Below are 60,948 nucleotides of genomic sequence, written 5' to 3' on the forward strand. Positions count from 1 at the left end.
TCCCTTCTATAATCCTGGTCTGATAACCCCCCCACCCCCGATTAGGATTTACCAAACAACTTGAATACAAAACCAGTCAAATGTCGAATCTTCTCTTTGTATCTTTCTCTATCTTCATTTCTTCTTCATAGGGTTTCTGTTTCACAGGTTGTTTCTAGATAAAGGTATTTTTAAGTGAGCTATTCTGTGGGCAGTCTGTATATGTTAGTGGCTTGGCAGTTCTCCTCGAACTGTTCAATTTTTCTCAGTCTTATACCCCAAAACATCAGATCATTTCATTGGTCTTAATATTGTCAAAATGCCAAATTCAAACTTGATTGGAGTTTAGTATCTTGGGGCAAATTCACACTTGATTGGCCGAATTTGAATTTGTTATTTGTCTTGTAGCAAGCCAGGTACTGCTAGCTGCTGGACCAAATGTTACATTGTAAATTCTTCAGCACTCAGTGTGCTTGCTAAGTCCTTCAACTCTCTTAAAGGTACAGTACTCCTTACACCTTCATAACATTTCTCTCTGCAGAGATTAAGTTGGGGGGGGGGGAACCACTTCTGGCTAATGATAATTAGTTTCTGAAGGTTTAGAAGATAAGTTCTGATACATTCACACATCTGTAAGTCTGGCATGTGTAAACAGGTATCACCAAACATAGATCGTTATTTCTGGAATCGTTATAAATCAGCTTTCTTAGGAAAAACAATATTGAGATTTTTTTTGAAGATGACAGTCAGTTTCACAGCAGCAATTATTTTCAGAAGCAGGACAGCTAAGCTGTTAAGCTGCTTTCGTATTGGAGGCTGATCACCAACCACGCCAAACAATATTCAAAGCAGAATTTGAAGCCAAATAGTCATGAACCTCTGAAAGTGGTCTTCAACAAGCAAATAGTTATCACAAGACAGTGTGACCAGCAGGAAATGCCCTGTTTAAAAGAGTTACAAAGTCTTTTCATTAACCTTTTAAAAAGACTATATATTCATATCCTTCAAATACATTAAACACAAAAGATGTACATAACGAAAGAAATACATTGTAATCACAGTTTGAATTGCAAATTGGGTTTGTTGAGGCAAGGTTCTGAAAGGGATTGGGGAATTTGTATCTGGTCTTGATCAGAGAGAAAGATGTTAACCTGATTAAAAGGATCACACAACACCAGGTTATAGTCCAACAGGTTTAATTGGAAGCACACCAGCTTTCGGAGCGATGCTCCTTCATCACCTGATGAAGGAGCGTCGCTCCGAAAGCTAGTGTGCTTCCAATTAAACCTGTTGGACTATAACCTGGTGTTGTGTGATTTCTAACTTTGTACACCTCAGTCCAATACCGGCATCTCCAAATCATGATTAAAAGGAGACTTTAGGATTAATTATGAGTCTTGGAAAAATAGAGGTGCTCCTCCCAAAGGAATATTGAAATCTCCTTATGGAAAATTCTAAGTGCAAATCCAGCTTCCATCAAACCATGCCTGGTATGGGTGCTAATAGTAACTTCCCATCCCTACTGTTTACCCTTGCTGAGCAAACCCCCACCCTCACCCCCACTCACAACTTTGCTTAAACTAAATGAAATTGTCACGTTCAATCTGTATTTTTAAAGTAGGATCCTACTTCTTTCCTGTTGGTTTTCTGCCCACTAGCTCAAAACAGCAGGATATAGTTTTGTGACATGGAGGGCAGGGTTGGGTAATGCATGTGATTTTAACTGGAATACATTTCTTGAAAGTGTAGGAGAAGCAGATTCAAAATTAATTTTAGAAAAATAGATAAATATATGAAGCAATAAGAATAACAAAACTCTTGGAAAAGTAACGGACATGGGCAATCAATGGACAGGTGTTTCAGTATGACATCCCTTTGTGCTGCATGGTTCCATGATCATAAGATATTTAATTTAGGACCTAACAGTTTTCTTTGATTTTAACAGAAACAAGCTGATGACCCACTCTCAACTTTATCATATTTCTGGAAACTTGGAAGGTTAAGAAGTGAAGAAAAATCTCTACAGTTTGGTGACTTAGTTATTTTGGAAAATTCAACAGACTTACTTGCATTCATGAGAAAATGGGATCTATCAGGAATTTTGGTAATTTTGAATTTTGGTGGCACAACTACATTAGATTTTTCTGGGCTATATTTGCCTCCATCTGCTGTGATATTAGCAAAGTCAAGAGGTTTGACAGAATTGCAGGAAATCACTTTGAATAAAATACAAATCGAAGCAAACATGGGATATATGCTAAAATTCAATGATCCAGAAGGATAAATGTATCTAAGTAAAGTACAGTATATGCATGTTGAAAAACAAACGCATTGATTGCTTTTCATACAATAAATGAAACCACTTAAATATCAGACCTATATGTTTATTTATTTAAAACAACATCAGCTATAAATAAGAATTTACATCAATAAATGTTCAGTTTATGGTAATTCAGATAATGATCTCAGAAATTGAACATAATATGAGTGAATTTATATTTTATAATTGTCACTGTGAAACATATAAACAAATAGATTTCTGGTATTCTGCGTGGATGTTAAAGTCAGATCCTAAATGGTCAGTTCACGCATGCAACACTCAGTTACATAGACTATATCCATTTTAATTGTAATTCACTCCAATTATTTTATTTTCTAGTTTGATTTTAACATCATAATATCACAACAAACATATTGAAGGCCATTGAACCATGATTAGTCCTTCATTGTAGTTTTCCAGCCATGCATTACATTATCGCATCCAACTGCTTAATTAACATCTCTTTGATTTTAACTGTGTTCCTATGGAAATGCTTCTTGACATATCTGAAATTCAGCAAAACACATTACTGTAGCAGTGCCATCTTCCACAAAGATTACAACAAGGAGTAGGTACAGTACCATGTTTCCGGAGCCTAGCAATGGGAAATTAGCCATATCTTGCAAATAATGTTTTAAAATCCTCATGTCTGGACTTAGGAAGATACAAGAAATATTGATCCAATAGAGATCACCATAAAATGCCATCGACTGTGACAAAAAATTGTTAAAAATTGCACAACACTAGGTTATAATCCAACAGGTTTAGTTGGAAGCACAAACTTTCTGAACGCTGCTCTTTCGTCAATAGCATCAGCACAGGATTTTAAAGAAGTTTTACGGTAATGGAACATAGAACATATAACATAGAACATTACAGTGCAATACAGGCCCTTTGGCCCTCGATGTTGCGCCAACCTGTGAGAATAATCTGATGCCCATCTAATGTACACCATTCCATTATTATCCATATATATGTGCAATGCCCATTTAAATGTCCTTAACATCAGCCAGTCTACTACTGTTGCAGGCAGGCCGTTCCACACCCCTATTACTCTCTGAAGGAACTACCCCTAATGTCTGTCCTAAATCTATCACCCTTCAGTTTAAAGCTATGGCCCTCATGTTAGCCTTCACCATCTGAGGAAAAAGGCTCCCACTGTCCACCCTATCTAACCCTTTGATTATCTTATACATCTCGATTAAGTCACCTTTCAACCTTCTTCTTTCTGATGAAAACAGCCTCAGTTCCTTCAGCCTTTCCTCGTAAGGTCTTCCTTCCATACTAGGCAACATCCTAGTAAATCTCTTCTGAACACTTCTCAAAGCTTCCACATCCTTCCCATAATGCGGTGACCAGAACTGCACAAAATACTCTAGGTGCAGCCTTACCAGTGTCTTGTACAGTGAAGCATGACCTCGTGACTCTGAAACTCAATCCCCCTACCTACCAATAAATGCCAACATACCATATGCCTTCTTATCAATCTAATCCTGTCGGTAATTCAAATGTATCACTTTGATGCTGCTGTAGATATTGTTATTGTTTAATTTTTTTTAATTCAAACGATCAATGATCAACCAAATAAACAAAAAACTCAAATTTTTAACTAATATCAGATGGGACTACACAGAAATAAATTAACCAGCGTTAACTTAACTCAAAGACTTATGCTGTGAACTCAGTTCTACATTTCATTCCTTCCTTAAAATTCTCTTTCCTTACCAAATCTTGAAGGTTCATCCCCCAGTTTAGGATCATCCAAAAATGGAGAGTGATACAGTTGATTATGACAATGGTGTCCTGAATCTAATTAAACAAAATTTCAGTTATATTAGGCATGAGCTGGCTATGATAAATTGGAGAACATTACTTTAAAGAATGACAGTGCTTTGGCATTGGGAAACATTTAAAGAGTGTCTGGGGAACTGTAAAAAATTTCCATTCTGGCACAAAAATAAAATTGGAAAGATGGCCCAGCCATGGAAGGAAGAGTCATACAAATCAGAATCAAATTGGCCAAAGTAAGCAGCAGATATGAGGATTGGGAGTTGCTTAGATTTGAGCCAAGGAATACAAAAGGAATGGACTAAAAGGGAAGAAGTAGAGTGTGAAAGTAAGGTTGTGGACAACAGTCAAAATGACAGTAAAAACTATAGGTATGTGAAAAGGAAGAGATTAATGACAAATACAGGTCCCTTACAATCAGAAACAGGAAAGGTTATAATGGAGAACAAAGAGATGGCAAATCACTTAAATACATATTTCAGTTCTGACCACAAGAGAACACAAACAGCATCCCCTAAATGTCCATTGACAAGGTTCAATTGACAAGGTCCATTGAAAGAGTGGAGCTGAAAGAAATCAGTATTGGAAGGGTGATAGTGTTAGAACAAGGAACATAGAATACTACAGCACAGTGCAGGCCCTTCAGCCCTCGATATTGCAGCGACCTGTGAAACCAAGCTGAAACCCATCTAACCCAAACTATTCCATTTTCATCCAAATGTATATCCAATGACCATTTAAATGCCCTTAAAGTTGGCAAGTCTACTACTGCTGCAGGCAGGGTGTTGCATGACATTACTGCTCTCTCAGTAAAGAGCCTACCTCTCACATGTGTCCTACATTTATCACCCTTCAATTTAAAGCTATGTCCCCTCATGTTAGCTATCACCATCTGAGGAAAAAGACTCTCGCTGTCCACTCTATGTAATCCTCTGGTTATCTTATATGTCTCTATTAAGTCCTCTTTCAACCTTCTTCCCTCTAACAAAAACAGCCTCAAGTCTCTCAGCCATTCCTCATAAGATCTTCCCTCCACACCAGGCAATATCCCGGTAAATCTCCACTGAACCCTTTCCAATGCTTCCACATCCTTCCTATAATGCGGTGACCAGACTGTGTGCAATACTCCAAATGCGGTTGCATCAGAGTTTTTACAGCTGCACATGATCTCATGGCTCTGAAACACAATTTCTCTACCATTGAAAGCTAACACACTGTATGCCTTCTTAACAACCTGATCAGCCTGGGTGGCAAATTTCAGTGATCTATCCAAGCATATGGACACCGAGATCTCTCGGCTCATCCACGCTACCAAGAATCTTACCAGTAGACCAATATTCCTGTTACTCCTTCCAAAGTGAATAACCTCACACTTCTCCACATTAAACTCCACTTGCCACATCTCAGCCAGCTCTGCAGCTTATTTATATCTCTCTGTAAGCCACAACAGCCTTCCACTCTGTCCACAACTCCACCGACTTTAATGTTATCCGCAAATTTACTAACCCATCCTTCTACACTCTCATCCAGATCATTTATGAACATGACAAACAGCAGTGGCCCCAAAACAGATCCTTGCAGTATGCCACTAGTAACTGAACTCCAGGATGAACATTTCCCATCAACCACCATCCTCTATCTTCTTACAATTAGCTAATTTCTTATCCAAACCGCTAAATCACTCTCTATCCTATGTCTCCATATTTTCTGCAATAGCCTACAGTGGGAAACTATATCAAACACTTTACTGAAATCCATATGGATTACATCAACCAATTTACCCTCATACATCTTCTCAAAGAACTCAATAAGGTTTGTGAGGCGCAACCTTACCTTCACAAACTGTGCTGACTATCCCTAATCAAGTTATTCCTTACTAGATGATAATAAATCCTATCTCTTATAATCCTTCCCAGCACTTTACCCATAGCTGAAGTAAGGTTCACTGGTCTCTAATTACCAGAGCAGTTCCTACTCCCCTTCTTGAACAAGGCGAAAACATTTGCTATCCTCCAGTTTTCTGGCACTATTCCTGTAGACAATGACGACATAAAGATCAAAGCCAAAGGCTCTGCAATCTCCTACCTAGCTTCCCAGAGAATCCTAGGTTAAATCCATCTAGCCCAGGGGACTCACCTATTTTCACACTTTCCAGAGTTGCTGACACCTCCTCCTTATGAACCTCAATACCGTCTAGTGCAATAGCCTGTATCTCAGTGTTCTCCTTGACAATATTATCTTTCTCCTGTGTGAACACTGATGAAAAATATTCATTTAGTGCCTCTCCTATCTCCTTGGACTCCACTCACAGCTTCCCATTATTGTCCTTGACTGGTCCTAATCTTACTCTAGTCATTCTTTTATTCCTGACATACCTATAGAAAGCTTTAGGGTTTTCCTTAATCTACCTGCCAAAGATTCTCATGTCCCCTCCTGGTCTTGTTAGCTCTCTCTTTAGGTCCTTCCTGGCTAACTTGTAACTCTCAAGCACCCTAATTGAGCCTTCATGTCTCATCTTTACATAAGTCTCCTTCCTGTTGAGAAGACATTCAACTTCTTTAGGAAACCATGGTTCCCTCACTCGACTGCTTCCTCCCTGCCTGACAGATGCATACTTATCAAAGACATGCAGTAACTGGTCCTTGAACAAGCTTCATATTTCAATTCTGTCCATCTCCTGCAGTTTCCTTCCCCATCCTATGCATCTTAAATCTTGCCTAATTCTATCTTAATTGCCTTTCCCCCAGCTATAGCTCTTGCCCTGCGTTATACCCCTATCAATTTCCATCGTTAAAGTAAACACAACTGAATTGTGGTCACTATCACCAAAGTGCTCCAAATCTAACACCTGGCCAGGTTCATTACACAGTACCAATTCCAATGTGGTCTAGTCTCTTGTTGGACCTGTCTACATACTGTGTCAGGAAACCCACCTGTACAGATTGCACAAAAACTGACCCATCTAAAGTGCTCCAATTATGATATTTCCAGTCAATATTTGGAAAGTTAAAGTCCCCCATAACAACTACCCTGTAACTTTTGCTCCTATTCAGAATCATCTTTGCAATCCTTTCCTCTACATCTCTGGACCTATTCGGAGACCTATAGAAATCTCCCAGCAGGGTGGCCTCTCCTTTCCTGTTTCTTACCTCAGTCCATACTACCTCAGTAGATGAGTTCTCATCAACATCCTTTCTGCCAACTTAATATATCCTTGACCAACATTGCCACACCTCCCCCTGTTCTTACTGAAATATCTAAACCCTAAAACCTGCAATAACCATTCCTGTTCCTGCTCTATCCATGTCTCCATATCTATGTTCCTGGTAGCTATCCATGCTGCGAACTCACCCACTTCATTCCAGATCCTCCTGGCATTGAAGTAGATACACTTCAAACCACCTTCCTACCTGCTGGTACACTCCTGCGACCTTGAAATCTTATTTACGACCTCACTATTCTCAACCTCCTGTACACTGGAGCTACAATTCAGGTTCCCATCTTCCTGCTGAATTAATTTAAACCATCCTGGATAGTATTAGTAAATCTACCCACCCATCCCCAGGATATTGGTACCCCTCTGGTTCAGGTGTAGAACATCCCGTTTGTAGAGGTTCCACCTAACCCAGAATGAGCCCCAATTATCCAGGTATCTGAATCCCTCTGCACCATCCCTGTAGCCAAGTGTTCAACTGCTCTCTCTCCCTTTTCCTCGCTTCATTAGCATGTGGCATGGGTAACAAACCAGAGATAACAACTCTGTTTGTTCTAGCTCTAAGCTTCCACCCTAGCTCCTTTATTTTCTGCATTACATCCCCATCCCTTTTCCTACCTATGTTGTTGGTGCCTATGTGGATCATGACCTAGGACTCCTTCCCCTCCCCCTTAAGGAGCTTGGAAACATGATCCAAGACATCACGGACCCTGCACCTGGGAGGCAACACACCAAACGTGAGTCTCTCATTCCCACAGAATCTCCTATTGTCCCCCTAACTATGGAGCCACCAATGACTAATGCTTTACTCCTCTCCCTCCTTTCCTTCTGAGCAACAGGGACAGACTCTGTGGCAAAGGCTTGCACTCCATGGCTTACCATTGGTAAGTCACCACCCGCCAACAGTATCCAAAATTGTATACTTGTTATTGAGGGGAACAGCCACAGGGGATCACTACACTGCCTGCCTATTCCTTTTCCATTCCCTGACGGTAACCCATTTACCTTTTCCCTGTACCTGAGATGTGACTACCTCCCTGTAACTCCTCTCAATTACCCCCCTCATTTTCCTGAACTCTGAAGTTCATCCAGCTCCCGCTCAAGTTCCCTAATGTGGTTTCCGAGGAGCTGGAGTTGGGCACATTTCCTGCAGATAAAGGCAGCGGGGACACTAGTATGACCCCTACCTCCCACATTCTACAGGAGGAGCATTCAACTGCCCTAACATGCATTCCCGCTGTTCTGAATTCCCAAAGGGACTATTGAAAAAAAACTAGTAACCTTAGGGTGGCATGGTGGTTAGCACTGCTACCTCACAGCTCCAGGGATCTGGGTTTGATTCCAATCTCAGATGACTGTCTATCTGGTGTTAGCACATTCTCCCAGTGCCTGCGTGGGTTTCCTCCAGGTGTTCTGGTTTCCTCCCACAATCCAACAATATGTAGATCAGGTGAATTGGTGTGCTAAATTGCCCATAGTTTTAGGTGCATTAGTCAGGGGTAAATATAAGGTAAGGGAATGGGTCTGGGTTTGTTACTTGGTTTGGGTTGAAGGGCCTGTTTCCATACTGTAGCAATCTAATGTTAGCAATCTGGCACAAGAAACTTTTCTTTTGGTTAGTGGAGGAGATGGGTGGGAGACACTGCCTAAGTAGTGTTTTAGATAAAGCAACCGCCCAAATATATTACCTCACTTACTCAGCTATCCTGTGTCCGTTCCTGCTCAGCGTGTGCTCCGTCTATTCATGAGGTAAGTTTTTAAAGAATTAATTTACATTCCCAACAGCCCCTGGTCCTTGCTCTCGCTCCTCCTGCTGGTGCCGAAAATGGAGGCCGCTGACTCATGAAGTAAGTCCTTTGAGAGGGAAATTTAGCTTCCCAGGAGCCCTTGGATCTTGAGGGAATTGATGGAATTAAAGATCAATAAATTTCCCAGGCCTTGATAATAAATATCTCAATTATCTTAGGAAGTGGTCCTAGAAATAATAGATGTATTTTGGTCATCATTTTTGAATTTTCTTTAGACTCTGGAAGTGTTCCAGTTGATTGGAGGGTTGCTAATGTAACCTCTTTATTTAAATATGGTAGACAGAAAATAAGGTATTATACATGGTTAGCCTGTCAATGATAGTTGGGAAAATGCTAGAATCCATTACAAAAATGTAATAAACACCGAAAAAAACTGTGGATGCTGTAAATCAGAAGCAAAAGCAGAAATTGCTGGAAAAGCTTAGCAAGTCTGGCAGCATCTGTGGAGAGAGATTTCTCACCACAGATGCTGCCAGACCTGCTGAGCTTTTCCAGCAATTTCTTTTTTGTTACAAAATCTTTAATAACAGAATATTTGAAAAACTGTGACAGGATTGGATAGAATCTGCACCCATTTATGAAAGGGAATTCATGCTTGACACACTACTGGAATTTTTCAAGGATGTAACGAGTAGGGTTGATAAGGGTAAACCATTGGATGTAGATTACTTAGACATTCAGAAGGCTTTTGATAAGGTCTTACATAAGAAATTAGCATCGAAAATTAAAGTGGATCTCCTCAAGCTACAGCCTCTGACAACAGCCAGCAACTCTTCCAGGAAAATCTAGCTTCATCAGTATCAGGCACCTTTACATGTGAGAAGAAAATTGAGCAAAAGGTAAAACTTCCATCTCCACAACAAGTCTAGTAATAGATCATCAATGCACTCCCAGTTAGTGTCTGCTCCTGAGATATAAGACCATAAGACACAAGAGCAGAAACTGGGACATTCAGCCCATCGAGTCTGCTTCACCATTCAATTATGACTGAATACTTTAAACTTTTGATAGAATTTCTGCAACCAGACTTTTCTAAATTCAACAAATTTGCTTGAATCAGAACAAACCTATAATCTTCACACTTGTATGATAAACTTCTGTGGTTGACTTGTTTTTTATTGCTTAATCCCAGGCGGCTTGGCCATATGATAATTTATTGAAAGCCAGATGCTTTTTGCAAAAAATCTCTTTCAAAGAATCTGAGCACCTCAATGGAAAGTATAATTTCTCCAACCCCGATCGAAAAAGAAGCATATAGACTATCATATACATTTAACACTTCAATCTCCAATGTCAAAATTATATATTTTGTTTATTCATGAGGTGTGAGCAGAGGCCAGCATATATAAGGTGTCCCTAATTGTCCTTGAGAAGGTGGTGATAAGCCTTCCTCTGTATAGTATATTGACAGTGCTATTAGTGATGGATTTCATGATTTTGACCAGCGACAAGAATTGAATGGTAATATATTTTCAAGTCAGAACAGTGTATATTTTTTGCAAGAGGAAGGTACTTGCAGGTGATGGAGCACCATGCATCTACTGTCTTTGACTTTCTGAGCGATAAATATCGTGAGTTTGGAAAATTCTGTTAAAAAAGCCTTGGTAAGTTGCTGCAGTGCATCTTGTAGATGGATCACATGATTTCCACTGTCTTGGTGGTGGATTTTGAGATAGGGTTGGAGTGTTAATCAAGCAGGTTGTGTTGTTGTGGGTGGTGTTAAGTCTTTTGAGTGACACTGGAACTATGATCATCCAGGCAGTTGGATAGTATTCTGTCACATTTCTGACTTGTGCCTTGTAAGTTGTGCACAAACTTTGTGCAGTTAGGAAATAAATTCCTCATGATGGAATTCCTACCTTATGATCTGTTGTTGTAGCCACAGTGTTTATATGGCTGATCCAGTTCAGTTTCTGCTCAATGATGATGCAGAATGTTGATAGCAGTGATTGAACAATGGTAATGCATTGAATGTCAAAGGGAGCTGGTTAGATTCTCTCTTGTTGGAAATGGTCATTGTCTGACACTTGTGTGGTACAAAGAAATAAATAGTTCAGGCCAATTATCAGCCCAAATATGAATCTTGTCCTGGTCATGCTGCATTGCATATGACTGTTTCAATATCTGATGTGATGCAAATTGTGTAGAACATTGTGGAATCATCAGCAAGCATCCCTACTACTGACCTTTTGCTGGTGGGAAGGGGCTATGACACTACCTTTCATTCTGATGCAGGGCTTTTGCCCGAAACATCGATTTTCCTGCTGCTCGGATGCTGCCTGACCTGATCTGTTTTTCCATCACGACTCTAATCTAAAATACTGCTGATTATGTATCACTCGATAGCAACGTTGACAACAACTTCCATTAATTTTAGTTGATCAAAAGTAGACTGACAGATAGTGTTTGGGTTGGATATGCTTAGCTCTGTCTATCTCAGTCTGCTTTCATTGTTTGACATGGAACAAAGTCCTGTGCTGTAGCTTCACCAGGTTGAAATTTCATTTTTAGGAATAAAACAAATTGCTGAAGAATATCTGCAGGTCTGGCAGCACCTATGGAGAGAAAACAGCGTAACATTTCGGCCCAACGTCTGAAGAATAGTCACTGGACCTGAAACATTAACTCCACCAATTTACCTTCTATTTCAGATTTCCAGAAGCAGCAGTTCTTTGCTTGTTTTAACCTCATTTTTAAAATATGCCTCGTGCTGCTCCTGGCATGGCCTGTGTTATACAAGGCACCTTAGTATCTGAATTAGATATTGAATTGACATGAGATAAGCTCCATCCATCAGGATATAAGGGAATGCTATAGGGATCCTGTAGCACAGTCGAAATATCCCTAACTCTGGGTTAGATGGTCCAAGTTCAAGTCCTACCTACTTGATGGATAGGTTGATTAAAAATATCAGAGTGCATTAGAGGTGCTGCCATAGTGGTAAAAATGCTGTAGAATATAAAGTGGCTTGTCTGCTATGAATTCAATTTTGTGTTGGGTGCTATTTATTTAAAAAGTGATTCAACTGCTGAAACAAAGCCAAGAAAACAAGTAGCTGTGAATCCTTGTCTGATGAAGTGAGTTGCCGTTTATTAGGGATGTTGTGGTGAAATAGTAATATCCCCACCTCTGAGCCAGAGGGGCCCAGTTCAAGTCCCACCCACTTCAGAGGTGTGTAATATCACTTTTTGATTCAATAATATCAAAAGGAACTTCTTGAGAAGAACTAGCCAATATTTTGGTTGTATTTTCATTTGGTTCCAGTTCAGTGCTGAGTCTCTGTAACTAAACTTAATGCGTATTCTTTAGTCAAGCCTGAGGTTTTCCAATGGATTCTCATGTTAATCAGCTGTAATGCAATTAGCTATTAACTAATATGTAATAAATCTATTCTGTTTGTCAAAATTGAGCCTACTTTCTGCCAAACACTTTGTGTCAGGAATCCTTTCCCACATAATATCAGTAACTTAGACTAATACCAATAAGAAGAATTGTGGCAGTGAATCTACAGAAAGGCCTCTTACATAGTTTCAGTGGGCACATTCATGACATGAATCATGCTCAAAGGAGCATGAACTTTTAAGCATCTACGATTTTCTTCATTTTTCATTGAACTTTCAAGAAGGGAGGAAAACCGCAGATAGTCAGGTAAAAACTGAACGAGCTGCAGATGTTGTAAATCAGAAACAAAAGCAGCAGTTGTCGGAAAGGCTCATCTGGGGAAGGGTCACTGGACCCAAAACATCAACTCTGATTTCTCTTCACAGATGTGGCCAAACCTGGTGAGCTTTTCCAGCACCTTTGGTCTTTGATATAGTCAGGTAAATGGGTTACCTCTACGAAAGATAGGAGGGGTAGGCAGATACTGCAGGAGTCTTATATGGCTATCCTCAACTCAAACAAATATGCTGTTTTGAAAAATATAGGGAGTGATGGACTATCAGGGGATTATAGCATCAATAGCCAAGTTTCTGTTGGCTCTACTGTAATAAGGAGATGTCAGGTTCCAAGAGATCAATTGTAATAGGGGACTCTTCGATCAGAGGGACAGACAGATGTATCTGTGGCTGACAATAAGACATCAGAATGGTGTGTAGCCTTCCTTGTGCCAGGATCAAGGATATCTCAGAGAGGGTGTGGAATATTCTCCAAGGGGAGAGGGACCAGCAGGAGGTCATTATCCAAATTGGAATTAATGACAGAGGAAGAGTAAAGGATGAGATTCTGAGGAAAGAAAATAGCAAGTTAGGCAGGAACTTAAGAAGTAGGTTCTTGAGGGTAGTAATATCTGGAATACTTTCAGTGTCATGAGCTAGTGAGGGTAGGAATAGGAGGATAGAGCTGATGAATGCTTGGCTGAGGTGCTGGTGCAGGGGAGAAGGATTCACATTTTGGATCATTGGAATCTGTTCAGAGGCAGAAGCGACTTGTACAAAAAGGATGGATTGCACCTGAAGTGAAATAGGGCTAATGTATTGGTGGGGAAATTTGCAAAAGCTGCTCTGTAAGATTTAAGCTAGTAAGAGGCAGGGTGATGCAACCCAGGAACATAGTGAGTTAAGAGATCAGTCTGAGACTGGTGCAGTTGGGAAAAGGAGAAAAGCAAACAGTTAGGGCAGGCAGGAAAAATAAAGAGAATGTAGGGCTGATAAACTAAACTGCATTTATTTCAATGTGAGAGGTCTGACAGGTAAAGCAGAAGAAGTCAGTGTATGGTTCAGAACATGGGACTTGAATATCCTAGTAAGTACAGAAATGTGGCTCAGGGATGGACAGGACTGGCAATTTAACGTTCCAGGGAACAGATGCTATAGGAAGGATCGAAATGGGGACAAAAGAGGAGGGGGAGTGGCGTTGTTGTTTAGGGATAGCATTACTGCTGTACTTAAGAAGGATATTCCTAGGAATTTGTCCGATGAAGTTATTTGGGTTGTGACAATGTTGTCAAATAAACAAGGTTGTTTTCTCCTTGGGTTTTTTTTTAGTGAGGTTGTCGAAGCAGAGCTGCTGAAGGGTCTAGGAAGAACCTAGTTTAATTATGGCACGGGAGTGGCCACAAGATGCTGGAGTCCAGGAAGATTGCAAGCTTCAGCAGATGTTTCATGACTGACTTTTCTCTCTGAAATCTCTTCGGATGTTGTTCCCTCCTGCCTGTAAGAATCTGTGTTTCAATTTACCTTTTTGCCAAAGGGTGTGTTGATGGGATGTTACTGGATTGGAACAGTTCCTTAGTTAAGTTGCTGTTTAGGGTCAGTTAAGTTTTCCAACAGTAAAGTTATTCTAAATTCTGTTTTCTTTTGTTCATCTTCAACTTTAGTGTTTAAATAAATTCTGTTTTGCTTAAAGCTGAGTAGTTTGACCAGTTGCATCTACTTCACTTCTGCCTTTAAAATAAGAGAAGTTAGGGTCTGGTTTACCTCTTAAAATATTTTGAGGGGGTCTGGCCTGGTCCATATTAGTGTGACACTGAGAAATAAGAAAAGGATGATCACTTTGTTAGGATTGTACTATCGACCCCCTAATAGTCAATGGGAAACTGAGTAGCAAACTTGTAAGGAGATCTCAGTTATCTGTAAGAGTAAAAGGGTAATCAAGGTCAGGAATTTTAACTTTCCAAACATAGATCGAGACTACCATAGTGTTAAGGGCTTTGGATGGAGAGGAATTTGTTGCGTGTACAAGAACATTTTCTGATTCAGTATATGGATGCACCTACTAGAGAAGGTGCAAAACTGGACCTACTCTTGGGTAATAAGGCAGGGCAAGTGATTGAGGTGTCAGTGGGGGAGCACTTTCGGGCCAGCGGCCATAGTTCTATTAGTTTTCAAATAATGATGGAACAGGATAGGCCGTATCTAAAAGTTAAAGTTTTATATTGGAGGAAGGCCAATTTTGATCGTGTTAGGCAAAAACTTCCAAAGGTTGATTGGGGGCAGATATTCGCAGGTAAAGGGATGACTGGGAAGTGTGATGACTTCAAAGATGAGATAAAGAGAGTCCAGAGACAATATGTTCCTTAAGGCTGAAGGGCAAGGGTAGGTGTAGGGAATGCTGGATGACTAGAGAAATTGAGTTTTTGGTCAAGGAACCGAAAGAAGCATAGTCAGGTATGCAAAGGTTAGAACATACAGCCATACCACAAATCCAACCCAAACTCTGGATCAGATATGTTGATGACACCTTTGTAATCATCAAAAACACAGATATAGAAAAAACACACCGAATCATCAACGCCACACTCACAGGAATCCGATTCACACGAGAAGAGGAAAAGGATAGCCAACTCCCATTCCTAGACGTGTTAGTAGAGAGAACACCCAACAGAGAATTCACCACAAGGGTACACAGGAAACCAACACACACAGACCAAGTCTTAAACTATGAAAGTAACCACCCCAACACACACAAACGAAGCTGCATCAGGACGCTATTCAAAAGGGCCACAACACACTGCAGTACACCAGAACTGCGAAAAGAGGAAGAGGAACATCTATACAAGGTATTCGCCAAAAACGGATACCCACGCAACTTTATCACCAGATGCCTAAGAGATAGACCGAGGAACGAGGACATGCCACAACCAAAAGGACTAGCCACTCTACCATACGTCAGGAGCGTCTCAGAACTGACAACCAGACTACTGCGACCCTTAGGACTCATAACAGCACACAAGCCAACATCCACGCTCAGACAACAACTCACTAGAACAAAGGACCCAATACCCAGCATGAGCCAAACTAACGTAGTTTACAAAATACCATGCAAGGACTGCACAAAACACTATATAGGACAAACAGGAAGACAGCTAACAATCCGCATCCATGAACATCAGCTAGCCACAAAACGACACGACCAGCTATCTCTAGTAGCCATACACTCAGACAACCAGCAACATGAATTTGACTGGGAAAACACCACTATCATAGGACAAGCCAGACAGAGAACAGCCAGAGAATTCCTAGAAGCATGGCATTCATCCCCAAACTCCATCAACAGACACATTGACCTGGACACCATATACAAACCACTACAGCTGAAACTGACACCCGGAAACGGCAAGGACATCCATCAACAGACACATCGACCTGGACCCCACATACAAATCACTGCAGCTGAAACTGACACCCGGAAGCGGCAAGAACAAACCAATATAAATACCGGAAGAAACATCAAAGCAGCGCTTCACACGAGGCTCCAACAGCACTGATGATGTTCCCTAGCCAGGGAACGAAACGTTTGCAGCAAAAACTTCCAGCTCGGCGAGCAGAACCACAACAACGGATACCCGAGCTACAAATCTTCAATCAGATTTTAAATAGTCAGGTATAGACAGCAGGGATTGAGTGAATCCCTGGAAGAGTATAAAGGCAGTAAAGTATAGTTAAGAAGGAAATCAGGAGGGCAAAAAGGGAACATGAAATAGCTTTGGCAAATAGAGTTAAGGAGAATCCAAAGGGTTGGACAAATTCATTAAGGACAAAATGGTAACTAGGGAGAGAATAGGCCCCTTCAAAGATCAGCAAGGCTGTCTATGAAGTGGAATTGGGGAACATGGATGCGATAAATGAGTAATTTGCATCAATGTTTACTGTGGAGGAGACATGGAATCTAGAGAACTTGGGAAAATAAATAGCGACGTCTTGAAAAATATCCATATTACAGAGGAGGTGGTGCCAGGCATCTTAAAATGCATATAAGTGGATAAAACCCTGGGCTGAAAACGTGTTGCTGGTTAAAGCACAGCAGGTTAGGCAGCATCCAAGGAACAGGAAATTTGACGTTTCGGGCCAGAGCCCTTCATCAGGAATCCTGATGAAGGGCTCTGGCCTGAAACGTCGAATTTCCTGTTCCTTGGATGCTGCCTAACCTGCTGTGCTTTAACCAGCAACACGTTTTCAGCTCTGATCTCCAGCATTTGCAGACTTCACTTTTTACTCGAAGATAAAACCCTAGGACCTAATTGGGTTTAGCCTAGAACTTCGTGGGAAGCTAGGGAAGTGATTACTGGGCTCTTTGCTGAGATGTTTGTATTATTGATAGTCACAGGTGAGGTGCCGGAAGACTGGAGGTTAGCTAATGTTGTGCCACTATTTTAAAAAGGTGGTAAGGACAAGCCAAGGAACTATAGACGGTGAGTCTGACATCTGTGGTGGGCAAGTTGTTGGAGGGAATCTTGAGAGATAGGATTTACATGTATTTGGAAAGGTAAGGACTGATTAGGGATAGTCGACATGGCTTTGTGCGTGGGAAATCAGGTCTCACTAATGTAAATTGAATGTTTTGAAGGAATAACAAAGAGGATTGATGAGGGCAGAGCAGTGGACATGATCGATATGGACTTTAGTAAGGTGTTTGAGGTTCTTCATAGTGGACTGGTTAGCAAGGTTAGATCTCATGGAACACAGAGAGAACTAGCTATTTGGATCCAGGACTGGCTCAAATGTAGAAGACAGAGGGTGGTGGAAGGTTGTTTTTCAGACTGGAGGCCTGGTGCCACAAGGATTGGTGCTGGGTCCACTGTTTCTTGATTTGGATGTGAACATAGGAGGCATGGTTAGTAAATTTGCAGATGACATCAAAAATGGCAGTATAGTGGATGATGAAGAAGGTTACCTCAGAGTAAAATGGGATCTTGATCTGATGGGCTGGTGAGCCAACGAGTGGCAGATGGAATTTAATTTAGATAAATATGAGGCGCTGCTTTTTGGAAAGACAAATCAGAGAAGGAATTAAACACTTAATGGTAAGATCCTTTTTGTGTTGCTGAAACAGGCACCTTGGAGTGCAGGTTCATAGTTCCTTTAAAGTAGAGTCCCAGCTAAATAGGATAGTGAAGAAAGCATTTGGTATGCTTGTCTTTATTGGTCAGTGCATTGAGTATAGGAGTTGAGAGGCCATGTTGCAGCTGTACAGGACACTGGTACATTTTGAGTACGAGCAGCGGCTGAGTTTAAACGAACCCGGAAGACTACAGCTAAGGTAAGACAGTTTGTTTTAAAATTACATACCGGTAGCGGGCAGCGGTGGTATTTTTTTTCTCCCTTCACAGAAAGAGCGGGAGAAGTAGGGGGAAGTGATGATGACCAAAGGGGCAGCCGGGAAGGAATGCAGTGAGTATATAAATCAGGAAGGCTTCAAACACTGCGGCACATCCGGGAGGGGGAGAGTTACCTGGACGCTTTGTTTCAGGAGGCAATGACACCTGGGAGATTAAGTAATTCACATTCAGTTAGTGATCAGGCACATCAGACTGTGACTGTAAGTGAGGCAGGTCGGGGGAACCTGAGTTCAGGAGTGCAGGAGCCTCAGCCCTTGACCTTGTCCAACAGGTATGAGATTCTTGCTCCCTGTATGGATGAGGAAAAGGGCTCAGGACAGGATGAGCCAGCTGACCATGGCACTATGGTGCAGAAGGCCATTCAAGAGGGGGGAGAAAAAAGACAAGTAGTTGTTATAGGGGATTCTATAATTAGGGGGACAGATAGTATCCTTTGCAAGCCAGATTGGGAGTCTCGCATGGTGTGTTGCCTGCCTGGGGCCAGAGTGTGGGACATGTCCGACCAGCTTGAAAGGATATTGGAGTGGGAGGGGGAGGATCCAGTTGTTATGGTCTATGTTGGTACTAACAACATAGGCAAAGCTAGGGTGGAGGACCTGTTTGGGGATTGTGAAGCACTAGGAAGGAAATTGAAGTACAGGTCCTCAAGGGTCCTAATCTCCGGATTACTGCCCGAGCCACGTGCCAATTGGCATAGGGTTAAGAAGATTAGGCAAGTAAACACATGGCTAAGGGATTAGTGTGGGAAAGAGGGATTCCATTTCATGGGGCATTGGCATCAGTTTTGGAACAGGGGGGATCTGTACCATTGGGACGGTCTCCACCTGAACCGATCAGATACCAATGCTCTAGCAAAGAGGATAAATAGGGTGGTCAGTAGAACTTTAAACTTCTGAGTTGGGGGGAAGGGAAAGTGAAAGCGACAGGGAGTATGGAGTTAAATGGAAAGATAAACAACAGGTTAGCATATGTGCAGGCAGATTTAAACTCGAGGCAGACTGGGAATGCATCAAAAAGGATAACTTGGGACATCTTATGACTTCCAATATCTCTAATGATAAAGTTAGCATTAAGGCACTTTACCTGAATGCTCATAGCATTCGTAACAACGCAGATGAACTAATGGCACAGATCATAGTGAATGATTATGATGTGGTAGACATCACAGAGACATGGTTACAGGGGGGTCAGAACTGGCAGTTAAACCTTCAAGGATTTTCAACATATCGAAAAGACAGGGATGTGGGCAGAGGGTGTGGGGTTACCTTGTTAGTTAAGAACAAAATTAAATCTATGGCACTGAATGACATAGTGTCGGATGATGTGGAGTCTGTGTGGGTGGAATTGAGGAACCACAAAGGCAAAAAAACCATAATAGAAGTTATGTACAGACCTCCTAACAGTGGTCAGGACCAGAGGCGCAACATGTACCAGGAAATAGAGAAGGCATGTCAGAAAGGCAAGGTCACAATGATCATGGGAGACTTCAATATGTAGGTGGACTGGGTAAATAATGTTGCCAATGGATCCAAAGAAAGGGAATCATGGAATGCTTACAGGATGGCTTTTTGGAACAGCTTGTCATGGAGCCCACTATTCTGGACCTAGTGCTATGTAATGAACCAGACTTTATAAAAGATCTTAAAGTAAGGGAACCCTTAAGAAGCAGCGATCATAATATGGTAGAGTTCAGTCTGCAGTTTGAAAGAGAGAAGGCAAAATCGGATGTAATGGTGTTACAGTTAAATGAAGGTAATTATGAGGGCATGAGAGAGGAACTGACAAAAATAGACTGGAAGCAGAGCCTAGCGGGGAAGACAGTAGAGCAAAAATAGCAGGAGTTTGTGGGTGTAATTGAGGACACTGAACAGACGCTCATCCCCAAGAAAAGAAAGATTATCCGGGGAGGGATTAGACAGTCATGGCTGACAAAGGAAGTCAGGAAATGTATTAAAGAAAAAGAGAGATCCTATAAAGAGGCCAAGAACAGTGGTAAATCAGAAGATTGGGAAGGCTACAAAAACAAACAGAGGATAACAAAGAGAGTAATAAGGAAGGAGATGATCAAATATGAAGGTAGGCTAGCCAGTAATATTAAAAATGATAGTAAAAGTTTCTTTCAATACATAAGAAATAAACGACAGGCAAAAGTAGACATTGGGCCACTTCAAACTGATGCTGGAAGCCTAGGGATGGGAGATAAGGAAATAGCAGGGGAACTTAACAAATACTCTGCATCAGTTTTCACAGTGGAAGACATGAGTAATATCTCAACAATTAAAGGGAGTCAGGGGGCTGAGTTGAGTATGGTTGCCATTACAAAAGAGAAAGTGCTAGAAAAGCTAAAAGGTCTTAAAATCGATAAATATCCTGACTCTGATGGGATACATCCTAGAGTTCTGAGAGAGGTGGCTGAGGAAATAGTGGAGGCATTGGTTGAGATCTTTCAAGAGTCACTGGAGTCAGGGAAAGTCCCGGATGATTGGAAGATCGCTGTTGTAACCCTCTTGTTCAAGAAAGGATCAAGACAAAAGATGGAAAATTATAGGACAATGAGCCTAACCTCGGTTGTTGGTAAAATTCTAGAATCCATCATTAAGGATGAGGTTTCTAAACTCTTGGAAGAGCAGAGTCTGATTAGAACAAGTCAACATGGATTTAGGAAGGGGAGATCGTGTCTGACAAACCTGTTGGAATTCTTTGAAGAGTTGACAAGAAGGTTAGACCAGGGAAACCCAGTGGATGTGGTCTATCTAGACTTCCAAAAGGCCTTTGATAAGGTGCCACACGGGAGGCTGCTGAGCAAGGGGAGGGCCCATGGTATTCGAGGTTAGATATTGGTATGGATTGAGGATTGGCTGTCTGACAGAAGGCAGAGAGTTGGGATAAAAGGTTCTTTTTCAGAATGGCAGCCGGTGACAAGTGGTCTCCTGTAGGGTTCAGTTTTGGGGCCGCAACTGTTCACATTATATATTAATGATCTGGATGAAGGGACTGGGGGCATTCTAGCAAAGTTTGCCGATGATACGAAGTTAGGTGGACAGGTAGGTAGTACTGAGGAAGTGGGAAAGCTGCAGAAGGATCTAGACAGTTTGGGAGAGTGGTCCAGGAAATGGCTGATGGAATTCAATGTGAGCAAATGCGAGGTCTTGCACTTTGGAAAAAAGAATACAAGCATGGACTACTTTCTAAACAGTGAGAAAATTCATAAAGCCAAAGTACAAAGGGATCTGGGAGTGCTAGTCAAGGATTCTCTAAAGGTAAACATGCAGGTTGAGTCCGTGATTAAGAAAGCGAATGCAATGTTGTCACTTATCTCAAGAGGGTTGGAATATAAAAGCACTGTTGTGCTAATGAGACTTTATAAAGCTCTGGTTAGGCCCCATTTGGAGTACTGTGACCAGTTTTGGTCCCCACACCTCAGGAAGGACATACTGGCACTGGAGCGTGTCCAGCGGAGATTCACACGGATGATCCCTGGAATGGTTGGTCTAACATACGAGGAACGGCTGAGGATCTTGGGATTGTATTCATTGGAGTTTAGAAGATTAAGGGGAGACTTAATAGAAACTTACAAGATAATACATGGCTTGGAAAGGGTGAACGCTAGGAAATTGTTTCCATTAGGCGAGGAGACTATGACCCGTGGACACAGCCTTAGAATTAGAGGGGGCCAATTCAGAACAGAAATACGGAGACATTTCTTCAGCCAAAGAGTGGTGGGCCTGTGGAATTCATTGCCGCAGAGTGCAGTGGAGGCCGGGACGCTAAATGTCTTCAAGGCAGATATTGATAAATTCTTGATGTCACAAGGAATTAAGGGCTATGGGGAGAATGCTGGTAAGTGGAGTTGAAATGCCCATCAGCCATGATTGAATGGCAGAGTGGACTCGATTGGCCGAATGGCCTTACTTCCACTCCTATGTCTTATGGTTTTATGGTTAGGCTACTTTTGGAATTTATCATTCAATTCTGGTCTCCTTGTTATTGGAAGGATGTTGTGAAACTTGAAAGGGTTCAGAAAAGATTTACAAGGATGTTATTGGGGTTGGAAGGTTTGAGCAATAGGGAAAGGCTGAATAGGCTGGGGCTATTTTCCATGGAGTGTCAGAGGCTGCAGCGTGATCTCATAGATGTTTATTACATCATGAGGACATGGATATGGTAAATAGGTGGGGGAGTCCAAAACTAGAGGGCATAGATTTAGGGTGAGAGGGGCAATATTTAAAAGGGACTGAAGGGGCAACTTTTTCATGCAGATGGTGGTGCGTTTATGGAATGAGCTGCCAGAAGTGGTGGAGGCTGGTACAATTACAACATTTAAAAGGCATCTGGATGGGTATATGAATAAGAAGGGTTTAGAGGGATATGGGTCAAATGCTGACAAATGGGACTAGAAAATTTAGGATTTGTGGTCAGCATGGAAGAATTACACCAAAGGGATGATTTCAAGAAGTACAGCTCTATGATTCTAGGACTCTATAATCAGGGTTGATCTTCCAGCTTGATAGTAATGGCAGAATGAAGGAAATGTCAGGACTAGAGGTTAGAGGTTGTAGTTGAATGCAATTTTCATGCTGCTGGATTTGACATATTAGATCTGTTCAAAATCTGTCTCAATTATCCTGTGGTAGTGCCAGAAAACACAATGGAGTGTATGCTCAGTATAAGGAGAAGAAGCATGGTTGAGCGCTGTTCAGTAGGCTATTTGAAACCCAACATGTGTAGCTAATTGTTTCATGCTGCTACTATGCAATAGCAACATGGATGGTGCATGCCATTAACAGGATGCTGCCATTCGGAAAAAAAATGTTCTGCTGTCATACAAATGAGTATGTGTTATGTGAATTTCAGTATCAGTGTGATGCCACATATGTGAGTTGTACATACGAAAGATTGACAGATTATATCAAACAAGGGATCGCAACAAAGGTATCTTCAACTGTTTGAAACAAGAAAGGGACTGACCATATCCAACCAGTCTGGAGTTGTAAACTTTGAATACAGAGTTTTAACATTCAATGTGATTCTGCAATTGAAAAACAATAATCATCCTGAATATGCAAAGAATTATGCCAACAATCAATTTAAGAGTGTCAGTTTTTGCTTGCTGTCTGGTGCTGGAAACTCTGTATATCTATTACAATATGGTGTACATGAACTTTCACCAGGTGTTTAATATAGTGCTACACAACAATCTTATGAGGAAAGTTCTAGTCATGGAATAATGTGAACACAACATTGGCTGAGTGTTAGGAAACAGAATAATGGTCAATGGATATTTTTTGGGCTGGGGAAAATTTATGATGGAGTTCCCTAGAGTTCAGTATTGGGCCCCTTGCCTTTCCCAATGTGTATTAATGATCTACGTCTTGGTGTGCAGGGAAATGTTTCAAAATTTGTAGGTGACATCTGCATCTCTTCTCTTCTTGCCTCCTCAAACAATGCCATGAGTACAGCATCTGAAAAATCTGAAGCCTGTTCTTTCTTTTTCATGCCATCATTCAATTGTTCAATGAGAGTCACTGTTATACATGATTGTCAGCACCTACACACCCTCTTTAAGAGACTCAGGCTAGATTTAAATGGAATTTACCACTCACAATGTTGGACTTCTTCTGATACACCCAAGCAATGAACAGCATGATTAGCATTAGCTGAATGGGGAACTTGGTTAAAATAACAAGCCACACAAGGATTGTACTTTGCCTGCACGACTTCAACTCGGAGCAGATAAATTGCCTGCTTTCAGGAGCTATCGAATTTTATCTTTCATGAGTCATAAATACCTTAATTTCCCAAAATAAACCCTGAATTTATTTTTTACTTCATGACTTACAGAATGTTTAAAGATATTTAAAACATTTCTTTAATATTTTGTTGGTGTGTGAGTATTTTAAGACAGTTTGGTTGTTTGTTATTTCTTTGGCTCTAGGTCGCCAGGCAGTTGTACTTTAATTTCTGCTCAGTATTTCACATGTTAAGCAGAAAGTTTATAGTCTCTTCATCTTGCAGAACTGTTGACACAAGTAGTTCAGCAGTTGTTAAAATTGCCCCAATTACTAACATGATAGTTTGAACTAAGCATGAAAACAAGATAAGGATGTAAAGAAGTATTGAACAGAATGAACATACAAGATGTACCTTGTCTAACCGCACCCCTCACTCATCCCCATCGTTCCCGCCCCGTCTGAATACAGGTATAGGCACTTTTGGTATAAATCACCACTGCAGAGATTCCTTGGCCACTCTGTTAGTGCAGGAACCAAAATAAATTCAAATTATTTGGTAAAGATTTTAAAATAACTTGCCTATTCACAAGCACATAGTAACAACTTTGTTTTATAAACACTTGTTTGTTGCTCCTTGTGCATACTGTTTGGAAATCTTGCAAAACGTATTTTTCTTTTAATTTCCTTGAATTATTTGGTGACATAGAACAATGTACAAAGAGGTGATGCAGGAATCAACACCTGTTCAGAGAGAAGTAGGAACAGTTCAATGGTTCAATTTGTCCATTAGCCCTGGATTTTTGCTAGCTTTACCTGGATTTTCATCTCATTTGTGTTTATCTTATTACGAGAACTTACACGAGTTCCAAAGGTACTCGCAGACTGTACAACCTTTCCAGATGAGACTGTAGTGAATGCAGTGACAGTACTAAACCAAATGAGGAGGTTAATAAAACTATGACTGTGCTTCTAACTTCAAAGGTCAAGAATGTTATCTTGCAAATTTAGCAGAAATTTCAAACTGATAGTATAAATGACATATTAGAAGTATCATTAAAATAGAGCAGACTAAGGAAATAAATTATGTGCACTTAAAGTTTTTTTAACCTTTAAATGAAATTTAGTTTTAAAATAATTTGCATTTCTATATATAAAAAAAATCATACATGGATTGATATGAAATTTTAAGTTTTCAATTGTATTGAGAAATGGAAAATAGGACTTATACACTTGGAAAAAACATATCCTTTCCAAATAGTTAATGATTCTTGGTCCACTTACACTATCATCTGTTAAGTGCTGAAAAGAGTGAAGTCCAAAGGTACCAGATGAGACTGTATAAAATATAATACTTCCGCCTTTCAGTTCAGAGCGGTAGCTACACAAGTAAAAAGTGTGATCACAAAGCGAGAGTTTTAAGATGTCTTTTGACACAAATCAAGCCAATCTTGAGAATATGGATCTGGAAGAGATAAAAGGTAAAACCAACCAAGCTTTTGAAGAAGATGAAAGTCAGGAAAGAAGACCTTGCAAAATCAGTGTATCTAGTGAAGGCACTAAACCAAAAGAAGAGCCTGATAATGCTGTGAATATACAAAGTGACAAAAATGACCAAGTGAGCATATGTTATGAAGTTGGACCCTATGCTGGAATGCCGAAAGAGGTCCTAATATGCTATTCAAATCAATTACGTTACAGGCTGCCCAGAGAAATTATTTTCTGGCTCATTCTGGCAGCCACGATTGTTCTGATAGCCTGCACTATCACTATCATTGCACTGTCGCCCAAGTGTCTGGACTGGTGGCAAGCCAGTCCAATCTACCAGATCTACCCACGATCCTTCAAAGATTCTGATGGGGATGGTATTGGAGACCTGAATGGTAAGCAACAATAATTCTACAAGAAAAACAGCAGATGGAATGCTCAGCTTTGGTCTCTTTATTTAAGTAAGAATGTAAATGCATCAGAAGTCATTCAGACTTTTACTAGATTGACTCCTGGAATGAGTGAATTGTTTTATGAGGAAAGGTCGAACAGACTAGACTTGTTTCCACTGGAGTGTTGAAGAGTGAGGTGGCGTGATTGAAATGTATAAGAAGCTGAAAGGTCTTGACCTGAAAGCTGGATATGAAAAGGATGTTTCGTTTTGTGAGTGATTCCAGTACTAGGAAACACTTTAAAAAATAGAAGTTCCTCTTTCAAGATGGAGATGATGGGTTTTTCTTCTCTCAGAGGGTTGTGTAACTTTGGAACTATGTCTCAGAAGGCAGTGGAAGCAGGATCTTTAAATTTTATGGCAGAGGTAGATAGATATATATTAGGTAACTGAATCAAAGATTATCAACTGTTGTCAGGAATGTGGAATTCAAAACATGAAAAATATCAGCCATGATATTATTGAATATTGTCATGGGCTGAATTGTCTACTTCTGCTCTGATTGTATGAAGAAGTGTTTGCTTCTCTCTCTCAAGGTGGTAATATGCCTGCTCCCACAATAGCGACTGAAGCAATGTCCATATTATGCATGCAAGTGTCTAGACCAGCTTGTCCTGACTGTGTCCTAAACTCAACAATTATGTTTGTGGAATGAATTCCATTCTTCCTCTTCTTATGTTCGTAATTTTCAAAAAGAAAACCTTCTAGCATTGTAATCACAACTCAAGATGCAAAAGCTTCAACAGAGTTGAGATATCAATAACAGATAATGTACTGATTAATTTTCTGTACAGCTGTTTGCCTTTAAGTACTACTCATGATGCCAATTCTGGTCTCAACCACAAAGGATTGCAGGTCAATTTCACATCACATTGGCACTCACAAATTACATTCAGGTGCTAATTGTATTGGAACACTCTAGTTGTTATTCCATTGTTGACTCCAGAGGTTACCCAGACTCCCTAAGCTGCGAATCATAGGACACTGACACCAGCATCATCATCAAAGTAAATAGCATATTCAGTCTTTCCCTGTGATTTGTGGCATCCTACTCCCCTTTTTGCATGTGGTGACTTTGAAATTTGGTATAGTTAGTAAGTTTTGACAAAATTGGAAGTGTAGTGGATAACGAATGAGATTACTTCAGATTACAACAGGATCTTAATCAGATGGGCCAATAGGCTGAGGACTGGCAGATAGAGATTAATTTAGATAAATGCGAGGTGCTACATTTTGGGAAAGCAATCTTAGCAGGACTTATACACTTCATGGTAAGGTCCTAGGGAGTGTTGCTGAACAAAGAGACCTTGGAGTGGAGGTTCATAGCTCCTTGAAAGTGGAGTCGCAGGTAGATAGGATAGTGAAGAAGATGTTTGGTTTGCTTTCCTTTATTGGTCAGAGCATTGAGTATAGGAGTTGGGAGGTCATGTTCTGGCTGTACAGGACATTGGTTAAGCCACTTTTAAAATGTTGTGTGCAATTCTGGTCTCATTCCTATCAGAAGGATGTTGTGCAACTTGAAACAGTTCAGAAAAGATTTATAAGAATGTTGCCACGGTTTGAAGGTTTGAACTCTAGGGAAGGGCTGAATAGGCTGGGGATGTTTTCCCTGGAGCATCGGAGGCTGAGAGGTGACCTTATAGAGGTTTATAAAGTCATGAGGGGTATGGATAGGATAAATAGACAAGATCTTTTCCCTGGATTGGGGGAGTCCAGAACTATAGGACATAGATTTAGGATGAGAGGGGAAATATATAAAAGAGACCTATGGGGCAACCTTTTCATGCAGAGGGTGATGTGTGTATGGAATGAGCTGCCAGAGGAAGTGGTGCAGGCTGATACAATTACAGCATTTAAGAGGCATTTGGATGAGCATATGAATAAGAAGGGTTTGGAGGGATGTGGGCCAAGTGCTGGCAAATAGGATTAGATTATGTTGGAATATCTGGTTGGCATGGAAGAGTTGAACCGAAGGGTCTGTTTCTGTACTGTACATCTCTAAGACTCTATGACTCTAGTCATGATGTTACAGTTCCTCTCATTGGCACAATTTTGTTTTGTGTCACCAATGCAAAGTTAACCATTAGAAGCCACTTAATTTAACTATTAGAAGAAACTAGAGTGAACAATGAAGACAAATGACAACAGGGGACGGTCGATGTGATGCCAAAGTTAGAAAGATAGAGCTAACCAGAAGTAATTGGGAAGGATGAGGATATGATAACAACAAGAAAAATCAATCTTGCAATAAGTGAAAATTCATAAGATGCTACTGTCTTTTTTTCCTGTATATTGTATAAACCTACCACCAGAAGGACTGACATGTCTCAAGAATAACCAATCTTTTTGTGGTAGCCTGTAGCTTGGTAGATGACTCGATGCTTTAGCTGAATTCAATGTCTGCATAACAAATAATTTGTGTTTAGCTGCAAGACTTAGAATCATAGAATCCCTGCAGTGTGGAAACAGGGTCTTCAGCCCAACAAGTCCACACTGACCCTTCAAAGATTATCTCACCCAAACCTATTCTGCTATCCTTTAATGTACATTTACCCCATTTCTAACGCATCTAACCTACACATCACAGACTATGGGCAATTTAGCATAGCCAATTCACCTAACCTGCACATCTTTAGATTGTGGGAGGAAACTGGAGCACCTGGAGGAAACTCACGCAAAAATGGGAAGAATATGCAAACACCACACAGACGGTCACCTGAGGCTGGAATTAAACCCGGGTCCATGGTGCTGTGAGGTAACAGTGCTAACCACTGAGCCACCATGCCACTTCAGGGTGTAGTAGAATTTCCAGAAGATTGGTTCTCAGATAAAATCAAGTTTAGAACAGGTTAGTGGAGTGTTTCCATATCTAATTTTCAAGATATTGTTGTTTATTATCTGATATGCTTAAATGACTTAGTCATAGAGTCATACAGTAAGGAAACAGACCTTTTGGTCCAATCAGTCCATGCCAAACATAATCCCAAACTAAACTAGTTCCACCTGCCTATGACCGGCCCATATCCCTCCAAACCTAACTATTCATGTCCTTATTTAAGTGTCTTTTAAATGTTGTAACTTTGCTTGCATCCACCACTTCCTCAGGAAGTTCATTCCACACACAAACTATGGTGGGGTTTGAGGCTTTCTGATGGAACTCTGTCCCTCAGCGAGTTCTTGCTAAATCTATAAAGTACAAAACAAAATGGCTTCCTCACCACGTGGCTTGTTCATGTTCAAAAGCCTTTCTCCAAAAAAGGGTAGTATGTTCATTACATATCCTGGGTTGTTGCTTGACACTTTATGGTGGATCTAGCCTTGTTTAGACAAGGAAAACCATCATATTAACAAAGAAAAATCAATGCGATCCACTCACCTTTTTACTTTTTTTTCTGGTTTCTTCCACAACATTATCAATATCCTGTTACAGATTCTTTAATTCTCAGAACTGTTCATGAACTTTACTACCTTCTGAAAATTTAACACTATTCTCTCCGGCCCTGTGTTAAAAAAAATGTGAGGGGTTATTTGAAGCAGTCATAGAGGTAACCTCTCTCCAAACAAGCTTCTTGCTCATTTTTTGGGAGATTATTCATCTTGAAAGACAAGGCACCAGTGGAATGATTACTTCCTCTCATAATTAATGCACATTCAATGAATCAACAGTAGTTGCACCTTTAGAGTTTCCTCATTGAGAGGAATACTTCTGATATTTAGGCCTGGATGCAGAATCATTCTATTCAATGATGTCAGTTACATTAGTCACTAGTCATAGATATGTAGTGATAGCATTATGTATTTTGTAAAGAAAGCAAATCTGACTGTGGACACGAAGGGAGGTATGTTCATTTTATTGAGATAAAATATAGAGCTAAGCATAAAAATGGGAAGGGTTCTACTCAGGTGTGGCTCAAGTTTTTCCACATGATTGTGTTCTCAACTCATTATGTATTTATGTTCTGATGAAGTTTCATAGTATAATTCTTTGGGAAGTTGAGTTCAAAAATGGAGGAATAATGTTTTTGCTTTAAGTTTAATTTGTGTTTCTACATTGAGTGAAGGGGAAGACATGGGTTTTTTTATGTTTCATTTTAGAGTTGTTCTGTGAATGATGTGGATTTTCTGGAGTATTACTTTATTTGTCATCATTTAGATGCAATCTTTAAAGCCATTGAAGTGAATAGAATCATACAATCCCTATTGTGCAGAAAGAGGCCATTCAGCCCATCAAGACAACCATCCGAGGAGCATCCCACCCAGACCTAGCCCCCTACCCTATTCCCATAAGCAGCATTTATCATGGCTAATCCACCTAGCCTGCACATTCCTGGACACTACAGACAATTTAGCATGGCTATCCACCTAACCGGAATATTTTTGGACTGTGGGAGGAAAATGGAGCTCCCAGTGGAAACCCATTTACGTATATTGAGAATGTGCAAACTCCACACAGACTGGAATCAAACTTGAATAAAGCGAGGACTGCAGATGTTGGAAATCAGAGTCGAGAATGTGTTACTGGAAAAGCATAGCAGGTCAGGCAGCATCCGAGGATGAAGGGCTATGCCTGAAACGTTGATTCTCCTGCTCCTCGGATACTGTCTGACCTGCTGTGCTTTTCCAGCAACGCACTCTTGATTGAAATCAAACTTGAGTCCCTAGTGCTGTGAGGCATAATGCTCACCACTGAGCCACTGTGCTACCCGCTGATACTTCAGTGCATCAGGAAAAAACGTGGAAGAGAGAAAGAAAGTTGGGTTGTTAGCTAATAACAAGGTGTCTAATGATATGGGGAGACAGAAATAGAACAAGTTCATTTTAAAAGGAAAGTTCATTCAGAGAAGAGAGGGAGTATAGGAACGGAGGTACTGTTTATTTAGCAGTCCTCAGAACAGTCAGGGCAGGACTAGGGAGAAATCTGAATAGCTTAAACAAAAAGGTCCAGAAACACAAGGCTGTTAAAGATATGAGTTTAAATAACACATGTTGAGAAACAAGTAAGCTAAAGTTGCAGCTTGTTTAAGGGTTACAGGAAGAAACATTAACATTAAAGAAAGAGTAATGAGTGAATACTGAAACTGGTTTTAGTTGTGCCAGCTGAGCTTTACAAGTGGAGACAGGGTTACCTTTTACTGGCTGAAGGATTATGGTGTGTGGACGGGACAAAAGAGTTGAATTTTTCTTTCTCGTATTTATAGTGAGACCATTCCAAATATTTCTTGTGTAATGTAACATGATTTCTGGTTTTTTTTTGCTTTCATGTGATAAGCTTTTACGTTCTTTGGTTAAAAGCGCATTGGTAGCCTCATCTGAAGACTTGTGCTCCTGAACCTGCCATGCCCTCAGCCAAACTGTTTCAGTACAAAATAAAAACATCAGAATGGTTTGAAAATAAATCAGAAACTGAAAATTCTAAAGTTCACCCTCTAGTAACTAGATTAGATAATGGAGGTGTTTGACAAGTTAAATGGAATATTATGCTATTTTCCAGAAAATTATTAAGGTGACTTACTAAATCTATTAAAGATTCAGAAATTGAGTTGTGTAAGTAGGTGAAAGAAAACATCTTTGACCATAAAAAATTTTCATGTAGGTTATGTGTCACTTATGAAACAACACGCACACAAAATCAATCAGGTGGAAATTAGGCAAAGTGACAAAAGAGATCAAGTTTAAAATGCACAATGATATTAAATCAAGTCACAGTAGAAACGGTCATCTATTTTAACAATGTCTAAACATGGTGGATTATATTTACATAGGAACATAAGAACATAAAGAGATTATTGTATCGAAGTTATTGCAAAGTCATCAAGTCATAGAAATGTACAGCACTGAAACAGACCTTTCGGTCCAACTCTTCCATGTCAAACAGATATCCTAAATTAATCTAGTCCCATTTGGCAGCACTTCACCCATATCTGTCTAAACGCTCCTGATTCATATACCCATCCAGATGCCTGTTAAATGTTGTAATTGTACCAGCCTCCACCACTTCATCTGTCAGCTCATTCCATACATGCACCAACCTTTGCATGAAAATGTTGCCCCTTAAACCTCTTTTAAATATTTCCACTCTCAACCTAAATCTATGCCTTCTCTAGTTCTGGACTCCCCCAGTCCAGGAAAAAGACCTTCAGATCAGGCAGCATCCGAAGAGCATGAAAATCGACATTTCGGGCAAAAGCCTTTCATCAGGAAGGGCATTCTTGATGAAGGGCTTTTGCCCAAAATGTCAATTTCCTGTTCCTCGGATGCTGCCTGACCTGCTGTGCTTTTCCAGCACCACTCTGATCTAAACTCTGGTTTCCAGCATCTGCAGTCTTCACTTCTGCCCAGGAGAAAGACCTTGCCTATTTACCTATCCATGCCCCTCATGATTTTATAAACCTCTATAAGGTCACCCCTCAGCCACTATCGCTCCAGGGAAAACAGCTCCAACCTATAGCTAAAATCCTCTTACCCTGGCAACATCCTCGTAAATCTTTTTTGAACCCTTTTATGTTTTACAACGTCATTCTCACAGGATGGAGACCAGAATTGCACACAATATTCCAAAAGTGGCCTAACCAATGTCCTGTACATCTGCAAAATAACCTCTCAACCCTGATACTCAACGCTCTGAGCAATAAAGAAAACAATACTAAATGCCTTCTTCACTATCCTATCGACCTGAGATCCCACTTTCAAGGAACTATGAATCTGTACTCCAAAATTTCTTTGTTCAGCAACACTACCCAGGATCTTATCATTAAGTATAAGTTCTGCTTTGATTTGCCTTTCCAAAATGCAGCACCTCACATTTATCTACATCTGCCACTCTTCAGCTCATTGGTCCATTTGATCAAAATCCCATTGTACTCTGAGGTAACCTTCTTTGCTGTCCACTACACCTCCAATTTTGGTATCATCTGCAAACTAACTAACTGTAACTCCTATGTTCACGTTCAAATCATTTATATAAATGACAAAATGCAGTGAACCCAGCACCAATCCTTGTATCACACCATTGACCACAGGCCTTCAGTCTGAAAAGCAACCCTCCACCATCACCCTCTACCATTGAGCCAGTTCTGTATCCAAATGGCTAGTTCTCCCTGTATTCCATGTGATCTAACATTGCTAATCAGTCTACCATGAGGAACCTTGTCAAACTCTTTACTGAAGTCCATGTAGATCAGGTCCACCGCTCTGCCTTCATCAATCCTCTCCATTACATCTTCAAAAACCTCAATCAAGTTAGTTAGACATGATTTCCCATGCACAGAGCCATGTTGACTATCCCTAATCAGTCCCTGCCTTTCCAAATACATGTAAATTCTGTCCCTTAGGATTTCCTCCAACTTGCACACCACTAACATTAAGCTCACCCATTTATAGTTCCCTGACTTTTACAGTTTTCTAGCAACTCACCTGTAACTATCGATGATCCAAATATCTCAGCAAGGGGCTCAGCAATAACTTCCCTAGCTTCCCACAGAGTTCTAGGGTACATCTAATCAGGTCCTGGGGATTTATCTACCTTTATGCATTTTAAGACACTCAACACCTTCTCCTCTGTAATATCGACATTTGTCAAGATGTCACCATCCATTTCCCCACATTCTGTATCTTCCATGTCCTTCTCCCCAGAAAACACTGATGCAAATACTTTTTTATTATCTCGCCCATCTCCTGCAGTTGCTCACGTAGGCTGCCTTGCTGTTCTTTAAGGGCTCCTATTCTCTCCAGTCCAAAGATATGCAGGTCAGGTGAATTGGTCATGCTAAATTGCCCATAATGTTTGGTTCATTAGTCAGGATAAATATAGGATAGGGGAATGGGTCTGGGATGGTTACTTTTCGGAGGGTCAATGTGGACTAGATGGGCCAAATGGCCTGTTTCCATACAGTCCAGAATCTAAAAAAACTAATCTTACCCTTTTGTCCTTAATGTATTTGTAAAAACCTTTTGGATTCTCCTTAATTCTATTTGCCAAAGCTATCGCATGGTCCCTTTTTTGCCCTTCTGATTTCTCTCTTAAATATACTCCTACTGCCTTGTACTCGTCTAAGGATTTAGTTGATCTCTGCTGTCTATACCTGACATATGCTTCCTTCTTTCTCTTGGGCAAAACCTCAATTTCTCTCATCATCCAGCATTCCCAGCACCTACCAGCCCTGCCTTTAACCCTAACAGGAATATACTGTCTCTGAACTCTTGTTATCTCATTTTCGAAGGCTTCCTATTTTCCAGCCATGCCTTTGCCTACAAACACCTGCACCCAAACAACTTTTGAAATTTCTTTCCTAATATCGTCAAAATTTGCCTTTGTCCAATTTAGAACTTTAACTTTTGGATCCTGTCACTCCTTATCCATCACTATCTTAAAACTAATAGAGATATGGTCACTGGCCCCCACTGACACCTCAGTAACTTGCCCTGCCTTATTTGCCAAGAGTAGGTCAAGTTTTGTACCTTCTTTGGTAGGTGCATCCACATTTTGAATCAGAAAAGTTTCTTGTAGACAACAAATTCCTCTCTATCTAAACCCGTAACACTGAGGCAGTCCAAGCCCATGTTTGGAAAGTTAAAATCCCTGACCTTTACCACTCTATTATTCTTACAGATAACTGAGATCGTCTTACAAATTTGTTACTCAATTTCCTGCTGACTAATAGGGTGGTCTGTAGTACAATCCCAATTAGGTGATCATCTCTTTCTTATTTCTCAGTTCCACTCAAATAACAACCCAGGACATATTCCCAGAAATATTCTCCCTAAGTACAGCTGTAAGGTTATTCCTTATTAAAAGTGCCACTCCCCCTGCTCTCTTGCCCTGCTTTCTATCCTTCACATAACAACCATATTTGTGAGGTAGTCTTGGGGGAGATGCTCCATCACCAGCCTGCATCATCTCAAAAGACCTGGAGGTTTGTCCGAAGTCCAATTCATTGCAATGTTCTTCCTCTCACAGTGCATTAGAATGTTACACAACCTCTTCTTGTGTTCCCCCAGAGAGGGCAAGTTTGGCAACTCCAGGAGAAGAAATACCAGATCCACCTTGACTTGAATTCCCAGGATTTCCTCTTCCTCTTTTTTAAAGTGCCATTGTTTTGATCTTTTCTTCCCTCTAAGATCCAAAACAATGCAACAGATCATAAAACAGTAATTACTGCGTCTGGAATTCAAGGAAATCACCTTCAACACATAAAATACCAAAGAAAATGATCAGCTGTTAGATCCACAATTTTTTTTCCCATCCTTCCTCTTGAACCCAGCATGGTAACAAAGGCAGATTCATATCTGATTCCACATTTAGAGGATGTGTTAAGAAGTTTTGACCAATACAAGGATATTGACATGTACCTTTGAACCAAAGAAACATTAGTTTTTGTAATCCTGGATGGTCTTTATCAAGTAATGAAAAATACACCAGTGACTTATCAAACATTAATCAACAAGGTCATCAAAGCCTTATTCAACTGCATTGGTGATTTGGTTATGTTCAGCCAGTCCCTGCAGGAGTATTTGCAACATTTGAACAAATTGTTTGATCAGTTACGAAAAGTTAACTTAGTTATAAACTCAGCCATAAATGAATTTGCCAAACAGAAAGTGATTTATTTGGCCACACCTTGTGACAAGTCTAAGTAGTAACAGAGAAACAGCAAGTGTTATCTTGGAGTTTTCTATACCTAAGACAAAACACGAAAATTAGTAGGAATTAAGCATAAATGAACTTTATCAAAGATTTATTCGAAATTTCAGCACTGTGGTGGTTCCTTTAAAAAGTTTGTTTTGTAAATTTGAATTAAAAAAGGAATATAAGAATGTCTCTAGCAACTTGAAAACTATACTGAGTGCTGCACCACCAAATTATGCAAAGCCATTTAAACTGGCTGTTGATGCCAACAATATCTGATTTATGCATTGTTATTATATGAGACGGGGATCAAATGCCAAGTGAATTATTTCAGGTATTTTTGCACATGCCAGTTAGTAACAGGCCAACAGAAATATTAATCTGTAGAAAAAGAGATTTTTAATTTGGTATGGTTCTATACTACTATCAAGTCAAAAACTTGAACAACTCTGAAACAGTTAAGTATACAGATCATAATTCTTACACCTTGAAATATTTAGTACTGGGATTTTGAGAGTGTTTAGAGAAAATTTAATGTGGTAAGTCTACAGATTTAAAAATCTATCACTTCACAGGGAAAGACAATGGCTGTCACTAATTTTGCTTGGTTGTTCAGATAAATGTGAGGTGTTGCTTTTGGGAAAGCAAATCTTAGCAGGACTTATACACCTAATGGTAAGATCCTAGGGAGTGTTGCTGAATAAAGAGACCTTGGAGTGCAGGTTCATAACTACTTGAAAGTGGAATCTCAGGTGGATAGGATAGTGAAGAAGGCATTTGGTATGCTACAGGGAGAGGCTGAACAGGTTGGGGCTGTGTTCCCTGGAGCGTCGGAGGCTGAAGGGTGACCTTATAGAGGTTTACAAAATTATGAGGGGCATGGATAGGATAAATGGACAAAGTCTTTTCCCTGGGGTGGGGGAGTCCAGAACTTGAGGGCATAGGTTTAGGGTGAGAGGGGAAAGATATAAAAGAGACCTAAGGGGCAAGTTTTTCACGCAGAGGGCGGTACGTGTATTGGAATGAGTTGTCAGAGGAAGTGGTGGAGGCTGGTACTATTGAAACATTTAAGAGGCATTTGGATGGGTATATGAATAGGAGAGGTTTGGAGGGATATGAGCCGGGTGCTGGCAGGTGAGACTGGATTGGGTTGGGTTAGCTGGTCGGCATGGACAGGTTGCACCGAAGGGTATGTTTCCATGCTGCGCATCTCTATGACTCTATGTTTGGATGCTGTGTATACAAATTATTTCTGTTTATGAATACAGGCAGTCCATATGAAACAATACATCACAGCAGGCAAAATGTTGACCATACTCAACCAGCCTGTGCTTGCAAAATTCAAAACACAGTATCCAACATTGGATGTGATTTCGTGATTGGACAGTATTTGCTAAATAATCCTGAATGTGTGAAGACTTAGACTATATACCAACTTATATTTGGCTACTAGATTTGCATTGCAGTGCATTTGTGCTTGATGAAAGCTATAGAAGTTAATTCAGAGGACCCCAAAGACAGAAAGAATGTTTCAACTCCATAGAATAGGTGTCGAGTATCCCTTATTTCATTTTTCAGTGTTATGCCTTGATTAATTGAAAGATTAATACCTGGTTTAAAATTTAAATACAGCTTGACAGTTAGCTGATGCTGGAGGAAACATTGTTACTGTTGTGTCACCATGTCTGACCAGACAGAGGGGCTGCTATCATTAGAGAGAAGTGACTGGTGGTGATTTAACCTGAGGACCACCAGACCTCAGGTGAGGGAAGAGGGTGAGAAGGAGAGTCCTTCATGGTAACCTCACACCAGTGATGGGAATTGAACCCATGCTGCTGGCATCATACTACCCTACAATCCAGCCAACTGAGCTAAACCAATTACCAGTTAGCTGTCAGTTACTTTCTAACTGGTGCATTATCCTTGGCAATGCCTTTACCAATCAGAGTCCAATTACGACCAATCAACATTCTCCTCCCATACAGTAAACAAAATATTGCTTTCTTTTTATATCGGTAGTTCTTGCAATCTGTGCTGATGAACACAATACAAAATGCTTTGACAAATATGTCTTTTTTCCACAAATAATTACATTTTTTGGGAGTTTTAATCTTGATTCTTGAAAGAAACATATTAAAATATATTTTATCTGTTCCCACCAGGCATTACAGAAAACCTAGATTACTTTGTTTATTTAAACATCAAAGCTATCTGGTTAAGTCCTGTGTACAAGTCTCCAATGAAAGATTTTGGATATGATGTGGAAAATTTTGAAGAAATCGATCCAACCTTTGGAACTATGGAGGAGTTTGACAACCTCTTAGAAGCTGTCCATGACAGAGGTGGGAGCACATTGAAATAGTTGAGATTTACTTTTCAGTTGCTATTATATTGCAATACCGAAATTAAAACTCACACATCACCCGGTTATAGTCCAATAGGTTTATTTGGAAATACAAGCTTTCAAATAGAACCGGTTTGACTCAAGATTGGAATACAGACTCACTCTAACCTCACATCTTTAATGCATTGTCTGAGCTGAGATGTCACCCTTTTTTCATAGGACCTTAAATTATCTCGAGAATGTGACTTGAAAGAAGTCCTGGGATTTACGCATTAATGAATTGAACCTGTAGGCCAATCTAAAAGATGAAAGGCTTAACAGCAATCTAGGTTTGTTTAATATATCACATCAGTTGTATGATACTGGAATCTTTTGCTATAAAGTCTGTGTCTATGATCCTACCCCACTAGCTATCTGATGAAGGAGCAGTGCTCTGAAAGCTTGTACTTCAAATAAACCTGTTGGATTATAACCTGGTATTTTGAGATTTTTAACTTGGTCCACTTTAGTCCAACACCAGCATCTCCACATCATTGCAATACCTGTTTGACTAGCTTCTATAGATTGCAAAACACAAAAGAGAAGACTCCTATCGGCTGGCTGTAAATTGTTCTCCACCTACCAGAGAGAGTATTGGTCATATCTGTCCCTATGGGATTACATGTGGAGTTCATTCCTTGACATAACTTTTTAATGTTTTGAAAGTATGGATTGGTATGTTTGCTTTTTTCAAAATGTTAAAGGAATAATCTATTTAAAAAGACCAATGGGCCAGCTGAACTATTAATATTAAATGCTCTATAGCAGCCATTAGTGCCTTAAATCTCCTAATCCTAAAATTTCAACTTGGTAGCCCTACCTGGGGTTGCAAACTCCATTTCGAGAAGCTATGGCCAATTACGTAGAAAGATAATCTATTTGCCGAGGTGGTGGATTTTGGTATAGGTATTAATGAATACTTTATACCTGTTATCATGCAAGAGGGAGATGATATAAACATTACAGCAATGAAGGAGGATTGTGAAATACAGTATTAGATCAAATTAACATTGTGAGAAAGGAATTATTAAAGGGTTTACCATCTTTGAAAGTGGATGAATCCCAGGCTTACTTGAAATCTTTCTGAGTTTGTTAAGGGAAAACTAAATGAAGTGCATAAAATTATGAAGGGTAGATGAAGGACTGAGTTTAATGGAGGGGCTAGTGCACTGCTCGCACTCTAAAAAAGAATTGGCTACCAGCTGATATACTGATAAGAAGCAGGGCAACACTGCAGTCATGACTCAGGGTGGGTTAACTAAGTTATTGCAGAATGTGATTTCTCAGCTGTGGAAGTCTCACCTTCTTGTGCTGTTAACTAGTCTTACGAACTGACAACTCCAATGGGGTCAGCAACACCAAGCATCAACATTGAAAGAACTACAAGCAAGTCCAGGATGAAGGAGATTGGGAGATTTTAAAATTCAGAAAAGAGGAAAAAGTGGGAAGGGGGAGTATTTCTTCTATGGGGGCGGGGGTGGAGGGGAGATGGTGCGGAGAGGAAAGGGGGAATGTGTCCCTGATGTGCACAGGGAACTCTCCAAAGATAGTAGCCCTGTTCATTCCCATTTTTTAAAAAGAAATGGGCTGCCACTCCTTCCCAAGGTATCTGTGTTATAATTTGGTAGGGCAGTACTGGGGTCAGTTAAGCTCAGTTAACCCGTAAATATTTAGTTAAATATAGATGACCTGCCAGTTTGGTGTCTGCCATTCTATCCCAGATTATAGAGATTGATTGGGAAGGGATGGAATGTTTGGACTGGGTATCTCTGCCTTATTTTATGATCACCCTGTGCTGAAAATACACTTGGCAAGAGCACATAAAATCTAGTACTGAATCAACCAAATAGCTCTATTCTGTTTGCTTGAGGAGTTCATAACCCTAGATTTAGGGTATAAAGAGAAATATTTGGGGGAATTTGAAGGGGAATTTTTTTTCACATGGAAGCTGGTGGGAACTGAAACTCACAGCCAAAAATAACGTGGTAGATTCAGAGACTGTTATAACATTTTAAAATGTCTTGGATATGTGCTTGAAGTACTGTCACCGACAAGGCTACAGGCTGAGCTGGAAAGTGGGATTGGACTGAATAGCATGAATACACTGGGCCAAAATGCCTCCTTGTGTGCTATAATATTGTGAATGTATGAAGTCAATGGAAATAAAAATCAGGAGAGATATAAAATTAACTTCCAACTACCTATCATACAAAGTCAAGATGGGAAGCAAATCCATAACGCATGAGTCAAAAAGTGTGGTGCACAGCCGGTCAGGCATTTTCCGAGGAGCAGGACAATCGATGTTTGAGCATAAGCTCTTCATCAGAAATGAGGCTTGTGGCCAAGGGGGCTGAGAGACATGTGGGAGGGTTGTGGGGCTGAGTGGAAGGTAGCTGAGAATGTGAGTAGATGAAGTTGGGGTTGAAGGTGATAGGTCAGAGAGGAGAGTGGAGCGGATAGGTGGGAAGGAAAATGGACAGGTAGGGCAAGTCAAGAGGCCAGTGCCATTTGGAAGGTTGGATCTGGGATAAAGCGAGTGTAGAGGAAATGAGAAAACTGGTGAAATTGACATTGATCACATGTGACTAGAGGTTTCCAAGGCAGAAGATGAGATGTTCTTACTCCAAGTGTCAGGTGGTTAGGATTTGGTGCTGGAGGACGCCCAGGTCTTGCATGTCCTTGGCAGAGTGGGAGCGGGTGTTAAAGTATTTGGCCACAAGACAGTGAGGTTGTTTCGTGCATGTGTCCAAATACAGGTAAATCTCGGATGCATATGGAATGATCCTTTGGGGTCATGGACAGAGGTAAAGGGGGAGGTGTAGGTGTAGGTTTTGCAATACTTGCGATGGCAGGGGAAGGTGCCAGGAGTGCTGGGTAGGTTGGTGGTGGGGCCTGTTTGTAGGTGGTGGAAATGGTGGAGGATAATGCGATGTATCCAGAGGTTGGTGGGGTGAAAGGTGAGGACCAGGGGGTTCTGTCATTGTTGTGATTGGGGGGGTGGGTTTCAAGGGCAGAAATGTGGGAAGTGGATGAGATGCACTGGAGGGCATCATTGACCATGTGGGACGGGGAATTGCGGGCTTTGAAGAAGGAGGCCATTTGGGATGTTCTGAGGTGGAATTAGTCCTCCTGGGAGCAGATGCAGTGGAGGCGGAGGTGTTGATAATAAGGGATCACCAGCATCTGCAGTATTTGGCCAATAGGATCAGATGAAATAATGTTTGAGGATACTTTTGTGAAGTATAAGTGGCAATGAGTAGTAGTGCTTATTGGTCTGTTTGTATGTTGTGCATTTTATGTAATAATATAAATTTTTAAAAACATTTGAGAAAGTGTTCTGTAGAGCAAGTTCAATCTTGCTATATTGGACATGCAAAGTCAGACATTCACTTGCTATATACAAGAAGATAAATGTTTTAAAAACTGAGTCCAAGTCAATACTTGTAACAAAAGCTTTATTTCAGATATTGTCCATCTTTGACAAGGTCCCTCAATGCAGGTTGATTTGAAAGGTGTATCACATGGGATCCATACCAAGCTGATAAGATGGATACAGAACCAGCTTAATCCTCGGTGACAGAGAGAAGCGATGGAACGGTGTTTTTATGACCAGAGAGGTGTGACCAGTGATGTTCCACAAGGATCAGTGCTGGGACCTCAGTTCCTTGTAATATGAATAAATAATTTGGAGGAAATTGTAGATGGCCTGATTAGTAAATTTGTGCATCATACAAAGATTGTGGGAGTTGCAGATAGTGAGGAGGATTGCCAATGGATGCAGCAGGATATAGATAGGCTGGGATTTTGGGTGGTAAAATGACAGATGGAGTTTAATCCCGATAAATGTGAGGTGATGCATTTTGGAAGATGTAATGCAGGACAGATGTACAAAGCAAATGGCAGAACCCTGAGTAGCATCAACAACAGAGGGATCTAGTCGTACTAGTCCGCAGCTCTCTGAAAGTGGCAACACAGTGGATAAGGTGGTCAAGAAGGTATTTAGTATACTTGCCTTTATCAATTAGGACATGGACTATAAAAAAATGGCAAGGCATGTTGCATCTGTATACATTTTAGTGAGGCCACTTTTGAAATATTGTGTACATTTCTATTTGCCATACTACCAGAATGACATGGCTGTTTTGGAAAGGGTACAGAAATGTTTTCCCAAGATGTTGCCTGATTTAAAGGATATTAGATATGAGGAGAAAGTGGACAAACTTGATTTGTTTTCACTTGACCGTCAAAGGTTGAGGAGCATTCTGATAGAAGTAAACAAAATAATGAGAGGCATGGATAGAATAAATATTTAAAGTCTTTTTCTCAGGCTGGAGACATCAATTAATAGGGGCCATAGGTTTAAGGTAAAAGGTGAACATTTAAAGGAGATGTGAGAAGTATTTTAACACAGAGTGTGGTAAGGGACTACCAGAGGATGGGGTGAGGTGGAAACAATGACCATGTTTAAGAGGCATCTTGACTGATATATGAATAGGTAGGGACTAGAAAAATACAGACCACACAGAGGCAAATGGTTTTAAGTTTAGAAGGCATTATGTGTCAGCGTGGTTTTACTAGGCTGAAGAGCCAGTTTATGGGCTGTACTGTTCTTTATTCTTAGCAACCTGGAGACTGCCTGTATATGCACCCATTAATGAAACGTTTATAATTGAAGTTAGAAATGCTTTGCCCCTCCAATTTAATTATTATGTAATTTTATCCAAAACATAAAAGCAAATTGATATATATTAATTAAACATTAAGATACAGTTTCACATATTCACTTACTCACAGTCATTTGTAATTTCCTATATTACGTTGTTGTTTTTAAAAAAGAACTTAATCGGTGAATTGTTTAAGTATTATTGTGGGTTATTAGCAGATTAAAATGCAACTTACTGTGCTGACATGGAGAATAATGCAATATTATCACATTGGTTATTTAGGATAGTAGCATCATTACAACATACAGAAGGCAAAAACAGGTTGTAGGAGCAAATTACTGCAGATGTTGGAATCTGTACTGAAAACAACAAATGCTGGAGATCACAGTGGGTCAGACAGCATCCACGGAGAGAGCAAGCTAACGTGTTGAGTTAAGATGACTCTTCATCAGAGCTGTAGTGAAGTGTGGAGGAGACAGCATTTATGCTATTGTTTAGGGGTATGATGTATGAGCGCATTGGGTGTAAGGTGCTGGTGGGGAAAAGATGTTGATAGCTCAGATTAAGGACCAGGATGTGCGAATGGCAGAACAATCGAGAGTCTCCTGCCAGACTTGAAGGACAGACAGACTGGAATGGGGAGAAAGGGCATGATAACAGAATGTAACAAACTAAAAGAAAGGAAATAAATGGGAGTTGTTTCACAATTTGAAGATGTTGAGCTCAGTATTAAGAAGGCTGTAAAGTGCCAGTCTGAAGACGAGACTAAAACAGATTGCTTTAATATTGTCCTAGTGTATAGTTGATCCTCTCGCCTATAAGAGGAAGTTGGAGACTATATCTACTAGAGCAGAGAAGCCTAAGTGGAAATTTAATAGAGTTTTTAAAATTTGAATTAATAAATAATGAAAGTCAGCTCCTCTATTTGAGGAGTTCATGATGAGCAGGACATTAGAATCTGTTTTACTTTGCTGTAGCAAAGATGTGCTAGAGTCCCCCTGATTTGAATCTGTAAACGTCTTCAATTTTATAGTTCCTCTTATTTTAATAGCCATGATGTGGCTGTGCTGGTATTGGACTGGGTGAACAAAGTCAAAAGTCACACAACACCAGGTTGTAGTCCAACTGATGTATTTGAAATCACATACTTTTGGAGCGTAGCACCTTCATCTTCACCTGATGAAGGAGCTATGCTCTAAAAGTTCGTGATTTCAAATAAACCTGTTGAACTATAACCTGGTGTCATGTGACTTCTAACTTTTCATGTTATTTCATGTTATTTCCACCGTTAGAGTTGCTAATGTAATAATCAGGTTTTTACATTCTCTTAAACAACTCAAAATACTCTATTTAGACATAACATTTGTTTGGAAAAGGACGTTCCTAAGTTAACTGCAGAGCTGGGTATTATTCACTGTTAAAGTGAATAAAGCATTCTACAAATAAATGTAATATTTTATGAATACATCGGCAGCTAGCTATTGGTAAGAGTTTAATACCAATTGCAAATGCATATATTTGAAGGACTAATTCATTAGCATCCATCATCAAATGTAATTCTCCTGCCTTAAGATGAATGCAAAGGCAAAGAAATCATTCTATTGACATTGAAAGATCTTGTTCTGAACCAAGTCCAAGATCCTCCTGCATTATATTTTAACATGACTTTTGGTGGTAACTGTGATAATGACCAATTTGATTAACTTTTGAAAGAATTAACTTTATTGATATGCTTTCCATATACTTTTTAAAAGGTTTGAAACTGATAATGGATTTCATTCCAAATCACACTAGTGACAAACACCGCTGGTTTCAACTTAGCCGGAATCGAACAGGAAAATACACTGATTACTATATCTGGGTTGACTGTAAACACGAACTGAACAAAACCACCAATCCTAACAACTGGGTAATAATGTCATTTAAATTACCTTATCTAAGATTTCTAACTTCTTAATAATAAAAAGTATTAGTTCTATTTTATTAGCAATTTTCAAAGTCTCCTTTTCTTTTCCTGTATTCACTGGAAAAATAGTGAGGGTCAGTTGGAATTTTATGATTTTAATGCCAATGGAAACCAATTCATCTATTAAGTTATCATTGTTATTACTTTCAGAACACCTTTTGAAAATATTGTTGCACTTTGACTATTCTATATCTTTCTGATATAGAAAAGAAACTTTGAGATTCAGTTTCACAAACATTAAAAACAACACTTCATGTAGCTATTGCCAAAAAGAGTTATTCAAATATTGGGTTTTCTGGCAGGAGTTGTGAAATATAAAAATTGAGATGTGGTGATGAATTTATATATGAAGTGATAGTAAGACCACAGCTGTGTGTTTGTCTGAATTCCACAAAGCAGCAAGCGCATTGAGGCAAATAAAAGGTGGACCACAGATTTACTGCCTGGGATATTGCCTAGTATGAAGGAATGCAAGTATGAATGCAGTGGTACGGAGACAAAAAAGGCTATAATCTCAACATAGGATAGAGCAGTGAAAATGGGGCTACCCAGGGAAGGTGAACCAGTGCCATAGGGATCTCTGAATTGACCGACAGATGGCAATACAAATCTCATCACCCTCATTGCCCGAGACCTCTCACAGCATGGTAGTGGTTACCAGGCCCTTGCAGTGACTGTTAAATTTTCTTAGCATTGAAACTCTTCAATTTGGATTTCTGCCAAGGATCAGCTGTAGACTTTAATAACATCTCAAAAAGAGATGCACTTGCTGCATCACACTGGTCACTGATGTCTCATTTGCCACAGCTGGACAACATGTTAATTTAACGGTAGGGCCTTTCAAAGACATAGGGTGTTGGATCTCATCTCCATCAATGCAGAGCATCAGGAATTGAACTCGTCTATCAAAATGCTGAGCAATGAGTGAGATCATTAACAGGAAGGGCTTCCACTACCGCAACATTTCCTGTGGGTGCTTCATTTTCTTGCCACAGTCCAAAGATGTGCAAGTGGATTGGCTATGCTAAGTTGCCCATAGTGTCCAGGGATGTGTAGTTTAGGTGGATTAGCCACGGGAAATGCAGGGTTGCAGGAATGGAGTACAAGGGTGGGTCTGGTGGCGTGCTGTTCGGAAAGTCGATATGGACTCGATGAGCCAAATAGCCTGCTTCCATGCTGTAGGGACTTTATGAATCTATGAATATATAACATTTGATTTCCATATTGCAAAAACCTTTCTTGTCATTCCAGTAAAAATAGTCAATTTCAATCTAGTCCCAAAAGATGAAAATATTCTCGACTTTTACAGACCTTCCTCCACTCTTGGAATATGATCTTCCCTGTCCCAGATGCCAGGCTTTCGACACTCTTGAGACATTTCAATTCCCTCGATGAATTGTAAAGTTTTGTCACAATCAACAGATCTCTCCCTTGGTCAAATAACACCTTATTTATCTTTGCTGCTAAGTGTCGAAAAGAGACCCACTTTCCATCTGACCACATCCTAACCATCCTTACTAGCACTTGTGACCAGAAAACCCATTCCTTTTCAATTTAAAGCTTACCCCAAAAAGTCTGAATTTGAATTATTTGCCTATCAGAAGTGGATTTCTCACACAAACACAGACCTGGCTCCTGTTTCCTGCTTTGTGGTGAAAATTCAGCCCTGTGCCAACTTTTAAGTATTATAAAGTTGATGATTAGTTGAAGGAAAGAAGTAAAAGTTTACTGAAACAAAGCAGACAAATTGTATTTGAACTATTGTTTGTGCCTAAAGTAAGGCTGGCACGGTGGCTCACAGCGCTAGGGGCCCAGGTTCAGTTCCAGCCTTGGGTGACTATCTGTGGGGAGTTTGCACAGTCTCCCTGTGCCTGCATGGGTCTGCTCTGGTTTCCTTCCACAATACAAAAGATGTGCAGGTTAGGTACATTAGTACAGGTAAATGTAGAATAATAGGGTTGGGCTGGGTTGCTCTTTAGAGGGTCAGTGTGGACTTGTTGGGCCAAATGGCTTTCACATTGTAGGGATTCTATGATAATCACAAATACAGACTGGTTGGGCCAAGTGACCTAATTCCACCACCCAATTTCCCTCTCATTCTGTGGTAAAATTCTTTCTTCTTTTAACCCCGATAATGAGAACAAACATTGCCTAGTCATTTCTTAAAAATACCAGATCATGTCATCATTTATATACAAATTAGCTGAATAATTAAAAATGAGGTATTAATTGATACAGACAAGAAAAATTACAGCTAAATGCATAGTTGTCAAATGAGCTTTTTATCGTGAGAACATCTTTTCTTAAAAGGATATTGCAGTGAATTATCTTGCATCAGTTTACAATTGACATTCCAATCAGGACACTGAGAAACTGTCCATTTTTTTCAGGTCAGTTTGTTTGGATACTCTGCCTGGCAATTTGATGAGGTTCGAGGACAGTGTTACTTACATCAGTTCTTGAAGGAACAACCAGATTTGAATTACAGAAATGTTGACGTGCAAGAAGAAATGAAAGTAGGTAGCTTTTGGTTTAGACTATGGCTCAACTCAAATTATGTTGCTAGCCACATAAATTTGCAAAACAGATTTATGGTTTCTTCATTATTTTAATGTCAGTATGAAAAATGTATGCTAACTCATTACATCCATCTCCCTGCACTAGAAAATAAAGAAATTAGTGGGAAATGTTAGAGATCAGCATTAAGTCTTACTTTTAACAAGATAGAACCCAACTGAATAGTCAAAATTACACAGCTGCAAGTTCTGCTTAGTTTGCATGGGGCTCAGAGCATTATTTATGGCTAGGTACAAACAACGACTGCAGATGCTGGAAACCAGATTCTGGATTAGTGGTGCTGGAAGAGCACAGCAGTTCAGGCAGCATCCAAGGAGCAGTGAAATCGACATTTTGGGCAAAGGCCCTTCATCAGGAATAAAGGCAGAGAGCCTGAAGCGTGGAGAGATAAACTAGAGGAGGGTGGGGATGGGGAGAAAGTAGCATAGAGTAGGGGGTAGGGGATAAAGGTGATAGGTCAGGGAGGAGAGGGTGGAGTGGATAGGTGGAAAAGGAAATAGACAGGTAGGACAAGTCCGGACAAGTCATGGGGACAGTGCTGAGCTGGAAGTTTGGAACTAGGGTGAGGTGAGGGAAGGGGAAATGAGGAAACTGTTGAAGTCCACATTGAAGTCCTGGGGTTGAAGTGTTCAGAGGCGGAAGATAAGGTATTCTTCCTCCAGGCATCCGGTGGTGAGGGAGCGGCGGTGAAGGAGGCCCAGGTCCTCCATGTCCTCGGCAGAGTGGGAGGGGGAGTTGAAATGTTGGGCCACAGGGCGGTGTGATTGATTGGTACGGGTGTCTCGGAGATATTCCCTAAAGCGCTCTGCTAGGAGGCGCCCAGTCTCCCCAATTAGAGGAGACCGCATCAGGAGCAACGGATACAATAAATGATATTAATGAATGTGCAGGTAAAACTTTGATGGATGTGGAAGGCTCCTTTAGGGCCTTGGATAGAGGCGAGGGAGGAGGAGTGGGCGCAGGTTTTGCAATTCCTGCAGTGGCAGGGGAAGGTGCCAGGATGGGAGGGTGGGTTGTAGGGGGGGCGTGGACCTGACCAGATAGTCATGGAGGGAACAGTCTTTGCGGAAGGCAGAAAGGGGTGGGGAGGGAAATATATCCCTGGTGGTGGGGTCTTTTTGGAGGTTGTGGAAATGTCGGCGGATGATTTGGTTTGTGCGAAGGTTGGTGGGGTGGAAGGTGAGCACCAGGGGCGTTCTTGGCTACATGGATTTTCACTCATTGTTAATATTCAAAATGTATTCTGATACATAGGATGGACTATGAAGCAGGAATCAATTGTCAGAACCTATCAATTTTTGTGTATGCCTAATTTTCCTCCATAACCAGATTCGTAAACTATGTTTAAATGACTCGGTATTGCATCTAACCTGAAAGCTATATGAATTGAATCTGGGAACTTCATTGTCTGAACGCCTCACTTCCAGATTGAACAAGGACTTTACCAAATGAACCACAGGGATGCTACTTTGGAGTTTTAAGCTTAGAGTCATAGAGCTGTACAGCATGGAAACAGACCCTTTGGGCCAACTCTTCCATGCTGACTAGATATTATAATTTAATTCAGTCCCATTTGCCAGCATTTGGCCCATATCTTCCTATTCATATACCATCCAGATGTTTTTTAGATGTTGTAATTGTACCAGCCTCCAACTCTGGCAGTTTATTTCATACATGCATCCCTCTCTGTGTGAAAATGTTGTCCCTTAGGTCCTTTTAAATCTTTCCCCTCTCACCTTAAATCCTCTAGTTTTGGACTCCCCCACCCTGGGGAAAAGACTGGTTACTCACCTTATCTATGCCCCTCATGATTTTATAAACCTCTATAAGGTCACCTCACAGCCTCAGACACTCCACAGGTTAGGGCCCCAGCCCATTCAACCTCTCCCTATAGCTCAAACCCTCCAACCCCAACAGCATCCTTGTGAATATTTTCTGAATCCTTTCAAATTTCATCAATATCCTTCATATAGCAGAGAGACCAGAATTGAACACAGCCTTCCAGAAGTGTCCGAACTAATTTCCTGTACAGCCACATGACCTCCCAACTCCTATACGCAATATACTGACTAGTAAATGCAAGCATACCAAATTCCTTCTTCACTATCCTATCTACTTGCAACTCCACTTTCAAGGAATTGTGAACATGTACTCTAAGGTCTCTTGATTCAGCAACACTCCCCAGGACCTTACCATTAAATGTATAATTCCTAGCCTGATTTGCCTTTCCAAAATGCAGCACCTAACATTTAACTAAATTAAACTCCTATCTGCCACTTCTCAGCCCATTCGATCAAGGTCCCGTTGTACTCTGAGGTAACCATCTTCGCTATCCACTGTACCTCTAATTTTGGTGTCATCTGCAAATGTACTAACTATACTTCCTATGTTCACATCCAAATCATTTATACAAATGACAAAAAGCAGTGGACCAATCCTTGTGGTACACTGCAGGTCTCAGGGCTCCAGTCTGAAAACCAAACCTCCAGACTGAAAAGCAACCCTCCACCACCACCCTCTGTCTTCTATCTTCAAGCCAATTTTGTACCCAAATGGTTAGTTCTCCCTCTATTCTGAGTGGTCTAGCCTTGCTAACCAGAATGCCTTGAGGAACCTTGTCTAATGCCTTTCTGAGGTCCATGTACATTTAGAAATTATTGAGAGAAACATTTTGGAGATATGAATTTAGATTCCAAATGGGAAATTATGAGTGCACACAATACTACTTCCATTTTGATTGTGTTGGCAACACAGACTAACATCTGTAATCTGCCAACACTTTTTATGAACATTTATTACAATTAAAATATTAAAATGTAATATGACTAGATAATCTACTTTTTGATGCTCATTCAAGAATGTCCAAGGCACTGGGTATAATTCCCCTGACCTTGTACTAAATGGTGTCATAGGGAGCTTTTACATAATTCTTAGCCTTGTCTAAAGGATATCCACTCATAGTGCTTGCTCGTTACTGCATTGGAGTGTTAGCCCTGTTTTTATGTGTTCAAGCACTGAAGAGGTATTGAAACACAGTTGACTTTATTTCAAATTAAAAATTCCTTAGCTCAGCTTTTCTGTAATTAACTGATTGTCGTCTTGGTTTAGCTATGTAACTCACAGTATTGTATTCACTGTTGTGTGGAATTTGCATATTTTGATTTAGTCTTTTCATTAAACATGTGATACATGTATATGATAATTTGAACGTTCCTATTTTTTTTCAAGAATGTTTTACGATTTTGGCTGAAGAAGGGGGTTGATGGTTTCAGAGTGGATGCAATCAAATATCTTCTAGAAGCTGAAAGCTTAAGAAATGAACCTCAAGTCAACTTAACACAGAACCCGGTGAGCAACATGATTTCTTACGAAAATTAGTAAATTGCCTTTGACACTGTTCATGGTACATGAATTCTACGATTCATTCAGTTCAGGTAATCATGGAAAGGTGATAAAGGTTAAATGTAAATTAAAAATTTTTTAAAATGTTGTCAAAATTGAGAACTTACTCAAACTTAAAAAAAAAGTCAGTTCTAGATGAAGAATCCATGGGTCATGTTCAGAAAATTGTAATTTTCTATTATATGCAAAGGGATTCTTATCTGTTATTGGATAATATGCTGGAGCATTTTGCAGTTCTTTAACTTGTGAATATTATGAATGGCTTCATAGAGTGCTATATTCCAGATAGTTATCTGATGAAGAAATAAACCAAAGCTAATCTTCACTCAAAATAGCTTTATTCACAGTGAGAAATTAACCAGTATATATCTCTTGATCAAGTGAACTTGTCTGTCATTAAGTATCTCCTTAATAATGAGGTAACTATCCAAAGTTCTCTAACTTGTATTCACTTAATACAATTAATATTGTGGCTAATACTCTCATGGAGCAGTGGAAGTACCCATACAACTAGCACAGAGGCTCTGGGTTCAAGCCCCACTGGTACCACAGGTTTATCACACCGTGTCTGAAAAGATTGAATAAAGATAATTTTTATGAGCAGTGACAGTGGTGTAGTGGTAATGTCAAGTAATCCACAGCTAACGCCCTGGGGACTTAATTTCAAATTCCATCACAAAAGTGGGCAAAATTTAAATTTATGAAGGCCACTTGTGGTGCAGTGCAGGGGCCCTATCTTTGGGTCAGAACTTCCAAGTTGAGACCCATCTGCCACAAAAGAGACATGTCTCTACAGTTTAATGAAAAATATAGAGGCTACTAGTACTACAGTGTCAACAACTGGCAAAGGCATTTCAGCAGCACATCTTTGACCTCAACATGGGTATTTCTAGTTAAAGGATGAAGAAAAAGCAGATTGGGCACGAAAAATAGCAGCTGTAAGGAGAGCATGGAGGAGGAGGAGAGTTTATACTAATCACCTTTCCCAGATTTCAGACTCAAGACATCATGCTCAGCAGTTCTTAGAGAAAAAAATACTTAGTGTGGCTCTGCTTCTTCTGAAAGGTGGTAACAGTAGCATTACATTCTGTGCAAAACCAGTGACCAGAACCTTGCCTGTCATTGCTTCCCTGAACATTTTAGTGTCCAACTCCTTCTGGGCTACCACAGGGAATAGCAGTAACATTAGTCAGACTACTGCTCATGTATGCATCATGTCGGTCGCAGAGCACATTTTCCCGTGGACAACTAAAAATAGCAAGATAAGGCTCTGGAGTTGATAAAACATTTTTAGACTTCTCATAAGTCCAGGGAACCATCGACTACACACACATTACCACCTGGACTCCCACAGAATGTCCTGAATCTCAACAGCTTTCACATTTTTCAAGCTTAAATGGTGTGCGATTAGCAGTAACATATCAAGCAGGATTCCATCTTCTGGTGATGGTACATCTTTATGAAAGTTCTGTGACTAGGGAAGAGGGACAAGGGTTAACACTTAATTACAAAGATTAGCAATCACAAATGAGAGACAATGCGCTAGGTTTTAATGCAGAGCATGGGGAAAGAAACATGAGTATACAGAAAGAGGGAGGTGTTTAAAAACTCTGCTCTGTCGGTCCTCCAGCTTGTCTATTCCTCTGTCAGGATGTTAACAGGTTCGCCAACTTTAGCACAAGATTTTCATTGATACCAGCCCTCTTTCAGATCTTGTCATTTACCTCAAAATACATACCAGCACGTCCAGCAAAAGCAGGGAGTGGACCACAAACATGTTTGCAGAAACATGAAGTCGTGTGGGACAGCTCAGCTGACCGCAAGAAACAATTGGCCTCAGGAAATGGATCAAATCATTAGGGCATTAGCAAATGCTGATACAACAAATAAAGAAATGGACAAAGGATTTGTGGTGCTGGAGCTAAAGCATGTAAGGACAAGCTGAGCAGAGAGTAAAAGCTGTATATTGCAATAACACTGGTGAGGACTTCTCAGGCATTACTGGCTGGTCCTGGGTGAAATATTGCTTTCACTGACGTTGGGAAAGCACTTGTGTCTTATTGCTGCACTATATTCCAGAACATATGACAGTCAGATGAGGACCTTTCAGTCTCATGTGCAATGCTCTCCACAATTAAAAAAAGTTTTGATATTATTGGTCAACATCAAGCACTCATAACTGTACTAATTAGATTTTCTTTATTTATTCTCCAAGAATAATATCACATCATATGATGAACTCTATCATGATTACACAACCACACAAGTGGGCATGCATGATATTGTCCGCGACTGGCAACATGTTTTGCAAGAGTTTAGTAAAGAACCCGGCAGATACAGGTAAGGAAAACCTTGCATTCAAATCCAAGAAATCCTCAAGCCACCTCAGAAGTTGTTTATATACAATTAATTCATTGACATTCAGCTGCTGGTGTAACTTTGACTGAAAGTTTTTCTTTGAATCTTGGCATTCATTCATTCACATTAATGTGAACAGTGAAAAGGAAGAATAACAATTCAACAATTCAACTTTCCCTCAGTACTGATTATGAGCTTAAGTGCTGCAATAGCCTTGAATCCATAACTTTGAGACTCAGGGATGAGAGTGCTATCTGAATGGGCCAAAAGCCATTTTGATTTTGTGTTGAACCATGACCAAAACGTTAAATCCTCTTCTTTGCATTGCTAAATATCCATGTTAATAATAAATATCAATGACCAAGAAATCAACTTTATACAGTTACATGTGAATTTCAGAGAAAGGACTCTAACCATTAAACCTAACTAAAATCCTGCAATAAATCCAGGAAGTGTTGGGAGAAACTCAGCCAGGTTGGCTGCATCTGTAGAGAGAGAAAAACAGGGTCAATATATTGAATCCCATGACTATCGATAGTCATGTGGAGATTGCATGTAGTTATTGTGGAGACCTGAGCAGCAAAGGTGATGGAAGGAGGCAATGGGAAGTCATGGAGCATGCTGCACTGCAGCAGGAAGGAGTATCTGATTGCCGAGAATAATAAAGAATCTTAATTGCTCAGAGAGTACTCATCCTACTCATAACCCTAGAAACAAGACACTTTGGTTCAATCCAGCAATGCTCACTTCCCCTCAGCTACTGCATTTCCTTTTATGTGGGCTTAAAGTGACTCCTTTGCTTTCTGCAATGATATCTTAGAAGAAAAAGCATAAAAATATAACTTGTAATCTGCACCTTCTGAAACACGGTTCAAATGGAGGTATCAGGCATATTTATCTACTTATAATTGTTTTCAGACTATCAACTATGAAGTCAGAGACACATCTTGCCACAGCACTCCATCTTGCACTGTTCATCTTCTCAGACTTTTACTCTAATTTTCTTGTATTCAGTAATGAAAATCACTCCTTGAAATGAGCCTTAATTTCCTTGGGCATGTAATAAAATATAGAACAGTACAGGCACTTTGGCCCTTGGTGTTGTGCTGACCTTTTATCTTACTTTAAGATCATACTATTATATATATCCTTCATTGTACTATCTTCCATGTGCCTATTTAAGAGTCGCTTAAATGGCCCTAATGTATCTGACTCTACTACCACTGCTGCGAGTGCATTCCTTGCATCCACCACTCTCTGTATAAAGAACCTACCTCAGATCTCTCCCCTAAACCTTAAAATTAAACCCCCTCGTGATAGACATTTCCACCTTGGGGAAAAAAGTCTCTGGCTCTCTATCTATGCCTCTCATCATCTTATAAACCTCTATCAAGTCACCTCTCATCCTTCTTCACTCCAATGAGGAAAGCCCTAGCTCCCTCAACACTTCTTCATAAGACATGCCCTCCAGTCCAGGCAGCATCTTGGTAGATCTCCTGTGCACCTTCTCTAAAGCTTCCACATCTTTCCTATAATGAGGCAACCAGAACTGAACACAATATTCCAAGTGTGGTCTAACGAGGGCTCTATAGAACTGAAACATAACCTGGCTCTTAAACTCAATAACCTTGCTAATGAAAGCCAACACACCTTCTTAACAACCCTATCAACTTGGGTGGCAACTTTGAGGGATCCAAGGACCTGGACCTCAAACCCCTCGATTCTTCCACACTGCTAAGAATCTTGCCTTTAACTCTGTATTCTGCATTCAAATTTGACCTTCCAAAGTGAATCAAGTCAAACTTTTCCAGGTCTAACTCCATATGCCATTTATCAGCCCAGTTCTGCATCCTATCAATGTCCCAATGCAATCTACAACAACCGTCCACTTTATTCACAACTCCACCAATCTTTGTCTCATTAGCAAATTTACTAATCCAACCTTCCACTTCCTCATCCAAGTCATTTATAAAAATCACAAAACCGATCCCTGCAGAACACCACTGGTCACCGAGTTCCAGGCTGAATCCTTCCCATCTACTACCACCCAGTCTTCTATGGGCTCGCCAATTCTGTATACAGACAGCCAGATGCCTCTGTATCCTATGCTTCCTTACTTTCTGAATGAGCTTACCTTGAGGAACCTCATCAAATGCCTTGCTAAAATCCATGTGCACCACATCCACTGCTCTACCTTCATCAATGAGTTTTGTCACATCCTCAAAAAATTCAATAAGTTTTGAGAGGCATGACCTGCCTTTCACAAAGCCATGTTGACTTTCTCTCATCAAATTATGGTTTTCCAAGTAATCATAAATCCTGTCTCTCAGAATCCTCTCCAATACTTTGCCCACCACAGATGTAAGACTGACTGGTTTGTAATTCCCAGGATTATCCACATTTCCTTTCTCAAAGAGGGAATAACATGTGCCAGCCTCCAATCATTTGGCACTACTCCAGTGGACAGTGGGATGCAAAGATCATCGCCAAAGGTGCTACAATCTCTTCTCTTACTTCCTACGGTATATCCCATCTGGCCCAACAGATGTATCTATCCTTGTTTTTCAAAATTTTCAGCGCATACTCCTTCATAACATCAACCTGTTTGAGCATATCAGTTGTTTCATGCAGTCCTCAGAAACACTAAGGTCCTTCTCAGTAGTGAATACTTGAGCAAAATATTCATTAAGGACCTCCTCTACCTTGTCCGACTCTGGGCACAAATTCCATCCACTATTGGCCCTACCCTCATTCTAGCCATTCTCTTGTTCCTCACAGAAGCATAGAATGCCTTAGGGTTTTATTTAATCCTACCCACTAAAGCTTTTTCATCCCCCCTTCTAGCTCTCCTAAGTCCATTTTTCAATTCTTTCCTGGCTATCTTGTAACCTTTGAAAGCCCTGTCTGATCCTTGCTTCCTCAACCTTAGGTAAGTTTCCTTCTTCCTCTTGACTAGATGTTCCTCATCCCTTGTCACCTAAGATTCTTTCAACCTACCATCCCTTCCTTGTCTCAGTGGGACAAACCTGTCCAGCACTATCAACAAGTCCTTTCTAAACAATCTCCACATTTCTTGTGCATTTCCCTGAGAACATCTGTTCCCAAATTAAGTTCTGGCCAAATAGCATTGTAATTCCCCCTCCCCCAATTCAATCCTTTCCCATACCTGACATCTGGCACCAATTCCTTTAGTTGGCCTATCTACATATTGAGTCAGGAACCCTTTCTGGACACACTTGACAAAAACTGTTCCATCCTAACTATTTGAACTAAGAAGGTTCCAATCAATATTAGGGAAATTAAAGTTACCCATGACAACAACCCTGTTATTTCGGCACCTTTCCAAATTCCATCTGCCAATCTGCTCCTTGGTGTCTCTGCTGTTACTGGGGGGGTCTGTAGAAAACTCCCCAAAAGTGACTGCTTCTTTCCTGTTTCTGACTTCCACCCATACTGACTCTGTAGACAAACCCTCTTCAACGGCCTCCCTTTCTACAGCTGTGATAGTACCCTTAATTAGTAATGCCACTCCTCCAATGCTTTTACCTCCTCTCCCCATTCCTTTTGAAACATCTAAACCCTGGAACATCCAGCAACCGTACCTGCCCCGTGATATTCAAGTCTCCAGTGAGTACACCAACACTTGCCAAATATCTAAGTTCTTTTAAACACTGAAGTGTTGTATTACAGCTCACTGGATGAAACATGTTTACTTTCTCGCCTTCAGGAAATGATAAATACTGACATAAGCCAAAAGGCCATTTTTTTCTTTAAAATTTTGACCTTATTTTCATTATGTAAATTATAGCTATATATCATGATTAAGATAAATTTATTGATTGCTTGTCAGTGTGGAATACATTTTTAATCACATTATCTTTGCAGATTTCTAATGACTGAATCGTATGACAATGAAGAGATTTATAAAACTATGATGTACTATGGAACATCTATACAACAAGAAGCTGACTTTCCCTTTAACTTCTACCTTATTGATCTCTATAAAGAGATGTCAGGAGATGGAGTATTTAAAATTGTAGATTATTGGATGCGCAACATGCCTGCAGGAAAATGGCCAAACTGGGTGGTATGTATTTACCTAAACTTTATAGAAAATGGCTAAAGAATAGGACCTTAAATTTCATGGGTAACTGGTAATGCTAGTATATTTAACTTAGTTGTTATCTTGGCCAATTTAAATATATTCCCACCTTGTGGAATGTAATAGCACAGCAGATTAAATTTGAATCGAAAATTATCTTTTGCTCTTAAATCTAGTGAAATGGGTTGTGCAGTTTTGTCTTAAGCGTTGCAGGAAGCAAAAATCTCCAGCAGTGATAATCTGTTTCAGCAATCATTCGTAATAAGCTGCAAAGATGGCCTGTTAGGGAAATTCAAAACCTATTTTGAAGTAAATAAGGAAATTTCTTTTGGTTTGAAATTAAGCCAAGTAGTGGGTAAAACAAATAAATCAAGGTATAGTATGTCTAGGAACAAATCCATTGCAAAGTATATGTTTGAAAAGAACTGGTTTGTTAACAATGTTAAAATTATACATTGTAACACAATTAGTTGCTATGTATTCCTATTTTCTTGACTTTTAGGTAGGAAATCATGACAATTCTCGCATTGCATCTCGTGTTGGTGCAAAGTACGTTAAGGTCATTAATATGCTTTTGCTGACTCTTCCTGGAACTCCTACTACTTATTATGGAGAAGAATTAGGAATGGAAAATATTATTGTATCTGAAGATGAGATTCAAGATCCTTTTGGAAAATTTGATCCCGTAAGTATTTCACATTAGGTTTTTACAACTTTTAGGAGGCTAAACATTCCACACCTGGGATTTGGGCTGAAATCTGGTCTAGATTGCTGAAATAAAATTATGTACTTGATGATTAATAAATCTACATGAAGAGGTTTGGCAGTCTCCATTCATTTCTTTGTGCCCACCTCTCAAAGATTTGCCTGCCGTGTCATGTTTATGAGACTTGGCAGTAAAAAACATTGATAACACGAGGCGATGTTCAGTCTGCCTTCATGGCAACCAATAACCTGTGGCTAGAAACAAACTTCCCCTAACATAGCATCCTCTCAAAATTAGAGGCAGAGATGCCACTTAGTTAAAACAAAAAGAGTATTGTGTAAATTTACACATTCTGACATTGATAGAAGAGACACCAAAGTTCAGTAAGTGACAGTGCTATGATCAGCTTGGTGATTTTAAGTTTCAGCAATAATTAAAATTTAAATCTAAAATTTGCATTTAAATTTATCAACATAATAAGCTTTTCCAGGTCTTGGGCTAGCTGGAAATTGTCACTAACAGTATTTCTTGCGTCAACATTGAACAAAACATTTTACTATTCCTTAAATTCTAAGAGCAAATATATAGGAAATGTATGGGCAAATAATATTTATTATATAACATGAAAACTTTATATATATTTTTACATAAGATTAAATTTTAAAAAGCTGAATAACTTTTTAAAGTGGCTGAAGTTTCTTCCAATTTTGTTCCAGACAGCAAATCGAGATCCACAGCGCTCACCCATGCAATGGGATAGCAGTGATAATGCTGGCTTCAGTACAGCAAATAAAACCTGGCTTCCTGTCCACCCAAATTATGTTACAGTAAATGTTGAAGTAAGTGGAGACACAATTTTCAGAATTATTTGTATAAAAACTCTTCAAGTAGTTACCAAAAGCTAAGCTTATATTTATGGAGTTTTAACCATTTACACGCAAAGGTTCAGATTTAGATGAATAGTCAGAATGGGGGAAAAGAGCACTGAAACAATAATTAATTTTCTATCTAGATATTTTAAACGTTTGGTTTTCTCGGGGACTTGCAACATATACGTATTTTTAATTACACTGTGTAATAATCTTGACAGGTTGAAAAGGAACAACAAAACTCTACCTTGACCCTGTACCGTGAACTGAGCTTTCTTCGCCGGAATGCATTGCCTATTCATAGAGGATGGATGTGTTATATATGGAACGATGCAGATATATTTGCATATGTGAGAGAACTTGATGGTTTGAGTTCAGTCTTTTTAATTATACTAAATTTTGGTAATTCTTCAGAAGTAAACCTGGCAAGCAAAATTTCATATCTTCCCAAGGAAACAAACGTGAGACTTAGTACCGACATCAATAAAATTGGAAATAAAGTTCAAACAGCTTCAATAGTAACGAGTGCTGGTGAAGGACTTGTACTGGAATACAAAACAAACAATCCAGTTCACACTAAGGCAGAGTTCAAAGATAGGTGCTATATTTCACAGAAAGCCTGCTATTTGAATACATTTGACATACTTTACAAGAACTGTTGAGCTACTAACAAAAATTTGCTAATCAATACATAATCAATTAATGAAAGGCACAAAAGAATGACTCAATTAAATATTAATGAGATAATAATCATTGATCTGTGAACAAATTGCACATCAATAAAATATTTACTTTTAGTATGCAGTATTGAACTTTTTTTTATCGTTTCATAAAATGTTTTCATTTATCCATGGAGGTTGTGATGTTGAGAGTAGGGTACCTGTCGCTGAGTGAAAAGTTCTGTGTTCAAGCCCAATCCAGGACCTGATGGTCAAGAAAGGTATGTTCATAATGTGGCCAAACAGGTTGAGTATTAACCTGTAAAACCTTTCAATATATCCATTGACAGGCAGTACCAGCATGAGATTCGTCAGTCACATAATGGAAAGAAAATTGAACTTCTCACAATTACTATTTATAGTTCCAGATTGCAACATCAATGTAAAGGTACATGCTGTGAAAGTAACTTGGACTTCCAACTGGCTTAGTTGCTGGACAGCCAATGTGCATCAGATTAGTGCCAATGACATGGGAATTGATCCCAGTTGTGATGCGTCCTTGTTGAAGTCAATAGACAATAGGCAATAGGTGCAGGAGTAGGCCATTCTGCCCTTCGAGCCTCACCACCATTCCGTATGATCATGGCTGATCATCCTTAATCAGTATCTGGATCAGTGATGCTGGAAGAGCACAGCAGTTCAGGCAGCACATCCTTAATCAGTATCCTGTTCCTGCCTTATTTCCATAACCCTTGATTCCACTATCCTTGAGAGCTCTATCCAACTCTTTCTTAAATGAATCCAGAGACTGGGCCTCCACTGCCCTCCGGGGTAGAGCATTCCACACACTCACCACTCTCTGGGTGAAGAAGTTTCTTCTCATCTCTGTCCTAAATGGTCTACCCCGTATTTTTAAGCTGTGTCCTCCGGTTCGGCACTCACCCATCAGCGGAAACATGTTTCCAGAGTGTCCAATCCTTTAATAATCTTATATGTCTCAATCAGATCCCCTCTCAGTCTTCTAAACTCAGGTTCCCAGGCGGAAGATGAGGCGCTCTTCCTCCAACCGTCGTGTTGTTATGTTCTGGCGATGGAGGAGTCCAAGGACCTGCATATCTTCGGTGGAGTGGGAGGGAGAGTTAAAGTGTTGAGCCATGGGGTGGTTGGGTTGGTTGGTCCGGGCGTCCCAGAGGTGTTCCCTGAAGCGTTCTGCAAGTAGGCGGCCCGTCTCCCCAGTATAGAAGAGGCCACATCGGGTGCAGCGGATGCAATAGGTGATGTGTGTGGAGGTGCAGGTGAATTTGTGGCGGATATGGAAGGATCCCTTGGGGCCTTGGAGAGAAGTAAGGGAGGACGTGTGGGCGCAAGTGTTGCATTAGTGTATAAGAACACCCAGATCTCTTTGTACTGCCCCTTTACCTAATTGATTCCATTTAGGTGGTAATCTGCCTTCCTGTTCTTGCCACCAAAGTGGATAACCATACATTTATCCACATTAAACTGCATCTGACCACTCACCTAACCTGTTAGGTCACCCTGTAATCTCTTAACATCCTCCTCACATTTCACCCTGCCACCCAGCTGAGTATCATCAGCAAATTTGCTAATGTTATTACTAACACCATCTTCTGTATCATTAATATATATTGTAAAAAAGCTGCGGTCTCAGCACTGATCTCTGTGGTACCCCACTGGTCACTGCCTGCCATTCCGAAATGGAGCCGTTTATCACTACTCTTTGTTTCCTGTCAGCCAACCAACTTTCAATCCAAGTTAATACTTTGCCCCCAATACCATGCGCC

At 40.1% G+C, this 60,948-nt stretch overlaps 1 protein-coding gene across 1 annotated transcript; it reads left to right on the plus strand.

Moving 5' to 3' along the window:
* Positions 1 to 25,535: 25,535 nt before the first annotated feature.
* Positions 25,536 to 59,149, plus strand: slc3a1 (solute carrier family 3 member 1). The gene is made up of 10 exons (XM_060830862.1): positions 25,536 to 25,779; positions 37,623 to 37,802; positions 44,262 to 44,416; positions 46,864 to 46,989; positions 50,279 to 50,398; positions 52,668 to 52,792; positions 56,696 to 56,897; positions 57,415 to 57,552; positions 58,335 to 58,457; positions 58,709 to 59,149. Exons 1-10 carry the CDS (start codon positions 25,551 to 25,553, stop codon positions 59,147 to 59,149), a joined length of 1,839 nt encoding a protein of 612 aa, XP_060686845.1. The 5' UTR covers positions 25,536 to 25,550.
* Positions 59,150 to 60,948: the final 1,799 nt, after the last annotated feature.

The sequence above is a fragment of the Hemiscyllium ocellatum genome, chromosome 10 (genome assembly GCF_020745735.1).
Source record: "Hemiscyllium ocellatum isolate sHemOce1 chromosome 10, sHemOce1.pat.X.cur, whole genome shotgun sequence".
Lineage (NCBI taxonomy): Eukaryota > Metazoa > Chordata > Chondrichthyes > Orectolobiformes > Hemiscylliidae > Hemiscyllium > Hemiscyllium ocellatum.

Bases quoted from the DNA above. Each gene is read 5' to 3' on its own strand.
- slc3a1 (XM_060830862.1), top strand. From the start codon at position 25,551: ATGCCGAAAGAGGTCCTAATATGCTATTCAAATCAATTACGTTACAGG. The intron at 52,793-56,695 runs GTAAGGAAAACC...TTATCTTTGCAG, and splicing joins AAAGAACCCGGCAGATACAG to ATTTCTAATGACTGAATCGT. The intron at 56,898-57,414 runs GTATGTATTTAC...CTTGACTTTTAG, and splicing joins GAAAATGGCCAAACTGGGTG to GTAGGAAATCATGACAATTC.